This window comes from Rhea americana, unplaced genomic scaffold, assembly GCF_003343005.1.
Source record: "Rhea americana isolate MKP2758 unplaced genomic scaffold, rheAme1 scaffold_213, whole genome shotgun sequence".
In the NCBI taxonomy this organism is placed as follows: Eukaryota; Metazoa; Chordata; class Aves; order Rheiformes; family Rheidae; genus Rhea; species Rhea americana.
Window position 1 is genome coordinate 608,404 of NW_028186289.1, and position 63,495 is coordinate 671,898.

The 63,495-nt window shown below is 37.0% G+C and overlaps 2 protein-coding genes across 2 annotated transcripts; both read right to left on the reverse strand.

The window, feature by feature from the left end:
- Positions 1–15,934: 15,934 nt before the first annotated feature.
- On the reverse strand, positions 15,935–23,415 carry CUNH3orf38 (chromosome unknown C3orf38 homolog). The gene is made up of 3 exons (XM_085304913.1): positions 23,221–23,415; positions 21,227–21,447; positions 15,935–17,948 (listed from the first exon to the last, which is right to left on the reverse strand). Exons 1-3 carry the CDS (start codon positions 23,351–23,353, stop codon positions 17,373–17,375), a joined length of 930 nt encoding a protein of 309 aa, XP_085161039.1. The 5' UTR covers positions 23,354–23,415; the 3' UTR covers positions 15,935–17,372.
- Positions 23,416–27,010: 3,595 nt separating this feature from the next.
- Positions 27,011–53,471, reverse strand: ZNF654 (zinc finger protein 654). Its single transcript, XM_085304907.1, has 9 exons — positions 53,442–53,471; positions 52,864–53,009; positions 48,203–48,284; positions 45,994–46,129; positions 41,575–41,777; positions 40,676–40,815; positions 35,825–35,966; positions 31,705–34,015; positions 27,011–31,292 (listed from the first exon to the last, which is right to left on the reverse strand). The coding sequence occupies exons 1-9, from the start codon at positions 53,469–53,471 to the stop codon at positions 31,285–31,287; spliced, it is 3,198 nt and encodes a 1,065-aa protein (XP_085161033.1). The 3' UTR covers positions 27,011–31,284.
- Between the last annotated feature and the right edge of the window lie 10,024 nt (positions 53,472–63,495).

Below are 63,495 nucleotides of genomic sequence, written 5' to 3' on the forward strand. Positions count from 1 at the left end.
TAAACCTGACTGGCCGCTTACGGTTCAGTGAAATCTGGTTTCGCTGAGATGAAGCTTGAGCAGTGCTCCGACGCATTCACTTCGCTCTCTCTTCACACCGTGTCTCCTTCTCCCTCTGCCTCCCTCTCCCTCTCTTGCTCTCATCTCTTTCTCTAATSGTTATAGAAACATCAGCCATCTGATTTCTGAAGAATCCACGGCTCCGACTACAGCTTAACTATTGTTGAGCTGAACAGCAAGGCTGCAGTTTTACTGTGAACTTCAGTAAATCATGAGCAGCAGTCAGGAACTGAGGGTGAACTCTCCTTTCTCTAARTTGCCATCTGTTGAAAGTGGTCCCCGAATTATCCCTTACCGCAAGGGGTATTTCTCTTCTTAACCCTAATGTTTCTGTTGTAGCTTTGTCATCCCCCTTGTTTCACCGCAGATTGCAGTTGAAAGGTCCTTTTCTAAAAAGAGATTCCAAAAGAGACAAAGTGCTTCCTATAGAGAAAATGTGATTATTGAAAGCTTTCTGCAAGCAATTTACTTGGCCCATCCTAGAAGTGAACTTCTTTAGCTTGCTCCATACTGTTTCATGCTGGGGGTTATAAAATATGAATGTTTACAGAACAACTTCGAGTTGGAGAGGGATCATAAATTAAATTTAATACGAATAAACACTTGAATCAAGACTATCATGTTACCTCCTACTGCTTGCACTAGGATATTCTTGCCTGTAGCATTTTGTATTACTTATAAGCTAGCACGCATGAAGTATCTCGTACTGAGTACTACCATATATACCTCACACACACAGTGATCTGTGTCTTAATGAATTTTACCAAGCAGAAGGTAAACATGTACAAATACATACACCCACTCATGTATAATGTATTTTTATATATATATATATAAAATATAATATATACATATATATTAAGAAAAATCTAAAATATGAAAGCAAATTTCCCCATTACCACCCCTAGAAGCCCAGGCTATTTATGCCAGCAACCAGCCCAGCTCAGCATGGCACCAACTTCCTTCCTTCTCCCCCAGTTAACAGATCGTAAGATACTCCCCAACCTTTTCTTTCCTTTGTAACATATTCCCATCACCCTAGCAGTAAAGGCAATCACAAGAGGGACCCTTATCTCTTTAGTCCTCCTTTCCAGGAAGGACCTCGAGTTGAGTTGTCTTTTGTCTTCAGCAGCTCATCGCCCTGCCCCTCACCTGCTGAGATCAGCCGCTTCCATATTCGAGAAAGAATAAAAAATGATCTCTGGGAACAATAAAGAGTTCAGAAAGCTTTTAAGTTCAAAAATAAATAAATAAAGRGAAGGCGGGAGGGAGAGAGAGCATGGCAGGCTCCTTTTGATTAATTCCCTTTCTTCCCACCCCAAAAGACTATGYGGTAAATAAAATGAAGTACAGTCCTGACAGACACAACCCTTGACTGTCTGTTTATAGGCTGCGTGAGTGGCAATATTCCAGCGGGACTGTGTAAAACGAATCTGTCAGTGAATCAGAGCACATGTTGCAGAGTGTGAAGGTACATGCTTCACATTAAAAACAAATCCTTCAGAATGCGTAGAATACCCTAAACCTACATCTGCCACACTAATTATTTCTCTCACATTCTTAAAATTCATCCTAAATTTTTCCACATCCTGAAGTGTTAGAGCTGCAAAGAAGTACTAAAACTGTAGCTGTTGTGAAGTTCAGCTTTGAATAAGTACGTGGCTAAATGCTGGCCAGAATTTTGATTTTTACCTCTGAATATTCTTTCCAAGCGTGTTTTGGAAGCTGCGCCATTTGAGAAAAACCATCACTTCTGCCCATCAGTACCATAACACCCTGATAGCTTGCTGTACTTCAGGATGATTGTGTTTTTCCATGCTTGACTCTCCCCAGCTTTGCCATCATCTTTTCCTCTCAAAACCAGTCCCTTGTGCTGCTGCTTCTACTTCCATTACTTTGCCCCAAAGAACCATATTCAGCTCCATTGAAGCCACGTTCATTGGGATGAGTTTCAAGGAACAGAAAGCCAGGGAAGTGACTAAAGTGTTTTTGTATCTTTTTGTCATCCTTAACTACCGACAAAAGAAGCAGATGAGGAATATTTACATTGTAATAAAGGAGAAAATTGAGTAAAGTCTTTGATCATACCAGAATTCAGTCATCTGCATTACTGGCAGACAATATAAAAGAAATGTGTCCAACTATAAAATATGTTTTAGTGCCAGCTAATAACCCTAATCTTATTCACTAATCTTTTTCATAATGAGTTAAAGCTACATCACACACAGTCACTTGCACTGTACTGTAGTTTGACCTTTACCAAAGTGTCATTTTCCAGACAAGTGAGATTTGTAGAAAAGCTTTCCATAAAACAAAAGCCACTTTCCACCATGGTAACAGAATYGTCGTAGTGAGTTTTTATCTACAATCCAACAACAAATCAAAAACTTCTGAATTTTCATCTGCACAAGTAAGGCAGCAGGCTGGATCACAGGTCAAGCCCTCTCTGATACCCCTTTTGTCCTTTCTGATACCCTTTTTACYTGGAGGTGGAGAGGAAGGAGCTTTTCTTCCCTGTTCCTCCCTATCAGTGGAGCTGGAACCTTCCCCTGCTTTTGCCAGTTAAAACAGAATACAACATTTTAGCTCAGCACTCCTAAATCACAGCTCTTCCAGCAGGGAAAGATCTCTCTGTTCCCTTGGAAAACAGTTTGAGCTTTTCCCACTCTCCAGCTGGAGCTAGCAGAACCAGCCAGAAGCACCAGCGCKATGGCCAGGTTTGAGCTGCATCTCTGCAGAGCGTTCAAAGTCCTGCCATGAAACAAAAACAAAACAAAACAAACAAAAAAGCCCACAACAACTACTTGTTGCTATAGGCTCCAAATCTTGCCTTATGTATGAACTACAAACTATGGAAAAAAATCCCACTGAAAGAAGGGCAGGGTGCCTGGGAGATATTCTGTCTGTGCTATTCCTCTCCCTGATTTCTCCAAGCCAAGCTCCCTCATGTTTAGCAGACTTCCTCGTATTATTGCATTTTCTCCTGAAGCGCTTGCCACGAGCAGGAAAACCTGGACTCTCCAAGAGCACCCAGTTCTTTTGGGTCCCTGGTTATACTGGTCCCCAGCTCTCAGAGCAAAGAGATGGTCCTCTGGCTCTCAGAGGAGGAGCCGGGCTYCAGTTCCCCTCCCCAGTTAACTCAGCATGTTCCACTAAAACGTTGTTTCCTTCCCTTTCTTTCCTTCAACACGACTGGAGCGACCCCTTGACCAAAGAACCTGCCTTAAAGCAAAGCAGTGGTTGCTTTTGGATGACAGCACTGCTAGCAAAGCACACGCTGAGTGCAGGTGCACTTTCTAGCCCTCTGCCTCGCTGTCTTCCGCTACAACACCTTCTGCAGACCTGCAGCGACTCCTTGCAGCGACTGTTGGAAGCACCAGCAAACTGTTTGCATGTCAAAGCCTGTTGATGCTTTGGGGGTGATCGTTAACAGTCCCCTCTCTCCATCTCCCCCTCTGACRGATTTTTAACCATGCATAGTCCCTTGGGTCTGCAGCCTCCTCGCCAAGCAAAGGGCCTCGTCGCTCCACCAGCAGAGTCTGAAGAGAAAGTCAAGTTCATGCTAAAATGATTTTATCTGARAAGTCGTAACATTGCTTTCCTGACYGTGCATCCCTGAATTAAGGCATTATATGCATCCGTAGTAATAGACATCCTGTTATCCTTTGGACGTTAGGTGAATATGGTCATACAGGAAAAGTTTACAACTACCTATGCATAAACCTCTACTGACCAGGTCACATTAACTCCGGTTCGCTAAATGATTACAGTTAAAGCAGTGTTTTTAATTCACATTCCTCCACAAAGCTGGCCTTTTTGAAAAAGATTTTACAGGATCACTAAGATTCTGTAAATAGCTACATTATGAGAGTTTCTTGCTCTGACTGTCTGCATACAGAAGACATAACCTAATCCTAACTCCTGCCGCTAAAGGAAAATAGCAGTTTTTCTATGACACCAAACCCACCCATCGAGGAAACAGAGAGGTAACAGTGCTGTCCGAGAGGCCTCAGCAGCTATGAGAAAAAAAGTCCTATGGGAGTTGTGTGAAAAACTGTTCAGRGTCAGTAGGGAAAACAGAAAAGGAAAACAACTTGGTCGCTGCCTCTCAAATGCTGGGRAAAAGAGCGCTTCTGGATCTACGTTAAGCAAAGGAACAAATCTATTCAAATACAGTAGTTGACCTCACAACTAAAACAGCAATCATCAGTGCTATGGCAAGAGCAAACTTGTTTCCTCTTCTGCTCATGTCAGGTTTTTATGATATACCATTGGATTAAAAAAAAATCCCAAAAAGMAAATAATAATAATAAAAACCTAATATTTGGAATTAAAACCTGCTAAATATCATCCACTAGGGAGCACAGTCATCTACTACTGACAATTTGCACAGGCAGAGATCAAGTCAGGCCAAGAAAAAGCAAATCCTAAATAGAAACACAATCTAACAGCCCTTCATATTTTGGCCTGGGAAGTGAAGCTGTACATTTCAGGCCTTATTTTCCTTTTCCCCCTCCTCCTCAAAAGTGCATCTCTATAGATAGTACATACAGTGCTCACCTTTGTGCTTGGCAAGGCTGCTGAACCTAGGTAGGATTTTCCAGATTAAAAATAGACAGTAAAAATTTTAAGGGTGGCAGATGAAGATGTGCTCTCTCTCCCTCACAAGAGAACACTTCATTCAGGTGAGGGGATTTTTTGTTAGGTGGTTTTTTGGTTTTTGAGAGGGGAAAGCTTTTTGGTGGAAGAGTTTGTTTCGGTTCGTTTACACCCAGGGCAGACATCCAAGCCCTTTTCTTACTGAACTAGATGTCAGTGGTATTGCATTAAAAACCCCTTGCCTGGTGGGAGGAAGTACAGAGCCATGATCCTTCTAAAGGGAACAAAAAATGAGCTCAAAGAAACGGAGACTTTTTTTTAAACAGCACGCTATAGTGGGAGTCGGAAGAAGGGAACATACTTCTGGGGCTACTGTTTCTCTCTTGCACACTGAAAATGTTAGGGGCTTGTCAACGGGCAATGTGTTACCATCTTGTAATGAAATTGGGAGCAGAAAGGGGTCCATAAATGAAGCCAAGAGCTCTGGGTTTGGAGACTAAAAGTTAATTTGTGCTTGTTTTGTAGCTTAACCTCTCTCGAGTTAAGGAAAAAAATCTATAGTAAGAGAAGAAAACCTAGAAATGTAACCAGTATTCAAGTCAAAGGGATGAGAACCAGAAGACAAAGGAAGTAAAAGTATTTTTATTWTAAATCACACATTTTTAAGTCTATTGGCTAATTGCTAATGCTTTCTGAAATGAAGCTCAGATTTAGGGYGCTGCACATACAAGCGAATTAGATACATACAGCTGTAGCGTCTCTACATGCAAATGCAGCATGGCATAGTTTCTAACTAAACTTTCAAATGTGTAGATTACATCTGCCTTTCAGGACACAGGAAATCATAACTTATTTCTCTGTGTATTTTTCAGGTTCATGCACCAGAAACTAGTATGTTACAAGCAAGCTGCAGGACACTTTTACTCAGCAAGCCCTTTACATATGGAGTCACACCACTGAGAAACAAGTTTCAGGATAAAGAGAGACTCTTACCTCTACCTAAGATTGTTGGAGGAAAAAGTCAGTGGGTCTTTTAGAAGGAGCAACAAAGCTGCATCATCTGTCACTGGAACAGCAAAAAGAGTCATCTACAAATCAGTTTTTCCCTGTGGAGAACTCAGTTGCTCAGAGCCCACAGCCAGATATTTTCCATCACGGGGTTTACAAAATTATGTATGTTCCAATTAGCAGCGTCAGCTGATTACTAGCTTGAGAGGATCCAGTTTTCTTTGGGCTTGAATCAAAGCCCTTCCGTGTTATATATGTAAAAGCATTAGGCAAACACAATGTTTGTTTTCCTGGGACAAAATTACTTGTGGTTGGCATTCCAYGCAGCAAAAATCTCTACAATGTTTTAATTAGCATACTATTATGATCTAGTCATTTATTGTAACTGCTTGGTATAATTACCATCCTGTTTATGTGTATGGCTACTTGCTTCCCAACCAATTGACCAATAAAGTCAAATGACCAAGTAATAGGGAAATTCAGCTCACTTGGAGGAAAAAAAAATTGTCTTTCCATTCCTTTGAAAACTCTCATCCTCACTATTAACTTTTCACCGACTTTACAGTAAATTGAATATTATTCTCCTGTATCTGGTAGTTTCCCTTTATGATTGAGAAAAGCACTTATTGGGTATAGCGGGAAACAATCTGTTATGGTTATTATTGTAGCTGTAAGTCCAATGGCCCATGGTAGCACTCAACTAAATGTCCASCAGTTTCTGTCACAGGCTCTGCAGCACTAACACTAGTTTTAATGTAGAAYTAGGTCTTGTAGTTTAGCATTAGGATCCATGCTAGCTGTGTTGGGCATAAACACATGGTTTCAGTAGAAGGTAGGGTGCAGGAGTGTCTTGTGTGGGGACCGCCCTACACCAGTCACAGCCCATTCCAGCTGGCTCCAAAATCAGTGCGAGCAACCCACAATGCACCGAAACTGCAGCCAACCGTAACAGCCTGCAGCACCCCAGCTTGGATATATTTAAGAAAGAGCAGTGGTCATGAGGGCTAGCAATGCTCTGGAAGATGCTGCAGGAAACACATGGAAATGATGCTCTTGGAGACATGTTGAAGGAGCTGTTGGGGACACAGCTGGAGAAGCACACTTAGAAGGATAAGGAGAGCTCTATGACAGAGGAGATATGCCCCTAAAGAGACTGCAGCCCATGGGTGTCCCACACCGTGGCAGGTTTACCCCAAAAGCATGCAGCCCACAGRTGACCACACCAGAGCAGAAGAGCAGTAAGAAGCAAAGAGCACCAGAAAGAAACTATTGTGCACTGCCCCTGACCTTCTGCACAGCCCATTGCCTCACGGAAGGGATTGGCATCACCTRAGTGTAACCTGGAGTGAAAGCAAGGGAAATGGAGACAGGAAGCAGGGGGAGGGTATTCAGCTGAAGCTGAGCCTAGGGAAGGGGGAGGAAAGGTGTTCCCTTCATTATCTTCTTTCTTTCCAATATCTCAATCAGCAATCAAACCTTTATGTTATTTGGCAATAAATTCAATTACATAAAAATTCCCCAAGCTYCTCAACATGAATATAATCCCAAATCAAATTTGACTTTACTTTAGAAGACTTAAATTTATCTTATCTTACTGAATTTCAAATTTTTTACACAGGTGCAAATCTAACAGACCCAATACTGAACAAAAATCTCRGGTGTCAACAAGACAAGTCTGTAAAATACTTCCGCTTTACATTCCTTTATATTTCCTTAGTAGACAGAGCCTAAGGTGAAGCATGTAAAAATCAGCCTTTATAACCCCTCTGACTGCAGTAYAGAAAAGACATACCTTCTACAGTCTTTGCTATGATCAGCAATGAGGAGCCACACTACTATCTTCTTCTGCAAATAATCGTTAAGAAATGTTCAGAGAGCTCATAGATCGGTCACTACCAGTCTGTCTCAAATGTAGTAACGTGTGCTACAGAGAAATGCTGTCTCCCTTCCCTTCCCTTCTGCTTCAGAAAGGGACCACATCGAATATCCTGGACTAACTTCCCCGGGGCTGAGCAACCTCAACTTTTATCTGCTTCATTGTAAATTGAAAGTGTTGGGACCCTGTCAATGGTATACCAACTATTTTCAGTAGCGGAGTTTAAAGCATTTGCAAGTCATAATCCGAGGTTGCTAATTTTGGAAAAGAATGGCTATTCACCTGAGCATTTCACACGCGTGTCATCTAGCAAGTAAGAGAAGACAAAGTGCTTTTTCTGCAATAGACCTCTATGAGGAAAACGTAAGAGTAAAATCCTATAGTTCAACTCAATGCATCGCACTAATCTTCTGAATGGGATTTTCTCACCCCTAATCTTGTTAGTGCTAGGGTATTGTGCAAATACATCTAAACCATAATTACTGAGTAGATGTTAAAAGGATCAATTCGTTTAAATTAAAAAAAAATGCAAACTATGAGAAAGCTTCATTAATACTGAAAATCAGGCCACACAATAAATAATACTAATGAACTGAGAAAAGAGAATAAAGGAGCAAGGTACTGACATGATATTTTACTGCTGTTAGAGAGGAACTGACAATTACCTCATTTGAAATGTAATTATAGCGAGGGAAAYGCTAGAGAGAAAGAAACAGATTTGTTAAAAGTATATATACACATTTGAAAAGTGTATTACGATGAAAATTAATTTAACTTAGTCCTAATAAGGATATAATAGCATTTTCACCACCCTTAGGGTTTACATTAGGAAACAGTGCTGTTCAATAGGAGCATGAAGCAGCTGTTGCTGAGATGCCGGCATACAAACTATACACATTTTAAGGGGTTTACTAACAGCTAGCTCCAGGCTGGTCCTGCAGACCCCTGAATGCCCTCTCAGTGACCAGGGTTTCTTAAGTGCACTGCTGAAGTGTACCTCTAACTTGGTGTTATACAAAGAGCATCCAGAGAGCACACTCCAAGACAACCCTATAATGTGAATCAATGAAAGTGGAGGCAATCATGAGATTTTCTTCAAAAATTGCCTCCTGACTAGAATCAAAACACCTCCTACAGGGCAGGCACCCATAATGTTGTAGACGGTTCTCTTTAGGATGATGAGTGTCAGATACAGGGCAGGAATTTAAAATGCAGCTCTTGTGCACCACTCACCCACGTTACCTAGATGCTCCTATAACAACGAGGGGTATCTAGAATAAGTCTTTTAGGTACTGATGTGCYGCAACAGCTGTAAAGAGAGAGGGTAAAAACATGTTTTTTCATGTGCTTGGCAGCTTCTGCAACTTGCTAAGCTGAATATCAAACTTGGTCTGCTATATGGGGATTTTAAGACGGCTGTTCAAATAGCTTGCTTGRAATCAGCCAGGCTGCTCTAACAGGAACTTGCAGTAACTTTCTMTATGCTTCCAGTTCAAAATGAGACAAATTTCACCACTAATCGGACGTTCAAGAGCTTTTTATTATTATTTCTAGGTAAGATCAGTTCACATGCTATTGTCTTTGAGGAATAACTTGAGAGAGAATAGGGAGCTGGAAATGCTAATACACAAAAGAGGGCTTTCATAAATAGGCCAGTGATGTATTCTTTTATTTTACCACAGGACTGGCTTTCCCCTTCGTCCCCCTCCCTCCCCCACCACCACCATTTGCTCTCTGTAGTTGAAAGGAAGTAGAACACCTTCATCTCCTCAAAGWAGCCACAATACCTCTAAACCCTAAAAATGCCCATCCCAGAGAGCTGAGATAGCTGCTGGACCTGACTAGACATGGGAGGTAAAGAAAACAAGCAGTAAGTATAGAAGAAAAGGAAAAACAGACAGATTGAAGTCTCTTCCACTRCATTTAACTAAGTGGAAACCATGTCTTCATGATTTTCTATCATCTGCCACATGCCAGTTTTATTCAGTTCCCYGACTCTTACATCAGAGGTGGTGAAAGGTTACTCCTGCCTGTGATATCCCCCTCTCTGCTCTCACTTCTCCAGGTTGAGCAGCCCTTGTCTGTGCCGTAGTTCCTTGGGTGAGGGCTGTTCCTGCCCATTAGTAAAGATTGTGACTGGTTTTTCTTTTGTTCTTCTTTCGAGGTTCTCAGATGCAATCCACTGCGCCTACAGCAGGCACGGAAGCACAAGAGGGAGAAAGTCTTGAGATAAAAGATGAGGTTTGCCTCTTCTTTTTTTCTCATTAAATCATATTCAGGTTATTAAAAATTGTGATTTTTTTTCACTCTCACTAGTCTCCTACKGGAAATGCTGGCAAGGTGCCAACCCCAAATCTCAATGAGAAAYTTTGGCTAGGTTTTTGCATGAGTGATTTACTGCTGCACATATAACATTGTTACTCCCCCTGCAAGCRTGCTCTCACAGTGCAGATAACACATAGGCATGCAGAAATTACCTGTCCCTGCTCTTTCCGAGCAGAGCTAACCACACAAAAGGACACAGTCAAGGCATCTTCGATCCGTAGATCATTCTCCCTCTCTTTTAGAACTACATGAAATCTGGCGAACTGACAGGTGACTTCCAACTGCCTGTATTAAAAAACARCTATAGCTGCTCTAACAACTAATAACTATTACTCAGTTTCTGGTGGCTTTTTTACCACGGTTTAACAACTGAAGCCAATACAGCTTGAATCCTTACCTTACCACACAAATGAGAATATTACAAAACTTATGCAGTGCTCATGTCTCTAAAGAGGCCTTGAAAGGGCAATCCTTACTGGCAATAAGCTCACTAAATCATGTATTTTCATTTCCTTTGTAAGTTTGTCAGTGCAACATAAACTCTTACTTCTCATTTTTCTCTATATAAGATGCGATGGGCCAGGCACGTCCAATTTCTCTTTTAGGAGTGTACACTTCAAATGTAAGTTCTAGCATATTTAATTGGCTGGGGTTTGGGACATTTTCAGTAAGCACTGAATAATCTAAAAAAGTAGAAGGAATGCTTCTTATATACAGTGTAACCCATGGACTGCCTCTGAATGAGAGCGATCCTCCTCCAAATTTGGAGTCACAAGCAGTATTGAGGTCTAGCAACTGTACTGCCTTCAAGATCCCAGCCCTTCAAGTACGATATTCTGAAGCAAATAGGAGAACTGCCTCCAAATGTATTTGCTAACAACTCCGCTGAAATTTTGTTTCCAGGCAGCCTTCCTGTAATTGTCACAGTAACGATTCCCTCTACAACCTTAGAAACACGAGTTTCTTGACTATCACAGCTTGGCACCGCTGATGGGCTGAAAGAATGASAAATCTTTAGAACAGCCTTATGGTCTCCTCAATGGCAGCCGATGGTCTTCAGGGGTGGTCTTCAGGTCTTGCCTTTGACCAAGGTGACAGAGCCGCAGGCAAAGCCAGGCGCTTAAACTGCCAACAACAAAAGGGATAAAAAAAAAAGTACTCCCCTCCAGGAGGGAGTTCATTTCCTTTCTCCTGAGGATCCCTTCGGGGTATGTCCTTTTATCGGTGCAGGGATTTAATAAGTGTACTGACAAGCAATGAATCTGCCACCAGGTGTCACCAAAATGTTATTATGCCTATTGAGAGAAGCCCTACAAAATCAAGCTGCTGGATTTCCTGGAGTGTAGGCACTAGGTGGTTATAGCACAGGCATTCCCCCTACAGTTACGTGAGGTCAAGCTTTTCTAGTACTAACATCTGAAAACGAGTTGGAAAAGGGATGTCTTTGCAATTCATTGGCWTGAAGTAACTCACCGCTGGGTAATCTGGGTTTACTTACACAACGGACATTCCAATTAACCTTTCCAGAGAGACACAAATTCACATCAGTCATGGATTGAAACTCAAAATACCAGATTAATTATTTTAATAGCAATGGAGATTTTGTCAGGATAAATAAAATCCTGCTGTTAAATGCTTTCCCTGCTTTGGTTAATGAAGTGCTCCAACAAGAACTGCTGTGGTCACAGCTGGCCTCTTTTCCTCCATCCTTCTTGGATACGGGGCCATAGAAATAGCTTTACTTACCTATCTTTTATCAGCATCTTTACTGATGGGAAGGCAAAAATGATTTTACATCTTTTCCGTCTCTAGCTACTATAGCCCCCACTGTTACTAGCATTTGTGTTGTCAACTGCCCTATAAGTACATCATACATCATACAGAGTGTAGGACAGCTGTATATGCTGGGTTGGTGAATACACTAGACTCAAAATGAGCACCTGCATCTTAGAACATGATACTTCTAAAAAAGCAGTTGTTTACAGCAGTATCTGTTAGTTTCAAGCTGTGGAATAAACAATACATTTAACTTAGTGTTTCTACTTTGTTTCCTGAAAAGAAAAAAAAAAGAAACTTTGAATCAGCATTAAGTCTTGAAATAAAATTTGTTGAACATTCAAGTACATAGTATGAGCTAAAGGACATGCTCTATGATTTTTGTTCTCTGGGTACTGAAGACCTACATTTCTCTATTGATCATCTTGCATAACTTAGCATTCTCAAATGCTCAGAGGAAAAAGAACAAGTTATCAGGATGGGTAAGGGCTTGCAAGAAACAGCAAGGTATGTAAAGGAAGTAGAAGTGCCTACTGACAAGAGAACACAGAAAACTTCTGGCCAAAATGAATATAATCAGAATAGGAAAAAATAAAAGCAGAACAATGAAAAAATCCCAAATTTCCTCACCTGAAATGCTTTACTTAACTGCATGTGTCATTTGTCCAGCTCTTGCAAGTACTGCAACACTGATTTTCAAATCTGAGCATGCATTACAGAAAATAACCACCAACAACATGGTATTACTTTTCCATCTTTAGATTTTAGTCTAATAAGCACTTTTAATCTTTAAAAGTAATTTGTCAAAAGTATGTGCCATTTCTACAAAATAATTGGGAAGCAGAGGAAATTCGGTATTTCAAGCAAACATTCATCTCTTCTCATTCTTCAGACCACTCCACTCTTCAGCTTTGTTGCTCCCTAAACAATTGTATCATTCAGACTAAACCTGTTTTCAGCCACAGACCACTACAAGCAGCATTTGGCTTATGCAATTTGTTTCAACCGCCAAAGAAAAGGTCACTAAATGTTACAAACAAACAGACAAATTTGCACCATTTGAAAAAGGGTCAAATACACACTTACGGGGGTGTATTGCATTGAGACAACTTCCTACATCCTGTTTTGAAAAAATAATCTTGTCAAACAACTGATCAGAAGATTGGTTAGCAGAGCTGATTTTTTTCCCTGCAGATATCTGCCTTGTACCACCTCCCACACTATCCTTTACTTCAACTTCTGATCTGCAGAGATCCTACTACCCTCAGCACCACACCCCTTACTCCAAGTGTGCTTAGAGCATTTTCTGTCTAACTGCTGTTAACTTTCCATTTCAATAATAACAACTCCTAAAYAGGAGATCTACGTGTTTCTGAAGGCATCCAGAGCCTTACAAAACTGAAGTCCTACACTTTCATACAGTGTTTAGCAGGGAAATTGTTATTTCTATCCCACTGATCTTCTACTAGATACCTGAAAAAGACTGTTGGTACTTTGCAGCCAGAGTACCATACTCCTGTATTTTGCAAATATTTTAGTTGAGAAAAATAAGAGTATCAAAACTCCAAAGAAAATGCTTTCCTTCAATTCAGTGGTTTAACAAGTGAGCTACTCTTGCAGGCACCACCAGAGTACATTACAATTAATTTGTGAATCAGTAAACTAGGGTTAATCTGAGATGTGGCAATTTCTGCAGCAGTCTTATCAGTAGTAAAGAAAAATCCACATCTTTTTAAATAGCTCCTGAAATAAGCATTGGGGCTTTTGTTTTTAAGTTTGTGGAAAAGAACATAGGAAATGAGTCAAACTGGTAACTTGCTTTATCGTTTGTGTGTTATGAAACATTAAAAAAATGTGTGTGGGGGGGAAGACTCTGCAGTCTGCATAGGCGTTTTTTAATCTATCTTTTCAATTTTTGAGAGGGAAAATACAACCTAGTAAATATTTTGATGAAGACTATTCAGCAATCTTAAGATTTCCTCTTCAGATTACTGACAAGTAGGACACACATGAAGAATATTAGACACCTTTTACAAATTCCTAAATGCACTTAAACATAAAGGAAGTGAGCATCCAAACAAAATATGAATTTCTCTTGTTATTACAAGCTTGATAAAATAATATGTAACTCAACTCTGGTGGATATTTAGACCACAAACTACAGTGACAAGTCAGAAATTGTTTAATAATTTGTGCAAGGTCTCTTCCTGATCACTTTTCTGTATATGAAGAGTATACACAACTGAGCCAATGCTGCATAACCTACAGCAAGGTAGCTGATTTACATAATCACAGAAGTTCTGCTCATATATTGCTTYAAAGACATTCAAGCTTACTACTTTAAAGATTAAAAGTATATATTTTTATACACACACACACACATATATATAGTGTGCTGGATTACAAGAGAAAGTAATGATTTCCATTGTTGAACGTTTGCACAATTCAGCAWGTCTCACTTATTTTATTGCAATTCAGTATTTTACTTATCATCAAACTATGTTTCAGAGAGAGAGATCTAGGAAAAACCTAGCTTTTCAACTTCAGTAGCAGTGATAGGGATGATAACAAATTGTTACTAAATGTAAACAGTTGTCTTGGGCCTTGACTAAATAGATATACACAGGGAAATTGATGAAAATAGTTTTAAACACATTCATTTAATTGTTTGAAATCCCAAACTAAAGTGATCATTATTTCCAAGGGTAAACCAGTTAAAAATTACTTCAGCTAGGAACAGCCGAACCTACAGGGAGTGATGAAATCACTTCAAATAATTTATTTGAAGTTTTTCAATCATGTTCCATTTAAACAAGTCCTATTTTTTTCCCCTCTAAGTCAAGGTTAAACTATAAGCAGCTTCTCAAATTTGCTCTGCAGTTAGTTTRTTTCTACTCTTAAAAAGTTTCAAAGATGACAACTACTTGAAATATGAATTTTGAACCTTCACTAAGGATATGAATTATCAACAATCATCTGATCACCAGAAAAAAAAGACTGTGACATCCTATGATGCTGTAGTACAAACATGGTATCGCAAGCTCACCTGGCCCAAAGCAAGCATGCTTCTAAGTAAACAAAACACCAAGGAGCAGAGGCCTCACCACCTCTCTGCCTTCCACACAAACAGCGTGCAAAAGGGTCAGCCAGTGCTGACTGGCTGGGCAGCAGCTTTCTAAACACAGTCCTGCCTCCTTGCAAGATGGAGAGTCTGAAGAATCATTATATAACTTGGACTCTTTTTTTTTCCAAATTGGAAAAGGTTAAAAAAAAAAAAAAAAAAAGCATCAGAAGAGATGTGAATGCAGGGAAAGAGGGAATACACGCCTGTGAGAAAAAGAGGAAGGAGTATCACAGGGTAGAAAGTCATACCAGTTAACAACTGCAAAACTACAATTATTCRGCATCAGTTGATGTCAGTGTCTACAAATATTCAGGGGTGAGAATGTAAAAAACAGGCACTGTACTGTTTCCTACATTTTGCARCAGCTGCCTGGAATAACTGCAGATCAGCTGCTGCATGATAACTGCAATTTATAGTAACTCAGAAGCACTGACTAAAACTAGCTATAGCAAAGTGCAGTTATCATTCAACAGTTACTGAGCACAGATTAACATTTGCAGGTTCTTACCAGCCTTATCAACACTGTAAGCACAGCAACTGCACCAACAGGTTATCAGTAAATCAGGCAGCACCTACTTAGCTCTGCAACAGAATGGAGATCTGCATAGTCAGAGGTCACAAGGCTGTTGCAGTTTAACATAAGAAAAATTGCACACTTTCATTACGTATGAGCTTTAGTAAAAAGCAGATTTACCAAAATGCTTCCCACATAAATTATTTTAAAGTTATCAGGCACAAACTCTTTGAATGTAGTTGTTTGATAACTTGTTTAATCCCATAGAATTTCACAAAATGGAAAATTCTTATCTCTGTTTCTTAAGGTGGCACAAACACGTGTGTGACCAGCCTTTTGGGGGAGCTAAGCAGCCTGAAAGGCTTCTGTTGATCAGTTAGTTGTCCTTAGGAGCAGTCCGCACACCTAAGAGGAGGAATGGGATAGTTCACACCGGACCACCTTAAAGCAATAATGAAAACTACACTTAGTCATGTTCATACTCAACACATCCACAGTAACCATTGCTGTGTCAGTKACAAAGTCCAGTTGTGTAAAAGACAATATATTTACTTTTAATTAAAGACTTACATACTGAATATTGAAAAGGTGCTCATTTAAGGCCTTTGTCTTCAGATTAARAGGAACACAATTTTCAGCGCACACAAGGAAATTGCTTCTTCTGTGTTTATTACACAGCTGACAAAGTCATACCTCAAYAGTTTATCAGGAAAGAACATTCTAACTCAGAATGTAAACTTTTGTTTAGAAAATAAATTATTTAAAAAATTGTCAAAGAGAACTTGAGATTCAGACTGTTCATTAAAAAATTCACYTCTGGACATTTCAGGATATATATTTGAATCTTCTTATTTCCCCTCATTCACCCACAATTTTACCAATATTGTCTTCTTCTTTTACAAATACAGTATGGAAACAGGTCTTTTGTATTTGATATGGGAAATGTTCCCATTTTCAAAGCTTGTACTGGTGAAGCTGTATAATTAAAACAAAACAAAAATCAAATAACCCAAGCAAGCCACCGGAAAAAACAAAGAAATCCCACTTCTTTAAACACTTATAAAAAGAGACTTTTTAAAAGTACTCAAGTTCCATAACAACATTAATTTCACTAATGACATTTTTTTAAATCAGCTCTAGTTGTAACTTGCCAGTATTACCAAATTGACTTCTAGTTAATGTAGTTTATTACAGCTATGACCAGATAAAACTCTTAGAGAAAATACACAAGAATCACAACAATTATATTAGAAACTCTCTTGCAACTGTCTACAAAATAATTATCAAAACATTTGTTTCCCACAGTGCTGCAGTAAGTTCTGAAGTCAACTACTTGATCTAGTGCTAGAAAAGAATGCCTGGGCAACCACTTCAAATTTGCCTGMTTGGGGATGTAGCTAAAAGAACAGAGTTTGTCTGAATTGACTGGAAGTTGATACTGTAAGGCAAAAGAAAGGGAAGCTATTAATTCAAAAAGAAAAAGGCTTCAACAGTGCTAACTACCCTACATTGTCACATTAAGCTACTCCTATTGTTCAGTAAAGGAACCACATTTAGAACATAAATAGAAGTAGTCTCCATTCATGCTATTTTGTGTGTTTCTGTTCTCTCCAAAACCTCCCAGAATGACAGCTGGTTCTCTTGGGATTTAGTAGTCCATTAAAGACACTCAATAATCCCAATTTCACAAAAACAGACCTTCTGTTACCACTCAGATAAGAGTTTAAACTGGTGACCTGAAGAGAAGCAACCTACAACTCATGCACCCTAAGTTCTCAGGTTCACCATATATTGCTGCTGTGGCATATTTAAACATAACCATGTTTTATAATCAAGATTAACCGAAGTAATTCCATTCCTAAATACAGTTACAAAAATTAAAGAAACATTCTGAAGTGTCTGTTAGCTGTGGAAAGGTGCCCAAAATACTATTAACATTTTATACTTGGTATCTCAGYCTGCCATCCAGTTAGTAAATCTGACTCAAGAAAGAGACAACATCACACGGCTGCAATCATTTCAATATTTAAGGTTGCACTACAAGTGCCCTGTGTTTTTTCCCTGCAGTCTCTCGATTCTGAAGAAACTGTTCAGAATTTCTGAGGTTCCATCAGACTCAGTTCTTTGCCATCATACAATGCCTGCAGTTGGTTTGATTCGTATTTTATGGACGGCTTTTCGCTTAGTTTCCCAGGCTCCAGAGCATTCTGTCCAACTATTTTAAGATTCACAAATTTTATTTTCCAGGTGTTCTCTCTGACTGGACAGCGGATGAGTCCAAAAATTTGTTCAAAGACACCCAAACAAGTGTTGCCTCTATGTACCGTACCAGCCACTGCTACCAGCACTAACCCATGTCGAGACATTGTGCATTTCAGTCCATCAGCATTCAAATTGGGATTCAATAGAAGGCATTCTTCTTTAACCAGCGAGAGCAAGCGAAGGCTCACCATTTCTGCACCAACATATTCTTCCATGTTTTTTTCTATTGTGTTGTAACAGAACTTCATTTTGGCATCCTCCCAGAAATGCTGTGGTCCCCATGTTTCTCCAGACTGTACATTCAAGGGATGTTGAGAGTTCAGGAGTTCAAAGAACCATTGACAGAACTCTTCTCCTAGATCATGAATATCATCACTTGGTAGCTTTTGGCTCTTCTCATGACTCTGCAATCAAACAAATTATTGTTTTTAGAATTATTTAGCCTTAACATCCGAGTTTGCCATTTACAATAGATTAAATTATTTTAAATTCTTATTTTAAACATTCTAAGAGTTCTTCAAGTCAAAATTTTGGGGATTAAATATCTGAAGAAAAATAACAAAGCAAAATCTCTCTGTTTTTAATTCAATCATAATCTCAACATCTAGGGTATTAAGAGTTGGCTTTTTAAACTGAAGTTAGAATGGTACTGCATTTTTATCTCAAGCTGCAATTTCTCTTCGGAGAGCAAAGTCTGGTTCTAACAAAAAGCAACGGGGGAGGTTTTTGAACAATTTCCACAAAGTCAGGATTCTCACACTGAGGRACAAAATATCTGCTGCATAAAAAAGGTTTTATAAGGAACTTTTCACTAGCCTTTACAATCCCCAAAGAAGGTTACAGAAAAAACAGAAAGATACAGACCCAACCTTAAAAAGTAATCCTATATCAAGACACATCAATTTACTTAAAAGTATTTATAATTAAGCAATTATTCTGACATTTTCCCCRTTTCATGTTACCCTCAACCTCTTTTCTGTCTTTTGAACTTGCAAATTGTGTTGTTCTCTGTACCCTCATATAGCTAGGAATAATAAATAGTACTTATCGGAAAGTCATCTTTAGAATATGCATATCCTAACACCTGAAGCTGACAGGATATTTCCATTTTACCTAGATATTTTACCCATGTCAGYGGAATACGCTAACAAAATGTAGAACTAATCCAGGAAGAATTGAAACTTACAGAATTACTGTGTTCCAGACCTTTCTCACCATTAGATCATGTGCTCGAATTTATCTCAGTTTGGTGGTAAAACTGCTGAAATTATCCTAAAGATGTTTGGTCACTTTCATGAGTGAYGTTTGTAAGTTGTCACCATATATCTAGAAGTGCCCAAATCAAATAAAATTACAGCTAATGTTATCTCTGCCACTGAAAAAATGGGCAATCTCAGCTGCTTTTCTAATTGAACAACTGATCTTTTTAAAAAAATACAGGCAATATGGTGGAATGGGAGGGTTGCAGACATTTTCACAAAGGAGCATAAACTTACTCCGAGAATAAWAAAAAAAAAACTTCATTCAGATCATCATAAAATCCTTCCTTCAACACTGAATCTGCTGAAAAGGATTTTACAAAGTAAACGTTGCTGTTAGTCAGCAAAACCTTCAAAGAACAAGCTGAAAAGCCTCAATCAAAGATTCTTGTCTAGGAGCCTTGGAAAAGAATGGGCCCACAAAAGAAAGCATGAAATTGTTTGAAACAGATCTCCCACTAATTGCCTCGAGATAAGGGGGAAAGCCACTAATGCCCGTTTTCTTGTTTTACAGAAAATGACACAAACACGCCTACATAATACATCTAAGATACAGGGATAGGAAATACTTCAGAATAATGTTTAAGGTTAACGCTGTGCAGCTAAGACTAGCAACCGAGAGTGAAGGGTGTAAAATTTTGAAGCCAAATTCACCGCAAGTAGCAAGAGCAGTGAGGGATTAATGACCATGTTATTAAATATATACCAGGCAAAGATGGCAAACCATCCAAAGAAGGTCTTGTTATTAAATATGTATTGCAATAAAGTAAAAAATAAGAATTTTTTAAAACTATTTATTATGAGTCAAGCTCAAATAAAAAATATATTCTTGATTTGAATTCTTGAATTGAATTAGCAGTTGTATTCTTGTTATGTGTACAACTAAAAGTTGAAGAATGGCAAAAATTATGAAAAAATATTCAGGAAACAAGTTGATTAGCACTTAAATATTTGAGAAAGGCTTTCAACTTGCTTTTAAAAATAAACTTGGCTTAGAGGACATTTCTTTCTAACAAAGGAAGTGTCATCACRTGAAAAGCATGCATGCACTTGACGCTCAAGTAACAGTTTTATGAGTCTATTTATTTCCTACATACATACTTTGTTTATCCTTCCATTTCTCTTACAGTAGATAAGACTTAAGTTACTTAAGACCCACCATTCATTCAAACAYTCCCACATATAATTACTTGACCTCCAGCTGTATAGTGAAATGCTTTTTGAACAAAAATTAGATGTGCTGTCTTTTTTTTTTTATAGGTATCATCAATATTTGTTACAACAAGACTTTCAGAAGCAAATCAAACAAYGTCATGTTTGCAACCATCGAAGTCTACTTCTGGAATCAACTACTACAAAGGTGGAGACTTCTACACAGAATTATGAATTATAGTGCAGAACAAATATACATCCGTGCTGGTAAGTGGGTTTACACTACCTATTTTTTCAAAATGGAGAGGGCCACAAAGGGTTAATGGAAAATAAAAGCAAAGAAATACATATGAGATAAGTAAGACAGCTGAACTTATTCCTTATGAATGCATTTCAAAATCTTTAGAAAACTTAATTTACTTACCTTTCATCTCAGAACTTCAACACAGGATAATATTGAGAACTGTTCRTGTAAGAGCAATTTTTTGTTTGTTTTTCCCTCAAAGTATACATCAAAATAATTTAAAGCCAACTTCTAGCTAAGTCACTCAATCCTCATGTGTCTCAGTTAATACCTGAGAAAGCTCARTGCAATAGTTATGCAACAGCGTAATAGCTGCAAAGCTCTGACAGGCCAGTTGGTGGGGCTGTTGSCTATTTATGTCTCAGAGGCACAACACACCAAAAAGCTGAAGTGGCTATTGAGAGTCATATGGTGAAGATCCAAGAYTAATAAAACACTAAAAGTTCATTACACCACTAAAATTTCCCTAACTGTCATAACTTTGATTTCCCTAAATGTCATAATTTCAAAATAACCCATAATTGCCAAAACACATCCATTTGTTGCTTTAAGCAAAGACTGGGTAGGAAATGGCATGAAACCAGTACTGCTACAAACTTGACCTTTCAATTCCATAAAAAATTTTAAAAATCTATTCTTCACTATATTACCTACAAGGAATAAGAATGAAAATGGTTTACAGAAAGTGTTATTTTGATTGCACTGTCTCTAGCAGAAAACTGACGCCTTTGATTTTAACTTACAGTACAACTTAAAAGCCTGAAGAAGGCCCCACACATCAAGAGTTCAAGTGTGCTATACACTTTACCACGCAGAGCAGAAGACTGTTCTGCAGTAATGCCTTGGCATAATAAGCTCCTGAATAGTGGCACTGAGATTTAGCATCTTCCTAAAGAGCAATATTTATCACACAGATTAGCCTGCAAAACACTGAAYATTCTCAGGTGTTTCAGAAAGTAGCACTCACCACCGTGTGTGGTTTTTTGTCCCTGGATTTTGAGGATCTTGCTGTGAGCTGCCCATTCCAGTATTGTTTTGCACGATCAATAAGTTGATGTTTCTCTGAGGAAGGAGGTACTGGAATTCCTTGCATTGCCAAATACTTAAAAATTATTTCTCGATAGATTTTCCTTCGTTTCAAAAGTTCTTCTGCACTTTGACTGTAAACCAAAATTGCATGAATGGCTTCTGCAAGCAAAGAAATTATAGTTAGCAGCTGCTTCTCTCATGAGTCATATCCAAACTTATAYCATTTCTTAAACTTCTGACTAATGCCTCCTGATGCTGCACAAGAYTTAGTGAAATGCAAAGAATTAAAAGAGTATTGTAAATTAAAGTCTGATCTAACTATTTCTAACTTGAATTAGGTACAGGAGATGATTAAAGCCTTTGAAACATTTTWAAAAAATGATATTCTTGGTACTGAAAACCTAGCAGAAGTCCCTACTACCACTATTAACGACTGTTCAGAGAAGATTATTTATTATTTGAGATTGATGATAGCATTCCAACTTTTCTGCCAAATGAAATTAATATTATCCAAACGGGTTGAAATTTTCAAGCTGCTTAGAAAYGCCAAGCACTTCAAGAAGAAAAAAGAGTCTTGTACACAATACACTTGTACCCATATTCCCTGGCAAGCAGTTAGGTCTTAACTTCAAAATAAATTGATTTGGTTTTAACACAAAATTTTTCATGGCTTCCTATTTTAGTTACCTTAGAGTAAAAGCAAATCTAAGCTTGTTTTCTTCATCTGAAAACCTCTAGACATTTCAAAATAGGCTTGTCATCTCAAAGACAAGACTATAAAGAAAAAGAAGAATTGGACACATTTTTATGGTCCTTCTGAACATGGAATTTTAATCTTAATTTTCAAATCAAATGGGTAGTTTGTGTCACTTCAGACAGAAAGCGTATTGTTATTTTGGAAAATATGTGAGATCTTTTATGTTTGCTGTGAACAGAAAATTGACAGACATGCAGATAGGAGATAATTAAGGTAACAGTCTGATTTCTTGTATGCCAAACAAAAATTTTAGAAACAAAACTTGTCAGATTTTAGACAACACATAGTTATTCGTCCATCCAGACTTCTGTAGATTGATGGAAATAGAATCAAATCCATTCATTTTCCACAAAAACCGCATGAAAACTCCCAGGTTCATAAGSAAACACCATGCAGAGCAGGGGGGAAGACAGTGCGCTGAAAGGTAACCGTGAAAAATCTTCAAACGCAAGGTTCTGTAGCAAAATTAGGAAGTACATTAAGATGAAACTCAGTTTTGAAGTAGTTCTGGTAGCTAGTTTGCATTCGAACGGAAACCAGGTGCCTAACATTTCAGCAATAGAAACTATAGGCTTAAACATCAAGAAACTACTAATTGGGGTAGAAAGTAAATACATCTGCTAGCTTATTYTAAAGCACTACAAGAAGCAGATTTAAAAAGCAAGAAGCAGAGCTATTTAGTGCAGGAACTTTCAAAGGAGYGCATTTAGCAAATGCTGCAAGTCCGAGTTGCGCCCCATATGAAACATATTCAAGGTTTTTGGATGAGTGTATGTCACGGCGATATGCTGAGCGGCCTCGAGTAACAGACACGCCAATTTAAGTCTTATGACACAGGACTCAGCACCCSTAGAGGCCGGGGGTGGGGGGGAGGCGGTGCCCCGCTCTACAAACAAGGAAGCTCAGGACTCGACCTGCACTTTACCCTCTGAGGTAAGTCAAACTGAGGGCGGAGATAGAGACAGSAAGCAGCGGACGCTGAGCTTTTACACAAAGCTGTGAACGCCGAGGGGAAGTAGCGCTGCGCCAACCTCGCCGGCGGCCTCAGGGGCAGCTCGCACCGCTTTAACGGCGGCCTGATGCCGCCCGCGGCGGGCGCAGGGCCGGGAAGGAGAAGGAGCAGGGGAAGGGCCGCGGGCTGCGAGCGCCGCCGCCAACGGCCCCGCCCCGCGCACCTTGGCGGCTCTCGGGGTGCACCAGGCGGTGGGTGATGGTGTCGGTCAGCGCCATCAGTTCCTCAGTCTCGAGAAACTCCAGGAGCTCGCGGCAGCCGGCTTGCTCCCGCTCGCTCAGCCCCAGCGACGCCATGGCCCGGCGCGGCCCGCGGCCTCCGCCGCTTCCTTCCTCGCCGGCACCCTAGCAACGGCGCGCCCTGGAGACGGCCGCTTCCGCTTCCGGTGCCGCGCCGCCCTCCGCCCGCCGGGAAACGGCGCCCGCCGCTGCGGTTCCGGGCGGGAGGCGGCGCGGCAGCCGCGGCTGCTCCGCCGGGGCGGCGCGTTGCCCTCGCTCTGGAGCGAGTCTGTATTTTGTTAAYAGACTACTTAACTGCACACTTGCCACGTAAGAAAAAAACCTCCCACGACCRTATTAAGTGAGTCACTTTGCGTATCTACTAAGAGTTTACAAAACACAACTGTTAAAAAAAAGACACCTTATATGACGCCRAGGTAAGTTTGCTGCTGAAAGTTTAAGAAAAGCAAAAAAAAAAAAAACTAAATTAGAAAAAGTTCCCTAGAAACTATGAACGAACTTTGCCTCAATTTGCTGGTGTTTCAACATGCCTGATTAGTTTTGCCATCTTCAGGGGAATAAGATCTAAATCAGTATTGTAGAATTCGGGAGGGGGGGGGAAGGTTAAGATGCCACTTTTTAAAATTAAATTTTGTTGAGGAAGTTGCTGTTTTCACTTTATGTATTTTTCAAGTAGATTGCTTTAGCATCATTACATTCCTGTTCATCCAAAGAAAGTGTATTGTCACCACASAGATTGAAGAGCTGCTTTCATGTTCAGAACTGAGATAATATATAKTTTAAACTAAGGCCAGTACTTCCAGCAGGATTAGGCCAATACCTTGTTTGGTACGTGAGCCATTCTACCCCCTTCCCTCTCCTTATTCTGTGGCCTTTTAAAGTAAGTGCTTCCTCGGGGTGGGGAGGGGAAGGGAGGCAAAGAAGTTGTGGGTCCTCCCCTCTTCTTTTCCCAGAACTCATTGCCTACAGGGCTCTTAATTATTAGCCTAGAAAAATAAAAGGAGGTGAATGGAACTGTCCGTAACATTAAAATCTAGCTGTAAACCATGGAGTGGCTAGAAACAATCCCTTCTCTTTTTCATCAGAAAGGATGTGTTTATTCCAAATTATATTCCTCAGATGTCGATCATCCTCTATTTCTGTGAAGATGGTGCAAAAGTCAAGCACTGGGATATAACAGTACTGGGTTTTATCATACTGATGATATGATTATAGGTTCAGACAGTACTAGATACTACTCTGAGTCACACATGCACAGCTCTAACATCAGAAGACAGCACAAAATATATCTGAGGTCATAAATAACATTTGGACAAGAGCCAAGCTTAACTGAAATACTGGTTACATTCTTTTTGTTTTTTTCTCCTTCCTTTCCTTTGAAAACCAAGCAGAATGAATTAGAAATTACTAACGAGAACACAAACATGAGCATCAGTTTTACCACCACCTACAAAAGTAGTTATTTTTTTACAGGTGAGTGCAGTCAGCAACTACAACAACTTATGGATACTCAAGCACACACTTAAATGATACCAGCCATAATACTAGCTCTTTTTACCCATTGCTATCCTACATTACGTTTTCCAGCAAGTTAGTTTACATAGTGTTGGTTATGCTGACTGATGAAGACACCACCTATGGACTTAATGTTTTTTTGTTTAAAAAATGACCACAGCCTAACAAGTTACTGTAGGAAACATTTTTGTCTTTTAATTGCACTTTCCCTTCAATTACATTTCATAATAGCTTTGAACTGGTATTTTATACTTCCTATGTGCCATCATTAGTATTTTTATGCTTTTTTCTTGCATAATTCTCAACTTAAGAAATTGTTTCAAGTGCAACCTTTCTAACTTTCAAAATATAAAATCAAGCTTGTACAATGCCACTTGTGACAGCCCACCCACACCCTCAGAACTAATATTCATCTAGCTTACATGGACTATTCAGCAAGCACTCTTGAGCATTTCTCTCATCTACCAGCTGCATCTAATCATTAGGCGCTTCACTCATCTACACCCCTCAACATCCTTTTGGGCTCAAAGCTCAATATTTTCCCCTTCACAGTTTAGATGCTTAACACTAGAAATCAGTCATCAAGATTTTTCTTGCCTCATTGACCAGCCATACTAAACCATTGTGAGCTAGGCCACTGACGAGACTGTTACAAGATTACATTGTGTTATCAATTAAGGATACTGTTCTATTAAGAAATTTTTACTTCTGCCTGAAATGTTAGCATAACAAGGGAACTAAAACAAATCAGGGCAAAAAAAGTTCACAGTTGGTATGTTTATATTCYATGTAATGAATTTAGTATCAGATTTGCAATGCATACACAAATCATTTGGTAATTTTGCCTGCTACATGCATATGCCACAGTACTGGAGATTTGAGACCCCTTGCCCTTATGCACAAACTTAGTAATTTTTTTTAGTGAAAGACCTTGTCAAAACTATACACAGTAGAAAAATACAAATTTGAAGTTACAAAGAAATCACCATTCAAAATTTTACCAAAGATAGTCAAAATCTGAGTTGAGAACATTTACTTTTTATAGTTCTGTAAWTTTTTAAATGTAATAATCCAGCATCTTCAGAAGACAGCATTAAGCTTTTTGAAGTSAAAGAAACAGCAATTAGATTATCCTTAATTCTTGGGACTATACAAATCAAAAAAGTGACTAGAAAAGAGCAACGAAAGCAAGTTTATCACACCAGAGGTGTGACACTCCATTAGCAGTATTATCCTCCGCTAGTAGTAGTAGTATCAGAAACGAACATAAGCTTATACTCTGCAAAACCTGAGGCTCAACTCTGTATTAGCACAGATCAGTCTTTCTATACAGTTTAAACTAGCATTCATTACTTGTAACACAGGACTATTGAAGAATTTTGATAGTTTTGTAATGGAGAAAGACAGAGCGGACACAGCAGTATCTTAGTACTCCTACCTCCGGATCAGCTCATGGGCCTGTTTGTATTTCAAGGCCTGCACAAACGGCTGGAGCAGTTAACCTCCGCAGCATTTTCAAACCTTTGTCCCCCAGGGATAAGTATCATACAAGCCAATAAAATGATCATGAATTGGCACATTTCTTTAAACCCCACATACAACCTTTCTTTGCAAGCCTTAATACATCCCTTTCAACACTACTCTCTCTCCATCTCTGGCATGCCAGCTTTATGCTATTCTCTCTGCATACTATCRAAAATTCTTAGAAAACACTACGTTAACTCCTCCTCCTTACCAGGTCAGTAGCTTTGAAGACCTATGTGCCCCCTGGGATCCTGGATTAATTACTTAAAACAATAGCACAGAAAAATGGGATTTTGTTACTTTTTCTGTTTGACTCCCTTTATCACAGGGTATATCACCCAAATGATACATGGTGCCTTAAGATACTTATGTATACAAAGCAGTTAAGAAGTCTGATTCCCAAAGGATTTGATTGACTTTTTAAATGACTTAAAAGCTGCCGGTGTTTTGAAGATGGTTTGACCCAGTCAGCTCTGAGGAGTGAATTGCCTGGTGTCTAAGTGTGAAAYGCTGACTGAAGCTTTTTCTGCATAGCTGTGTTCATCATGCATCTCAGGCTCTGACGACCAAAAAAGCCATTCCTCCCCTTGGCATACACGTGCTTCTCTCTCCAAGAGATCATCTGTTTTTTAAAGAATTTGTAATAACACCATGACTTTTTGAAGACTTATTGAAATAAACAGTAATTAAGAGGTCTCAGATTTACTGGGGCAGATGATTAACAGCAAACAAAACAAAACAAAAAAAATAGACAGGAGGTCTATTTTAATTTCTGTAGGAATCCTGGATAGTCTTGGAGAGACTTGTGCTGAAATCTGATTACGCAGACACGGAACATCAGGAACCGACAACTTTACACAGGTGCTACGAACACAATCATATACCCAGCATAACATGGTAACCATTAACACTGCAGCAGTATTTTCAGTGATCCCCCCAAAGACAAGATCAGTTTCTATTAACAACAAAGACAATGTTTTATTGAACAAATCTATGTACAGTACAAAAAGTTTTCAAAATGAAACACTACTGTTGATTTATTGCAGTTTGATGGCTCAGTTTTAATTTGTACTCTTATATAAAATGCAAAGTAAAATAATTTAACATTCAACAAGGAAGCACAAATTTCCTTTCTTGCTGAACCTGTAACAGCTTTTACAAATTAACAGAGTCCCCAAATGCATACACTGCATTTAATCAGAAAGGTGTTATACAGTACCAAATAAATTAAAAAAAGAACACTACCACCCTGTTGACTCTTTCATCCATACCACTGGTGTTAAACAATAAAAGAAATGAGTACAGCTGAACCTTCAATGTGATATTAAAATCACAAAGTTTAATGTTATAAATTATCCAAATTATACAATTATGTAGTTTTAATGAATATGGCTAAATAACCAAAGTACCAGTGACCTTTCCCCACAGATAAAACCATTTTCAACCTATTTTTGATTTTTAGATTTTTTTTTCTGTGAAAGATGCCTACCAAGCGGCAGCTCTTTGAAAAGTATAACTTACATGACCTTTACAGTGAACCATGATCAGGTTAGAGTAGACAATCTTAAAAGCAAAGTCTAAATCCAAGTTAAATCCACCTGGAGGAAACATGATTAAAATATGATTATCAGCATGAAATGCACAAACTTTGATCCAACAAAGCTCCTAAGTTCATGTATAACGTCAGGCAACTTTAACAATGCATGCTTACATTACACATGTACTTCAGTATTCATTGAATCAAAGCAATATGTCTTGATGAAGTCTTTCCAATTACACCCATACAATGCTTACTGCTGGGGGGGGGGAGAGAAATCTTTCAATTCTAGACTTGGAACCTTTTTCAGCCCTGAAGTTGCAGAGTCAGTATAGGATAATATCCTATATACTACAGAATCCTTAAAAAAAAAAAAAAAAAAAAAGCACATAGAATAATCCCATACATATTAGAAGCATCTTTTTGCTCCTAATTGAAGTTGCTTAATACTGCAACTAAATGAGTACACCAGCAGGTATTAGAGAACAGTTTTTTAAAAAAGACAATTAAAAGTATTTTGAAGTAAAAATCATTACTTAAAAACGTTATTAACTCCTTCCTACTTCAAGTCAATTTAGCATATTTCTGGTATCCACTAGGTGATACCTTATGTTCACCTACGTAAGAAATCAGCTTTTCAGTTCTCCAGAGTATATATATGGAATATATGGTATAAACAAATGGTGGTGTCCAAGAAAAGCATCTTTGAACAAAAGTGAGTTTAATGCAGGTACAAAAAATTATGGTCACAGTTTATGCATGTACATAGATGCATTTATCTATACACTTTAAACCAAAGAAAATACACGTTTCAATCAAGTTTTAAAGCATCTTCAAACACATGGAGCTTCAGGAAAAGGCAAAAAAGCACCAAAGATTAAAAGTACACTTAAAGATTTTACATATAAACATTTTTGTCATATCTACTGACCAAGGTTTTAGATTTTTTAAAAACTTAACACTTTAAAATTAACCTTTATTTTCTTCCAAATGTATTTAAACAAATTTAATTAGATTAACAATGTTAAGCAAAGAAAGGGGAGCCTGGGAACAGACAAGATGATAATTGGGCCCTTAAAAATTAGTTGGTAACTTCAAAGCAAAAAACCATGAAAGTGCATTTGGCTGATAAGGTCCCCATTAATTTCCTGTTAAAGCAACTTTTAATGTATTTATATAGGTAAATATATATGTGTGTATATATGTATATATATAATATGAATGATGCATTTAAATCCGCTTTTTGCAACTGCAAAAAAATTCTTTGGTGCCTCAAATGTCATATAGATCTCTCAAAGTGGGCCAGTCATTGGTATTGATGTAATGCACACATACCTGTGATCATAATTTTATAACCTTTTACTTTAAGCCAACTCAAAGTTAAGGCATAATTCTTTTAGGATTCAAAAAAGTACAATTTTGAATCTGTTCTTTTTACCTCCTAGGAGGAGAAAAGGAAGCAGAATTAATGCAAATATCTGTTTGATTTCACAGAGGGTTATTAGCAGAGGCATTGCTGAACTATTATGTTTAATTTCCAGGAATACTTAACAGCCTATTGTACAATGAAACCCTTAGGTTTGCAAGTGTGAGTCATTGCTACAATGAACAGATCTTTTATGTATCTCTTGATTTTTTACTCATTTTCTTTACACATCTGTTGATTTAAGCAAGTTCTTAAAGATCATCTTACTATAGCATACACACATTGTCATGAGCTATTCAGTAAGCAAACTAGCAGAGCAGGAAGGTCTTTGCTGTCCTACATTTCTGTGATGACTCCATCTGTACACACTGTTTTTCGTAACTATACCTTCTGCACCTATGAGCACATTAACATTTTTAGTTAATGGCATAGAACAATATCCAAAATAACCATTCTTAAATTGCACAGATAGTATAACATAGTTATTAGAGGGTAAATTAGCACAGCAAATAGACAGTCTGTACATTTGCCACACTTCTGTTTGGGGTCAAAAGGCCAAAAACTGCAACAGCTTCTTCATGTCCTGTCTTTTAATATGATAAGCAGAGGTATATCATATTTAGAATACTGAAATTTCCCATCTTCCCAAACTATTTTCTCTCTCTCTTTTTTTTTTTTTTTTTTTTTTTTAAATCAAACCCAACTGCTGGATAAAGTTCTTAGCATCCAACACCTTCACTAGTCTCTGGGAAGGACTACCTTTTCCAGAAATTATACTACACAGGGTTGTAATATTTCTTAAGGCTGAATTGTTGCACGTTTTCTCCCTTCCTTTAGGCAGTAGATAATTACTAAGAGCACTGAGTTATGATCTACCACCACTAAGCCATATCACATAGGTGAAATAGGCTCTTCCTGACCTGCATTTTCCTGAACTGGCATTTCTAAATTGACATGTGCACTAGTTTTGCCTGTCTTCATTAAAAATTGTTTTCTTCCCCCTCCATGAAGCCATTTTTTCATGTTCTTTCAGTCATACCAACAGTTGAAAGATCTCTCTCTCTCTGTATTTGCACCAAATTAGCTTACCTCTGCCCTGCTATGCAAATTCATCCCTMTTTGCACTGTTATTTGTCTGCTTCTGTTAATATCTACACAACTTGTGCAATGTACTTGCATTAGTTTTCCTGCACGTAAAACAGATGTTGTATATGACACTTCCCAACAGTCTTAACATATACTTTTACCATAGCCTTGAAAAGGACTTTCCTTGCAAGCACCCCATTTCCACTGTGTATAACTTACACACTTAATATCATACCAACACACTTTGGCTTGCATACTCTGTAGTTTTTGGCTATTAGTGCTGCATTCCTTCTATCTTAGATTTCTCTCTACATTCCTCTTTTTGGATTCTCACTACAAGTTTACTGAATGAGTGTCATGCTTTTTTAGCAGAAAATGGAATCACAAACTCTGAAAAAAGAATGCCTGGTTCTTCTATCTGTSTCTTATATCATAATTACTGTGATACTTTAAGTGATGGATGGATATCCTCTAACCACTCATGAAACTGTTTTCTAATTAAAGCAGCTTAAGGTATCAACTGTTTTACTTTCCATAAGSCAGTTACCATATCTGCTCTCTCTCTGCTCAACTGAATGCATTATTTTCCTTAAACTTTTGTGTTAGAAAGACTGTGCCGCTAAGCTTCAATCAYGCATTTGAAATTAATGTGGCTTTTCGGATTACTGGTACTTTGGGGATTTTGTAGCAACCTTTCTGGACTCAAAACCTGCACAGGTCGTATTATTCCTCTGTGAGTTCTATCTAGAAAATGTGCTTTGTCTTTATCAAGATCATGTTTCTCTTTAGTAATTTGAGACTGCTTTRTGATTAAGGCCAACTGGGAAACAAACTGATGCTTCTTCATGTAGTGTTTTCTTACACCACTCCTTGTTTGATACATTTTTTCACAACATTTAATCAGGCACCTGTAAAACAGAATATACTGGTTATTCATTATTCATTTTATCCCATAAAAATCATTTTTTAAAATGAAACATTGCCTATGTTTTTCTACACTAGTTTCAAACATGCAAGGAAATACAGATAATTATTACAATCTGTTTAATGAGAAAAATCTTTTCTATTAGAGCTGCTTACCAATTTTCATCATCTCTTTCTTATTCTAAACAGGAAGCATGACTAAACTGATCTTCCAGTATAATTGCAGCTCAGTGTTCAGGTCCGTAGTGATTTCCGTGACCTTCCTCTTTTAAAAATCTTACATGCTACAACTGCTTAGGAGTTGTCACATCTATTCCATCAGGTTGCCTACTTTGAGAGCCATTCTTGGTTGATATTTACCTCTAAACAAACACCCAAAAGAACTATAARACTTACTTTCGTCATCTGAATCGAATCCAAAGAGCGTCTGACATTTCTTTTGTGCAAGGTGAGCCTCAAGTGCTTCCGAGTTACAGTAGATGGTCAAGCAGTTGCCACATCTAAATCTTTCTGTTGATTTGCTACAAACTTTATCTTGCTCAGAATGAGCATCTACTTTATCAGTCAAAATTTTTCTGCGTTTTGGCATGCTAATGTAACGTTCATCAAGATAACTTGGAGGCAGCGGTCTAACATAAGGTTTTGTTAAGATGACACCATATGAAGTATTCTCTGTTGTCTGATTTGGTTTAGAAGATAACTGCGAGGCAGCAGCACTATTTTGGGGTGTATCATGACAATTCTGTAAAACTGGTAACACTGACCCATTTTCTGTCCTTGTTTCATCTGCCACTCTGTCCAAAGCTATTTCTGGTGACTTTGACGATGTCTGCTCCAGGTCACTGTGCCCATTGACTAGTTGGTCACTAACAACACTACAGTTTTCAGAATTTGGCTGTAACACAGGTGTCTTTTGGTCTGTTGAGCTTAAAACTGTAGCACTACCCTCAGATGAGCTTTCATTTCCATTCTGAATTACATTATTTGCTTTCTTTTCAACACTTTGAATGTAAGTCTTTGGTTCTGTAGAATCCTTCCTTGACTTCCAAGTTGGAATTGGTAAATCTACAGTTTCTGTTTCATTCATAGATGCATCACTTTCTTGGTAGCTACAAAGCAGTTCTGAAGAATCATCTGAAGAATCTTTTTCACTTGCATCTTCTGAACCTTCTGGTGTTTTATTTAAATAATGCTGAGCCTCATGTTCATACAGCAAAGGGAGCTCTTCAAATAGCTCACAACACTCCGCAAAATTGCACTGAGCTTTAAAAACACTATGACTTTTTGTATGTTCTGCCAGTTCAGTYGACAGCTTAAATCTCTGATTACAATTAAAATGTAAACAGAAGTAAACATTCGGATACACATGTCTCTTCAGGTGGTCTATAAAATGTTGTGAATCAGCAAATTTTCTCTGACAAAACCGACATTTTCCTTTATTCCATTTCATTATATGTTGCTGCACCTTCAGATCAGTTGGATGAGCTTTTCTTGCGTGTTTATTGAGGAATCTTATCTTTTTAAACACCCTAGCACAACCAYTGGCAGGGCAGTTAAAGCTTCCTTCTTGATCCATAGCATCCACATCTTTCTGAGGGCAAAAAGCTCCATTTACTTTATGAAGGACCGGTGACTCTTTACTGGAGCTTCCATCATCTTCTGGCAAGCTTTCTGTATTTAAAGCATCAGGGATGTTATTAAAACAGCTGTCACAGCTGCTGTTTTCAGTAACATCATCCTGGTCACTTAGATGATTTTCTACCGTATCAAATATCTGTTCAGTATTCTCTTCTTCCACATCAGCACTTGGAACTATTGCAGTCACTAGTTCGTTATCTTTAGAAGCATCAGAATTCCCATTTTCAAGAGAGACAGAAACCTCAGAACATTCTAGTTCATTAGAGACTGGAGTCTCCTGTCTGTCCTCAAGAACTGCAGCAAGATGTTGCCTTTCTATCTTTCTGACATGATTTTTTAAGTGCTTCAGCATAAGTCCTCTTTGCCTGAACTTTCTGCTGCAAAGTACACAGGAAAAACTGCCCTTTTTCTGGTGAGCTTGTGCATGTCTCACAATGTGACCACCAAGAAATTCCTTGTTGCATATCACACAACGGTGCTTCGGTACGGTATGATCTAACATTTTAGACATCTCAAGAGCTGCATGATTCTTTTTGGCATTACCTTTGGACTGGACTTCAGACAGGTCTTCAGTGTCAAGCTCCCCATTATTTACATCTGTTAGGCAGACGTGGTCTTCACTTAAAGCCGTATACTCTGTTATCTTCTCTGTATTTGCAGTAGAGTTTTCCAGTGTACTTTCACTTAAACCAGCAAAGGCTTTATCCCCCAATAATGCTAAACAATTCTGCTTGATCATCAAGAAATTCCAAAATTCTGGATCAAAAAATAGACCTTTTTTTAAAATTGGAAGCAATTCAAAACGTACACGGTTTTGAACAGAACTAGTGCACTCATTGTATTCTTCATCTGCACATTTGTATAAATGTTCTACAGTGTAGTATGATTCCAGGGTACGCTCAAGAAAAAAGACTGAAAGTGCACAAATTCTGAGGATCTCCAAGTCATTTGGCAAAAAATGAGCTATCGCTTTATATATGAGACTTTTCATGTTGGGATCTTCACGGAGGTCCAGTTGCAGGGCACATCCACATATTTCAACACATATCTGAAGACCATCTTCACCAACCTGTAGAAAGGAAATTACAGTACACAGTATTATATAACATTATTTTCCCTATGGGTTTGCAGAAGCCTAAGCCTTGAAAGTCAAATGAAAAAAATATCAGACTCAGGGGGAAAAAGCCCACCTAACTAGTATAAACAAAAGCTCAAATGTCAACATTCGATGCATCTATGTTCACCTACTTGCAAAATACTTAAAAGCTCAGGAAACTTCCTGCTAGTTAAAGAAAAACTGTAAAAAGTAAATCTTGTCTAAAAGTTTGTATATTTTAAATTAATGCTAAACAAGGCCACAAACTACAGATAAGGAAATGCCCATGAATAACACTGGTTTGCAGTGAAGGCTTTGCAGCTACTGTCAAAGCTATATGTTCTTGCTACATGCAGTTCTGTTGTTAAGACAATTAACTATTTGGGATTCCTTGATGATTTTAAAACAGAACAGCAGGTAATACTATCTGATCCAGCACTATCTTCTGTCTGCATCCTGATTAACTACAATGTTTCACTGTAATTGGACAGTTATTCTGAATTTTGTCCCTGTTTCATCTCATTTAACTTGCATCGCAGAAAAAAATAAAAGCTATACACAGTGCCCTCAATTTTCCATGATGACCACTAAGGAAAACATTACAACCCACAGCCAAGCACTCTATGATTCCTGACTTCTCTGCGCTGACAATTTATTCTGATGAGCAGAATTCCTTTTCTACGCTTTAGGTTGGGGGCTCAACCAGGAAACTTAAAATTGGGAGGAATAGTCATACTGCCCAATGTATCACTGGTTAAAGCAGAAAGAATTACAGGAAAGTTTAAGAATGATTAATACCGACCTCTATTTAAATGTTTCTTGTGTGTGTATACATATATATACATATATGTATGTATATGTATATATATGTATACACACACACACACACACACACTCTCACTCAATGTCATATTTAGTGGGCTATTAAAAATATTATAATTCAGATACAAATAAAAGCTAAACTTTTCTAAGACTAATAGACTCTTAGAAATTAGTCATTAAAGACTGATCAAGTTATTTAAGTCACCAGAAGTACTTTAGAATACACACTGAGATTAAAGTCTTGAATAACAGCAAATCAATGCATTTACTTATAACTGTACAGTAGCATCTTTGATAAAATAAGTTTATTACTTTGCACAGAAGTCTGTAAACTCCTCAAATATTTAAGGCACAGAATATGAAGGAGCTCCATTCAATCAGGTTAATGATGAAAAGCAACATTTGCTTTGAAACAATCGGCGCACTTGTGTGTGAAGCATTGCACATTACACTTTTTTTGCACTGTTTTGTATAATTGTAACATTAAGCATGAAATATACTTCTCTAAAGCAAAATTTTCTCTTCTATTTTGGTTTAGCTCTTGTTTTATGTTATAATAAGTACATTTTCAAATCTTGCTAGAATTGGTCAAAAGGTTCAGAATTTAACAAAGGAGAAAGGCAGATGCAATGGCATTACGCAAGTCCTATTTCCTTAAGAAACCTGGCTAAAAACAACAGGTTTCTTTCACTTTTACTTCATATGTTTATTACCAATTTCTCCATTTATTTATACAGAATGACAAACTAACTTACTGCAACAGATAGAAAGAAAAACTCATGCACAACAGAGCAAGGACTACCATAACATCAAAGCCCATTCTGACTTCAATTTCTGCATTCTTCCCTGGCCTCTCTTCACTTTCCACAAAAAATTCACCACTATAAAATATAACCATCACTTCTCTTCAGTATTACAAGTAATAAAAAGAAGAGAGGGAGAAAAAAAACCCAAACTTACTTCATCCTTAATGACTTTCATGAAAGGGAAAATTACTCTGATATTTGTAGCAATTCTTAAAAGCTGGTAGCATTGGTCAACAAATACTTGTTTTGATGGGTTAGATTTAAGCTGCAATTTACTCCAAATGAAGATCAGGTCCCTATAAGTACAGAACAAAATATTTTGATTAGGTTGAGTTTTAAAGGACTATACTGCTAAACAAGATGTATTCCTACAAACAATTACTTGCATTTTCTGTAACCAAGATCTTATTTTTGATATGTGATTAATACCAGTCTAATTAACACAACTGTACACAATATGCACAATGGAAAATATAACATAAGCATTCAGTGTATCTCCTATCACTAAACCAGTTAAATATGCAACCGAATATTAACGAATTTAGTTTAGCATCAGAGAATGGCACAACAAAAGCAAATGCTACAGCATCTAGCCCTTAACATCACATGAAATAAATGGCAGACTGAAGAAGCAAGCGCTGTGTGCACTCCAAATGTATTTATGGATTAAACTACTGCCAGTGCCATGATGAGGAGAAAAAAAAATCTCTGAATGTGGAAAATCAGAGCATAGCAGAAAACTAGTCTCTGATGTATTGTATTGATAGGAAATACTGATGTTTTCCAGTTATACACATTACAACACAATTGTCTTTTTTGACTGCTGATATCATTGACTTTTCTACTCCCAACAATTATATGAAAGTATTATATTTGAATGTATTAGCCCTTACTGCTAAATACTCAWATATATCTACAAACAAATAACATTTCTGAGTGATACAAGAAAGCATAAGAAAAGAATGGATTGCTAGCCTCCTGCAGAGGAGCACCTTGTACACAAGTAATGTATTTAGTCTATAAAATATACCTGACAGAAGTCTACAGCCAGCAAAAAAGTTCTATGCTCTTTAATTCAGAGACTCTGCAGGGTAACTGGATYTTTATTTAATTAAAACAATGTCAAGAGTGCCATCACGTCAAAGATCTTATTCAGAGGCAGATATGGTCAGGACCAGGCTGAAATCCTACCACAACAATACAATGCAAACAGGGGCGCATCTGGACTTTAACCTTCTGAAGGAATACACTTTTTCTTCCACCAGTTTCCTCCCTCAGAAATCCCAAACCCAGTTACAAAATACTTGGCTAATCTTCTAAGATCTCTAGTTTGTGCTAGGTAGAATCTGGCAAACCTTTTGTGACTAAGCTTGTCGAGTCATGTCAACGTCTGCAYGAAGAGAAACGACAGTACTGGCTATGACACAACACTAACTTCACTTTTAAATTTAGGACAACTCTATAATTTCACATGACTAAGTGCTAATTGGGCCAGACATCAGATCTTGATAGTTTATTTTCTTCAGAACCAAGAAAACTGCAGTCAGGAGAAGCCTCAAGCTTTCGTGGGGCAGACAGTTAAGAAGGGAAGCTCTTAGCAAATAGCACTAAGCAAGTTAGTCCTATAGGTTTTCTAGAGGTGCAGGCTGTTCACCTTCACTTTTACCAGGTTGGAAATCTAAACGTTTGAGCTCTCTGCAAACTTCACATGGAAGTTTGAACCAACCAGTGTCTCCATGCACCTATTCATTTAAACCATTCGTAAGAATTCAACACAATTTTCAGCCTAACATAGGAAAGAAAGAACATTTTTGCTAAGGATGCTGTTAAATAATACAGCTAATTGAACTCATTGCATGCTGCTGTTGAACAGAATAGTAGATACTGCTCTTTCTTTTATTCTGCTTTGTCTCATACTATYTCAGAGTAAGCTGTTTTAATGCTAATCCCAGAGAAAACTCAAATTTTTTCCTTTTGGATTAGCTGCTCAGTGTCTCATGGATTCAGACAAGTGCAAAAGCTGGCAAAAGAAAAGAGCAGAAAAGAGAATGGATAAAACTGAAAGTAGAAGGAACAGCTCCATGGATGAAGAGCAAGCCATTCAATAAGTTTAACCACTATCTGAATAGACCCCGAAATAAAATATTTCAGTTATTCCTCCATGTAGCCACTGAGGCTCCTCCTTCTCAAGATTTCTAACTGATAATCACTAAGGGTTAAATCATCATCAAAGAACTGATCAGACCCCATTTTAATCATTTACATGCTTTGGATACCAACTTTAATTACCACTGAATTCAACTGCATTTGGGACATTTGTTTATCACTCACCACAAGACAGATATTTGAGATTATATAGCTGGGGTGGCTATAGTACAATAGCACTGCTAGCACAGTATGATATAGAAGTATACTGCTCCATAAGTTATTCTATCCAAGAAATTGAATAAACCTTAGTTTGTACTCAGCCCTGTGCTTAAACTATTATTGATAGATCAAGGGCAATTTATATTGGTATGAAAGGATCAGAGAACTGGGTATTACAATTACCCAATTCAATAACACTACCTAAAATTGATTAAATTTGTGGGGAAAAAAGTTCTTGATTTGTTGACATAAGACCTACTTGAAAACACCTAAAACTGCATTTAAATGCTGCCTGGTATAGAAGGCAAGGCATTCTGCTAAGCCTGTTCCATAAAAAATTCCTGTCGTCTTTCTGAATAGAGTTGACTCATGCAGGAAAGTCATTAATCAAATCATTATGGACTGCTCTATCAATACACAAAGGTATTGCACACACTTGTACACATTATTTATATATACACAATATTTCTAGCAAGACTAAACATAGCTTTTTTGTGACATAGGTGTAAGGGGGCTTTCACTTCAGAAAAAAGAGTGATAATTTGGATGACCTGAATCTAGGATTTATTCTTCACACCAATGAAATAGCTTTGGAACAGAGCTGCTCAAAGTCCATCTTTTGCTGAGATAACATGAGAAGTAATGGTTTCAGTTCAAAGATCTACTTGATATAGGCTTCATATAAAGAGATAATAACTATCTACTATTTGCAGCTTCCTAATCTGTTATCTTTGCTGGTAGATTTTGACTTAGCAAGTCTCTATTAGGTCTGCAAGATCCTCAGCCCTCCACAAGRCTACGTGACTTTTGCTATGCATAGCACTGTAGAGAAAAAACAAACAAACAAACAAACAACCCACACACCACACTGAACACACACTTCTCTGGGGAAAAAGGCAAAATAAGGGCTAATTAAACCTGACTTCAAATTCTTTGAAAATTTGAATGATGGCATAGTCATTCCTTTTTGCTTCATAAGCTTTGTCCTGATTTGCTTTATCTTAAGCAGATTTCTCCTCTTGAGTATGTAATTGTGACTGCTAAACATCTGCAAAGAATCAAGCAATGATTCTAGCTGCACAGACATAACTGCTCTAAATTCTTTAAAAGATCCTCAAATTTTATATTCTAAAAGATAAAAATGCATTCACAATGAACAGATAACTGATACATATGTCTGGAATTTCATTGTTGATGACCATTTTGCCAGAATGTTATAACAGACATCTTGTTTTTAATAGGTGTTTTTTTTTTTTTTTTTTTTTTTTTTTTTAAACCATGGATAACAGAACATTATCAACTGGATAACAGCAAGGTTAACATGCATGTTATTACTGCATAAGGTATAAAAAGCAAGTTTCACCTCCAATATTTAAAATGCATTTCTTAAGAGACTGAGATCCTGAAGCAGAAAGAACTATCCATATTACTGATTTTTGTGGGCTACATCTGGAAATGTCTTGCCAGATAAGATTGAAAGTGATACAGCATTTAGGTGGGAATTAGCAGAGTTGCATTCCAGTTTGAAGTTGGTTCCCTGGGACTCAGACAAGCTATGTATCTTTTCAGTTGAGCTTCTTCACTTGTGCTATGGGCACAGTCATGCCCACCTTTTTGTGGCAGACTATGGATGAAAAATGTTATTGAATAACTAGGCATTGCCAATRCTCTGTATTTCATAACAAGATTTCCAATGTTTTTTGCTCAACCAAATCAATTACTCATCTAACAGCAAAGACTATTTTATTAGAGGAAACAAAACATTATGTCCAACAATGGGGAAGAAGGAAATGCTTTCTAGATTCCATACTGAAGTTAGTTTTTATAACTGAGTAGATCAATAATCGAATCTCAAGTAATTGGGGGGGGGGAAAAAAATCAAAGCTTTGCTGATTAAGCCTTTTTGTCTCAGCCACACAATTAGACCAATTAAGCATACTTTATCAAGGCAGGTGTATATTACTTTAAATATGGAAGTTCTATCAAAAGAATTACCTTCCTTAGACATCTTTCAGACCTCAGAAAGAAGTTTGTTCTGACAACTCTCTTTAGAGAATATATATTAACCATAAATATGTCTAACTACTTATTTGACTATGTGTGTACAAAAAACAGTCTCATTTAAATCTTTGCTAGAGAAATACCATTTACCCTGTGGCTCTGTTTATGAAGTAATAATCTGCATAATTCATAGCATACATTCAGAAGCCTAAATTCTCTTTCTAGAAAGATTTCTAACATGAAACAGTTTTGAGTACAGTCATGCAGCTGGACAGCAAAATACCTGCAGTGCCAAAGAGTCTACAGGCAGCTTATTGTTACTCTTTGCTAATAATAATTGCCATATTTATAGGTACTTACAGCCTACAGTATCTAAAGGCTCAYCCTTCTGTTACTTTGAAACAGTTAAGTGTTGAGTAAGTGAAATGGTTAATAAGCACTGCATAGGCTGCCACTGTACAGGATTGCGTAAAAGGTAACAGGCATAACAGATGTATTAGGAACATTTAAATGTCACATTAGAATGTTTTATCTAGTATTTTAAACTTCAGCTACATCTCAAAGTTAAAGTTACTTTCTTTTTGGCAATAAGCATTTATTATCTGCTAAGCTGCTTCACCAGAAATAAAGTATTTACCATATACAATACATGTCCCCATTTTGGAGCTGTGGGACTAGGAACGATTCACATAGTTGCAAGGCTAAGGTAGTCTTCCCTTCTTTTTCAGTGTTGCAGATGATCTCAATTCCACTCTTGCAATCAGTCCTCAACAAGTGCTATACAATTAAAATAAAATCATCTTAGATAAATTGGCTAACATGAAGTAAAAAACCTATCAGACATTGCTATATTAAAGAGGCCACTGAAAACTTTAAAAAATTGCTAGTAATAGGATTTTCTTTGGCACAGCTTTTGGGTAGGTCTATAAATAGATACTTTGGCCAAATTAAGAGCTCTTCAGTATTTCTTACAGGGTAATGACAATCAGCATAATTGTCTGAGAAACTAAACATTAAGCATACCTTTTTTGTACAAAGGTAGCCTGTCTTTAAAATAAGGTTAAGTAAAGCACCATTTTGCAGTAAGCACTATCAGTGACAAAAGTATGACCACATTTAGCTATGGGGTGCCATTTTATGTACTGGAGCAACATTATCTTTAAGGCTAACAAGACTAAATAGTGTACAAAACACTAGACTGACATAAAGTATGTTAATTGCTTTTGCCAGTCCCATTGTAAAATAATAGTTATTACACTGAAGTTGCAAAGTATCAGTGACTTAAGTTACTTAGGGAATATACTCGTAGGCAAACTTGACCAAAAAAAATCATTTAGGTCAACAAGATTTGTGCTTAATTACATTTATCTTTCCAAAGCTTAAGTGAGCACTGAGTTAAGCAATACCAGTCTAGTTGCCTGATTTTATAACATTTGGTGCTACAAAAATAGACTTCCATATGCTCTTCTTGACAATTTGTATACAGTAAGTATAATGTATCACTTCATTAAAAAAAAATATACTGACAAACAATACCTCCTGGAATAGCTGATCTTCTAATGGTGACATATAAAGACAGGTGAAAAGAGCTTGATGGAAATACAGATCTTTACTGATATCTGGATGATTTATGCAAGATTTGATAAGAGCCATTGCCTCAGGGATGCGTTCACAGGCAATAAGGTATCTGGCACGTAGTTCAAAGAACAGTGGATTTTCAGAGCTTAAATATTTGTTAACTGTACAGAAAAGAAAGATTTAAAGGCAATTAGAATATGAAGTCCAAACAACAGATATACTTAATGTTGTTTTTAATAGTACAATGCCAACAAATAATACATAAAAGGCTCTGCCAAAGAAGCTATCAAATATTTAAGTAAATATCATCATCAAGAATCTGTCTTTCTGCTTGGAAACAATTTTTTTTTTTTCTTACACCAGTGATCTAACTAATTCAGTATTTTGTTTCTAGCAGATCAACACAAGATGCTGCAAAAGATTAATAAAATAAATACTATTTAGAAGCAGATACAAATAATCTTCAGAAAGAAAGTCTCTCCTTTCTCAGCACTGAASTCTGGCTGATTGTCTACAGCCAGAAAGACCTACATCACATACAACACTATAGCTACAAATGTTCAAAACACTCAGGATACTCTTTACCCATTAGAATGGAAGAATTCAGAGCAGAAAAGAGTTATCTATAGTTCACACGCTGTTTCTTTAAGTAGCACTGAACACCTTGATTTTTCTTGGATAAGTGGAAAATTTTCCCCCAAAACCCTGCTGGACACATTTAGAAATCTTAGATGCCTAAAGACCTTTAAATTCTAGCTCTAGTTTTGGAAATCTACTTTTCAGATCTAGAAATTCTAATATTAAACTTAGAGCTAGAATTTTAATGAAACTGTTGAAACTGATAGATATTCATAAAATACTTCACAATATTTACGTAATTGGGAAATTATGAAATATGTGGATGATTATACGCTTTAGATCTCTAGTTGAAAAAAATGATACAGATTCCAGTATCTCTAAAGATTAATGGCTAAAATATCACTCAAAGCTATTAAATTTCAGGATGATGCTTATGTTTTGAGAATTATTTGCATCTTGTCAAGTAATACACACTCTAAGGTGTTAATAACGTGTTAATATTTATGTAGTGCATTGGACAATATGGCCTGATCTTCTGCTTATATTCTCAATAGCTACCTTAAGACAGAGATAGTCAAAAAAGACAATTTTTAGTGTATACACCAAAGCATTGTGTAAATATTTCATATGCAAAAAGGAGAGATTTTTATTTAAAGTCAATGAAGGCTAGGAGCAAGCATATGAGTTTTATATGTTAAAAAGAACCTGCATAAAAAAAAGTTACCAGCAACTGAAAGCGACAATTAAAATAATTCAAATAAAATAGATGAAAGTGAAAACTACACAATCTGAACAGCCAAGAGTAAAATTTCCTCTGAAATAAAAAGATTACTTGTGTAACAAGTTTTATTTTTATATATATATATATATATTTTTTAAAAAGGAACTACAGTTTGAAAGACATTCTCTATACTCAAACAGGATTCTCTGTGTGTGCTGTCTTTTTTTTTTTTTTTTTTGAAGGCTAACAATAGGATGTGCAAGTGAGAACAGGGAATATTATCCAAAGTGATACAAGATTTTAGATTTCTTAATGGATGTACCACATACTCCACTGTAAGAGCAGATCTTATTTCTCACTATTCACTAGCACTTCCGAGTACAAACACAGTAAAGAGTAAGACTAAAAGAAAAGCTAGCATTTAACAKCCCCTCCTTTTTTGAATTAACATACTTAGAATCATAATCCCARTCATCAGTTTCATAAACAAACTCTATTTAGCAGTTGTAAGATATTCATATCATTAAATTAGGGCAGGAATATTTAGTTCTTGTATCTGTTGAAGTTTAAGAAGCACTATATACAACAGTTGCCTGTAGCATCCTTTTCACTTAAATGAAGGGAGGAAAGACTGCAATTCACAATACTGCTTGACTTGTTAACGTATCATTCCCATTTTCTGAGTTATAAGCTCTTAGGTCAATATGCCCCTTTACTCCTTAAATGAGAATTCCACTTCTGACAGCATCAATTTCCAATGAACATGTCTCCTGTACACTCTAAAACTGCTTCGAATAGATCTTGAATTTCAACTAAACAACTCACAGGCTTCTGCTCCCTCTACAGAGCAATGCTTTCATTTTCTGAAGAGGCATTTACAGCTGTTCTAATCCTGCAAAGCAGAAGACAACTTCCAACTGTAGTAGCACTTAGACAAATCTGCTGTACATTAAAAACACCTTGGGGAACACAACATCTATTCTTGTCCTGGTAGTGYGTGCATTGCTTTGCTTTAAGATAATAGATATCCACCACCAACTCAGAAACTAATTAACTGCCTACACCTTATTTTTTCCTCAGTCTACTATATTCTCTTCCTGAAGTTCACAGTAGGCTCTCTCACGATGTATTCTCCCTAATCTAATAGAAGGTTATTGTTCCTATGTTTCGAGGAAATTAAGGGTCACATCAAACCCTGCTATTTTCTTTTAAAACCAAAGACTGCCTCTTCCTTTGCAGCCTTCTCAAAATTCACATAAGGACAGGCAAAACAAGCTTTGTCTTRGCCTAGCCTCGTCAGTGTAACTAATGAATCTAAGATAGGATAATGTAGTTCATATGGTTCATATCATCATTCTGACTTTCACAAGTAATGGTTGGTGATTCAGCAATAACAGTTTTCCTCATTTAAAATAGCATCCCTGAGAGAACAATATGGCCAAGTTTTAAAATATACACTAAATACTGTCAGCTGATAAAGCAGCACAGAATATTTGCTCCAAGACAAATTTCACAAGAATCAGATTTTAGAGGAAGAGACAAAAAAAGCTTCCAAAAAGATATCATCCGTAATAAAATGTTTGCCATCACAGATGAGATATGACAAARGTGTGTGTGTGTGGAAATCTGAAGGTAAAAGAGGAAGAATACCTCAGCAGAGGGAAGGAGATGTACCCTGTAACAAAAGGAAACAGAACGATCATCTAATGACTACAAGTAGTATCACTCTTACTCTCTCAGGTTAAAACTAGGCAAAGATCCTCACACTTTTACCCACTGTAGAGAGGCCTCATGCTGATCAAGGAAGTCAATCACAAGGAAAAGGACTGAACTTATTCACTGCTGGAGACATGGAGACTGAGCAGAACAGTTCTATTGACTACTGAGTTACAAGTAATTTTTTTCTTTCCTGGGATATCCTCTCATTAAGTCTTTTCGGATTACAACTCAATTTGAGACCTAGCTTTAAATCATAACCACCAAAGCTTCTAGAGTTAATAGTGTGATGTAGAGCAAGATAAGGATGATCTTTGTTTTCATTGTGATTCTGTATGTACTTGACTCAAATTTATAACATACAGAAGTACACAGACAAACTATGTCACCTGATTACCCTACCAGAGACATAAAATACCTATCAAGGACTTCCCACTTRATCATACTAATTTGTTATTAAACTACCTTCAGGTAGTTAAGGAGGCAGCTATTTGAGCTTTTCTGACTTTACAGGCCTCTTCACTGTAGCATGAACACATTGTCATGAATACAGAGTAATGAATTTGAATCATGCATTATACCATGCTAACCTGAGAACAGTTCAAAACATATATATATATATATATATATCTTTTCTGTCACTATCAAAGGGAGACAAATTTAAAGAGGTCCTCTGTGAACATTACTAACCTCTCACACAATATGACTAGCAAAAACTTAATTACTATAGCTTGGGTATGTGTCTTTTTCACCCTTAGGAACCTCCATGAACAATCAGGCTAGCTTTATTTCCATGCACTGTTAAAAATGCTGTTTTACTCTGAAGCCCTAACAGAAATTTGAGCGCTCTTTCTCCTAGTCCCAAACGTAGGAATTACACATACTGTAGTAATAATAATAATAATAAAACATATCAGGTACAGTCACAGGCCTCATTCTAAACAGTCCAGGAAAATAAACACCACAAATGCAAGTATATACAATTTAAAAACAAGAAATAAACAAGTCAAAATACCTTAAAACAAACTTATACATCAAGACCTCCACTCACCATGATATTTCAGCAGCCTAACCACAGTCAAGCCTTTCTGTGTACTCTTTTAGGGAGTAAATAACTTGATTTGGTAATTCATTTTTATAAGTGACAGCTCAATAGCCTCTTGTATCAGAGTAATTTCACTGCTATTCTATAAAAAAAATTTAAACTGCTAACAAAAAAGTTAAGTTTCCTTTTTAATAAAAAAGGGACTGGTACTACAGGGAAAAAAGTTAATGTCACCTCCTGACTCCAGAATGAATAATGCATAACTTAAACACATTTTTTTCAGTACTCTAAAAAATTAATGGGGTAAATGAAGTACCTAATTCCTGTGATACAGGCTTTGCTTTAAGAATTGCTTGTAATACTGGATCCTCCCATGGTCCACCATCTCGGATAATTCGAGTCACTAGTTCCAGGTTCATATTTCTGTATTTATTTAGAAGATTCTGACATTCCTGTGAGTGAAAAGAAATGTACGAAGTTAGAAAAGAGAGATATCTAACAAAAAAGTTAGCCTGCATAAAAAACTTTAAACAAGTATTCACAATATCAYAAGTATTTCTCAATAAACAATTCAACATACGAAGTCTTTCATTGATTAGGCCTATACAAAGTCATAAAACAACAACTTATGTTTTCTAAAAACAGTAATATACTAGCACAGAAGCCTGAATGCAAATGTCCTCTGTTGGCATTCAGCAAGACCATGCTATCTGTATGACACAAAGCAAATTCCTTTCCTTGAATTTGAAGACATTATTGGCATACTTTATAGGAGAAATCTTCACCTGATGCTAGTCTGCACTGATTTATGCATATTGACACGGGAAATTAGGATCTGGTGATTGAGTCCAAATTCTACTGGATTTTAAAGGCAAAATTTGAATTAATCCATGTGAGTCACCAGGCCTCTGGAAATTTCTTTTATCCAAAGCTCTACATAACATAAATCACATACGCTTTCCAGTGCTTGCTTAAAATAATCTGGAAGTAGATATACATACACATATGTGTATATACATATATATGTATACACACACACACCAAGATTTCTTCCATTGTTACTTGCTGGTGAAAGTGTCAACATTAATGTTAATCAACAGCAGAACTCTAACCAGCACAAAAAGGTACCTAAGTTTCAAAGGGAAATAAAATGTCATTTTAATTCTTTTTTTTTTTTTTTATTGTTTCTTTTGGGTTATTTTAATCTGTTCTTTCCAAAAGGGCTACAATAATTGTATACAAATGCAACTGAAAGATGGCTTCTATTCACATATAGCTTCAGATACCCTTTTTGCAGTAAATTCTTTTACTTTCAATTTCTTCTCAGTTTCTTCAGTTATATTCAGATGAGTACAATGGATAATAAAGGCTGGTTAAGTAACTGAAACAATGCTTTTCACTACCACTTTGGTTATAAAAACAGATTCAGAAATTCTTCACTAAGAAAATAAAGACATTTTAATGCATTCATTGTTCAAAAGACAAGGCACTTGAGTTATATCACAAAAACAGAGAAGCAAGTACTATATATCTCAATTGTTTATTAAGTTCTATCTGGTTCATACACTGTCTTTGAAAAGCACTTGAGACTGCAAAGATGGCCTGTAACAATTACTTAACATACYATACCTATTCCTAGGGCTGCTAAAGCCACTCCTTGATCCCATTCTTCAGCTAATCCTAATCAAGCATATAATTGCTGCTGTTCTGATAATTAACACCAGTAGTCCTGATATATTAATTTGAAGCAGCACTAACAAACATGTATCAACATAAAAATAAAGGATAGCTACTTCTCAAACTGCAATTTTATTATCAGAAGCAGCAACACTACTTTTCACTCTTTCTTTCCAAACCACAAAGCTTCCTTTCTCATGTTGGCACAAGCATTTGTGTTTCCACGCAGTGAACTTAATTCAGAAAATTGTTCCACTTTGAAAAGCTTAGCTGGCACAAAAAGACTAGATTTCTGAAGCCAGGATCAGTACTCTAATGCAGTTGTACCTAGGCACATAAAAACTTGCCCCAGTCCAGGCAAGAGTACAGAAAACAATGCTAGTTTATGCCGATCTGAAGAGTTCATTGAAATTTAGCTTTAATTTCAAGGTTACAGTTTAAAACAGTGGGCGGAAACTTCAGGTTTCATGCTGTGAACTGGTATAAGGCACTCACTGGATGACACTAATCTTAGATATTAGATATAAACTAATACTAGATATAAACAGAAAGCTTCCCATTTCCATACGGGAAATGCACAAAACAAGTCTTTAATAGAAAGGCAGGTACTACAAAGAAAGTGAATTGCATTTTACTTAGCCCAGACAGATCCAAATATCAATAAGGACAGTGAATGCAAGAATAAATGGCTTCAAATACCCTATATACTTCTGCATACAACTGTAGCAACCATCATCTTTCACTATAATGGCATCTTTCATTCAGGTCATATACTTTAATATTCACAAAAATTTTCATGTGCTAAAAACAATATTACTAAAGATTTATATGAAAGTAGGCAACACTACCTGGATTGAACCTAAAATATCTTTCAAAGGATCTTCATAGAACTCATCCTTTCCAAAGAACAGCAGCAATTCAAAAAAACTCCTAAAAAAAACAGAAGTAGTGACAAGTCAACCAAACTTAAAAAAAAAAAAAGTTAATCCAAAGATAATCACAATTTTATTGCTCTTCATAGCACTAAGAATAAAATAGAACTTTTATAAGCTCTAGACCCTTGCCCATCGCAACACAAGTCACTCAGGTTTGGTAATGCCCAGGCTCTCTGAAACACTACTCACTTCATAAGCTTTCAGGTGGTCTCTTGAGCTGGATTTTGGCAATATGTTTTTCACCCTTGAGCAAACCCTTCATCAAGCATGAAATCACAAGTAAAAAGCATTCACAGTTACAGGTAAGTTACCCAAGAAGTCCAAATCAACAATAAGATACATAACAGTAAAGCGTAAGTTTAACCCACCCACATCTTTTTCATAAATCAGGACATCTAGACTCGCAGTATCTACCTGCTTTTGTCTCCCAACAACCGAAACATCCTCCATACTGTTCTTCCCCATTCCCTGTTTTAAAAAGGGATCTTCCTCAAAAAGCTAAAGAATTGGTCAGACGGGCAGTAATTTTACGGAAAAGACAGTTGTAAAACTACTAGAGGGCGCACCATATATAAGGAATAACATTCAAAGAACAGTAACTTTACTTAATTGCAAATTCCCAACGTTTTCAAGTATAAGAAACAACTTTTACTGACACATCCTATTCCATTTCAACCTGCCTTGATGTAATGCCCACTGAAATCTCTCTAGCAACAARGGAAAAGTAGTTTAAAGGTGCTACTAATGCCATATACACCAACAAAAGCCTTTGAATATTTGCAAAGAGAGAGATTTGGTGGAAATATGCAAATGAAACTCTGTTCACCTTCTGCATGGCACTCAAATGAACTGGTAAAACTTCCACTTCACCACAGACAGTTTTTAGGCAAATCAGCTTCATGCACAGCAACATAACTTGCATATGTCACTTCAAAAGAGGTGGCAGACAAGGGAGTAGACAGGATTTAACTGTTCAGCAGACTAGATTCAAGATGACTATAGTATCAGTCTAATTACGKCTTCCATGTTTTCCATGATCTTAAAATAATTGTGGCCTTTTATTTTTAATTATTATTTTAAATTAATATGATGACAATGACAAACAATCCTGATACTGAAATTGGACAGTTTGGTAAAAATTAGCTTTCCAGAGCTGAGGTCAATTTTAGATCTTCATTTACAGAAGTATGTTTCCAGACATTACTGCAAGTCAGTCAATTCAATCAAAATAAAGGTAATTGCATCTGACAGATCTGCAGACATCTCCAGTGTACCTCCCATTGCTCTTGCCTTCAGCTTGAGAAATTTTATTGCTTTTTTGAAAGAAGGTAATTACCAAACATTACATTAATATAACCTGCAACTGCCAACTGGGGCAGTTATGAGCAGCAGGCAAAAAACAAGCCAAAGTGTGTGTGTGGGGAAAATGATGGTACTTTCGTTCAAAGTTGAATGAAAATACAGTACTGAAAGCACAACTGCTTATATCGAGAGCATTTCTGAAACACAACTGAACAGCAAAGGCTTTCCACCTCATAACAGAAGAAAACATGAATCATTTTCCTCTAAACACTATTCTAGACATTTTACAAAACAAACAAGGAAAACAAGGAAGTAAAGAGGGAAGAAGCAGAAGAGAATTCCTGAAGAAGTTTCAGCACTCTTCCACTTGCAGCTTTTGACCCAACATCTTACTGAGGACAATTTCTTTCCTGACTAGAGCATTTAGTCTTTAGTTGCAACATCTGTTGAAGTATAAAAGGCAGATTTTCACAAACGGCTGGACAAGGGACTATAAGTTTTGCATAATWATTAAATTCACTATGCAACTACCTCTCAAATTAAAGTCAATCTTATATACTCAGTGTATCTAAGTAACATCCAAAGCAGACTTACAAAGCAGAACATCTTATTTTTAAATAGAGCAAATCCAAAAGCATTCAAAGAGCAGACTTAATTCAAGTTTTCTCTCAAGAACATTTTCAGAATGTTCTATGGACTAAACGATCTTAACATTTATATAAATAGAAGGAAGGCTTGTATGGGGAAAWATTACGAAAAGAGTGGCAAATTATCATAAATGAAATTAAGCTTCCTTTAAATTATACTCCATTAAGTTCTTTCTTAGCCAGTGAAAGCAAACTTAGTAAATTTAAGCACTGAAAACAAACATAGTGAATTTAAAATGTACATTAACTTTTGTAGTCTTATGTTCAATGACAAGATTTTTCTCCAGATGAAATCCTTGAATCTCAAGTAGAGAAAAAAAAATGTTCCTAAATAAATACTTTGTTCTGAAAACATATTATCTCATTTCATGTTGATAAACAGCAGCACATTTGACTCTCAGTAAAGGTCAGACTTGAGTCATGTCATGATTTGGGAAGTGACCAAACTGGAACTTAAATAATAATCAGTTAAGATGAAACTAGGTCTAGAAAATGATGCATGCATTTTTTTTTTTGACTGATTTACAGAGAATAAGATTTTGACAAAAGTCTGCAGTGAACTACAAGTGTAGACTACCTTTTTTTTCAATATTAGTAGGAAGCTATCAAAATATTGAAGTTTCCTAGTCACCAGCCTCTGTTCAGTCAGAATTACTGTAGCCAATTCCAGCATGGACCTTTTGCCTTAAAACCGCCTGCAACATTACACACTCGCATTTACATCTACCCACTTACAGTGATGGTGCTTCCACTTGTCACATCATCTCTTCAGATTTTATAGGCATCAGAAGATTGCTCAAGAACACTACTACGCTGGCATCATTATTAGAACCCACGGAGGTTAACGCAAGTACAGATGCTGCTTCATTTGTGATGAATAGCATGGCTAACAAGTATGGAGAATGTGATAGTGCCTGCTGTTAATAGTTTATTGTCTGGTTACCAAGGAAACCTTACTTGATTATGACAATATGGGGTCAGCCAGATTCTTGTTCTCTAAGAATGAGGACTTAATAGACACCAAATTTTCAAAGGCCAGATTTGAGTAAGGTTTTCCAGGTAACTGCTAAATCCTAGGATCACTTTATGATATCACATGCAAAACTAAGCTAACGAAGTAGATTCAGAAGGAAAAACAAGCTCACTGCTCCTTAATCCTAGGATGGAATAAAACTCTCAGTAAATAAACCCAGTTCCAGGATGGTTTAAGGATGTTCAGATCCTTCTAGTTCAAGGATGACAGAGCTCAACAATCAGTTCACTTCCAGACTCTCAGGAACAGAATCTATCCTAAACATAATGTAAATATCTGAATTTCTACTTTTTTTTTTAATATGCCTTGGCAAGTAAAAGTATGATTTGATCTTCATAAAATGATTTTTTGTTACAAACTAGTGAATAAAGAGATCATCTGATATAACTGCTAGTCATTCCCTGATATTTGAGCATTCTAGTTAAGAGGGGGGAAAAAAAATCAAGATCTGATTCCATGTTTATGGATTACTCTTCCCCCTCCATGGAAGAATAAATCTCTTTGGTGAAAGGTAAAGGACAGAGGTAAAGCCTGGAGTTCTATGTAATTAACATCATAGCTCAAGGACAGTAAAAAACAAAAAAAAAACAAAAAACAAAAAAAAAGGCAATCCAGTCCTCTGATGAAGTAACCAAGAGAGAAGGGCTAGGAAGCATTCCTCTCTGATGACTAGATGACTGAGAGCAAGACAAGACTGAATTAAGATACCAAACTTAATACTCAACAAGAAAGCAATAYTCAACAAGAAAGCTGTTTAACCTGCTGGACAAATAATCCGATTTACTTGGACAGAACTAGCAATAAAGCTAGCTTTCAGTTTTTCATATCCGCCCGCTGATGAGAAGATAAAATACATACTATATGGGCTGGGATCTATAACTCACCAAAAGATTTATTTTTAGATTTTTATCTTAGATTTGTAGAGCAAGTAAAAAAAAAATGGAATTCTAGTAACCTAGTGATCATTATTCACCTTTTCCCCTCACATAGGAAAGGGACAACTGCCATCACATCAAGAAAAAATCAAGAGTACGTCAAGATGTATGATCTAGCACTCTACAGTCCCTTGTAGTATTAAAGAATTTTCAGTCAATTAACAAGTCATTCTCATACACATACTGATGACTCAACCATAAAAAAAAYAGATTCATTTGTTCAATCCTAGAATAATTTATGTTATTACAGCTTATTACAGATGGAACAGTAAAAACATTAGATAACTGTAGTTATAATTGTGTGTCAAATGCAGGTCTGCAAATAATTCCAAAATGAGACTTTTCCCAATGAAGAGTCTGTAAGGGGATAACTTGACATACTACTTTAGATGCTTCATATTGCCAAAAAATCTTTGTGACACAGTCTTATGATACTTAACTTGAATATTTAGCAAGGACATAACTAAACTTATAGTTTCTGTATCCTCAGTCAGGTTATCAAGTGTAATCAGTGTATCAAGTGTATCAGTTCCTCATAGTAGAGTAACACGGTAAAACCATTCTTGCAAGTTCTCTTCTGAGATGCTATCACCATTGTAGAAGTACAACATTGATAGTCTACATTGCAAAAGAAACAGAAAAATCAGATATACTTACAAAGCTAGGCTACTCAAAACATATTGTACGTGCTCACATTCAGCTGGGAATGACACACAGGCAGATGTAAAACAACAGAGCGCTGTCTGAAGCACCTGAAGCTGAGGCAAAGGAACCTGACATCTTCCAGCATAGTCTTCAACAACCTAAAGGAAAAAAAAAAGGTATTACAACAGAAAACAACTCTTTGGTCAAAGATAATACATAGTTAATATAGTACCTGCTTCATCTCCCCTCCTTCTCCCTCAGAAGTAGGATTTCTGCAGAGTAGCCAAACAGTCCCATTTCACAAAAACACAATCTTGACTAATCTGTTTCACCAAAATATAGTGTGTGTGTGTACATACACACACACATCTGTCCGTCTCAGAAAGGACCTTCCCCTGATTCTTATCACAGGCTAAGGTCAGGAAATAGTTTCTTCTGATGCAGTATCAGAGTAGTTATTACAATCTGGATTTAAACACAAGTTTTTATTTTGTAACAGGACAGCATTTAGAAAGTCTACAACAAAATGAAGACACTCCATTCTCAACAAACTTTCAAAGAGGCAAATGACTAGCCTGTACTCTTCTCACCTTTGTATCAGCAAAGAAAGGCACAAACATACTGTCAGCATTTGTTATCTGATAAATAAGTTTAAGGCTAATCACATCCTGATCCACAGTTATAAATGGTGATGGAGTCCCATTTTAACAGAGAAATCTATGAAATCCTTGCCCAGTCACCTAGTCAATCTTGTTTTCACTAATAAATGGATGAACACCTACATTTCTAGTACTGCTTATGCCCACACTAGGAGATGTTCAAGGACCACACACTATCTGATATTTTTAAACAGGTGTCCCCATARTTAAGTCCTCTGAAAGGCCCACTCTAGTTAGAGCGCTTCACATTTAAAAAACACAAACACACACATGCAGCACTGAGTTCAGGATGAAGTACAGCTGCCACAGCTATGAAACAGGTGCTAGTAGAGGCACTCACYAGCTCAGTGAGCAATTACACTGCACTCCCCCAGCAAGGAGGAGAGAAGGGCTTTGGGTCTGTTCTCCCCCTTTAATCAGCAGCTGAGATGTGACTCATAGGCAGGACTCTCAGTAGAGATCGAAAAGCATGTTTCTTCCACTTTCTGGCACATACTTCATCTCACTGCACTGCATTCAGCCTCCTTTTCCTCACTTACTGTTCCCGTATTTTTTCAGTTCAATGGCTCAGCTTCAACAGAAGTGSAGGAGAGCAGCCTAGCTGCCTCTAGTGCTTCATGCACTTCTTCAGCTGATGAAACCTACCTAATCCAAAGAAAGCGAGAACCAGGCAGGCAGTGAAACATCACACCATCAGCCATGTTTCAAAGAATACACTGAAGCACTCCATAGCATACAGAAAGAACAGATAATTGATGCCAAGAAAACTAAAAAATTTGCAGAACTAGTTACACCTGGGCATCTACCTCAAGAACCAGGTTGACTAACAAAGCATAGATTAAACACAAACAAAAACAACAAGCACATGCCCCAAAGACATATCCCTTTCCAGGATTTCTTTTTAACTACTTTAAGTTTTGGGAATCCCTCTTAGATTTGTCCTATTCCCCATCAGCTAAACATGGGACTTAAAACCCAGGTTAAGGGGCCTACACTGTTAGTTCTGAAGCTCAGTGACCAGCTTTAAGGCTCACTGCAACATGCATAGACCAATRTCCATTTCTAAGAGATTGGTAATCAGCTGCTTCACACTACAGCATTTATGGATAATGAGACCAGTTTTTCTTCTTACTGCCAACACTTGAGACTGATTTGTATTTTGAAATCATATGTTGCCTTTTTACCAAATTTACTTTAATAATTCCTGTTTGAAAATCTATTCTGAGAATAGAATGAGCAGCCTTGTAGATAAATTCTCTTTCACTTACAGGGAAGAAGAAATACTGCCTCACATACCTACTMCAATTTCTCTGCAACGTTTTTAACAAAGTCCCTTTCACAGGAAATCACAAGCACCTTAAGAGAAACCAAGCAGACCAAGAGAAGATCCTTTTAGTGGTTTTAGCCTCTAATAGGTTAAAAATTAAGGTAGTAACAAACCATCAGTTCCCACCATGGCAATCTACAACACTTTATGCTGAGAGCCATAGCATAAGTATGTTTATAAATGAGAACAATGAGGCAACATTCTGGGATGATACCAATTTTTTCTTGGTAGCACGAAGCGCTAACTGTAAAGAACTGTAGCAATGGTTTAGAGCAGTGAGCAATGAAGTTCAGTGCAGAAAAATGTACAGTGATACTTGGAAAAAAACAATCAAAGCATATTTAATATGATGGCCCTCATATGGACAACTAATAGCAAGATTATGTGGTTATAGTAGAGGTTTTCATGAGACAATCGCATCAGTGCTTACCAGCAGTGCTCAAGTGAGTAAGTCAAGTGTTAGGAGAGGTTACCACACCTCTCCATYTTTAAAACTGCAGGCTGTTCTGGTGCCTACACATTCCTATATTAAAAGGAGGTACAGAAAGACTGGAAAAGCTTTCAAGGCAGTGAATGCTAAGTAATGAAATAGACTTTGCATAAGAATCAATGAAGCAAACTAGGTCGCTTCAGTTTATCAAGAAGTGACAAGTTTGGGGTGGGGGGAGTTGCATAAAGGCATGTGGCAAGCAGGATCAAAATAAATTACAGAAGGTTCTTCATCCAATGCAAGATTAAGCTGTGGAGCTCCCTACTACAAGAACATTGCAGATGTTGAAAGTTTACATGAGTTGAAGGGGAGGTTGCACCAATTTAAAAACACATCCACAGAAAGTTATTAACTACAATAAATTAGCTGAATTGAAACTGCTCAGAGAAGAGAAAGTTACTATATTTGCTCACCTTGTTCTTTTGTCAGTATTTATGACCTTTTGATAAAATTCTGATCCCAACGTCTGTGCATTGCTTCTGCAACTAATGAAAGCAATATACTGAAGGGAAGACTCATAATAAGGATCAGGTTAGATATAGTCTCTGAAACATGGAGGACTACTTCTCAAATTAAGCAAAAGATGCACAGTCCTGCCATCTGTTCTTGCTGCACGAACAGCAYTCATCTGAGCCCAAGGTAATTCAGGACCTACCTGGCAGCGGCCAGTCTCCTCTCCCAAAAAATCCATCAGTTCCTATCTGCATCAGCTCCCTGAACTGGCCTCACCAACCTTTCAGAGAAGTACCAAAGGCAGCGGGGTATGAGGGAAGACATCACAACATCAGCACTCAGACAGATACATTTGAGTTACAAACTGGGCAAACTCCTCCTGCCCCTCACCCCGCACATGTGYGCTTTAAGCTATTCAAGAGAAATACCAATGCCTTACTTTTGAGTTTCAGTATCTGAAACCATACACACATCAGAGCCCCAAATTTACCTGCAATGAATCAATTCTCACCAGACTTTAAAAAGTGTTAAAAAAACAAACCACAGTGAAAAATCTATGCTAAACTAAGTATGAGAAATTCCAAACCACTTGGCATACATATTTTCTTCAGAAGGAAAGAAAACATTCATTTTACAATTATATGTATACTTCAATGACTGCTTTAAAACACTCACTCAGTAGCTATTTCTATAATGCAAGCACCATTTTTTATTCAATATATTCAGCATGCCATGCTTTCACTATATACTAGCTGTCATGGTAGTATGCAATATAACAAAACAGAGAATGGTAATCCAGAGTATAAGCCAAGTATCTTTTGAAGGAAAACAAAGATGACTAAGGGACATATATATGCTCATCTTCATGCTGAATGTTATCSCACCAGAGCACTCCAGAAAATCAAGTAGATTACTCTGAGTCCTGAATGCTTTTTTGTTGTTGCTCTTATTAAAAGTAATGTATGTATATCATCATAACAAGCACAATAACTTCCAAATTATTAAGTTAAACATACAACTGAAGAAGCATGAAACATTGTCAAAACAAAGTGGTACACTTCTTGCCAATCTACACTGCAGAAAGCCAAAAGAAGGAAACATTTTCACAGATACTCTTCTGCAACAACTCCCTTCAAGAATTCAGCTGGGCGGGCAGTCTGTCATACTCTTATAAGCTCTTCACACTTATTTCCCCATTTCTACCATTTTCCCACTCTCTAGTCTTTACACCTTTTAAGTAATCACCATTCACCCACAGACTGCGTCCTTCAGTCTCATTGTTTCATTCAGTGAAGATGTGTTACTGAGAGTGAGACTAAAGCATCTTTCTTTTTGTCTAAAACTATTAAACTCCACCTTCTTCCTATGTCAGAACATTACTACCTTTTCTTTAATATGCTTGAATAACTCGGAGAAAGATATATACATGATTTAAACATGTCCTATTGAGGGCAAAATGTGACCAGTATCCTATTAAAAAAAAAAAAAAAAAAAGTCATGTTTTTACAATGATACATTAGAGCACACTCCTCCTAAATCTCCAAAGAAGAAAGTAATTAAAGATCTAAGCCAATGCAAAAAAAAGTCATTTTCCCTGCCTTTCAGGTATACCACTTACAAAAMACTATACTGTTACAAATAACTGTAGGCTATTCTCAAATATGTAGGACACAAGAAACAAAGTATTATGCAATGGTAAGTCCAAGGTTGCTACAACTCTTTACAAAAAGCAAAACAAACYCACACAGCACCTAGTTTTAAAGTTCTGTCATAACTAGGATTTAAATGAAGCTGTGCCCATAACTTTTTAGGATTTAATTGTAAAGAAAGTCACCATAAAATAAAAACCACAACCCTTCTGTGAATGCTGCTGCTTATATAGTTATCAAAAAAGCACAGACAGTAAAGTAGTATCATGGCAGACAGAACAGAACCAACTGAAAACATGATTTAAAGTGTCAAGCAAAAAAAGGAGGAGGGACCTAAAAAATGAGTTGCCTGAAAACTAAAAAATCATCATAATTAAAAGCAATAGCTAACTTGGTTGCCTGCCCAACAGACATGCCAAAGCAGCCTGGATATTCATTCTGTAAGTTTAGTTCTAGAAGAGTATGAGTATGAGAAATGTTAAACTCACTCTATCAGAAACTTCTGAAAAAATAATCAAACCTTCTTACCATCTTTTTACTCTACTTCGTGTACGTGCAGCATTGTGTTCTGTGTCCACATACAATCAAGCTAACTGCTTCTTTATAAAAAAAAATGAAGATTAAGTTATGCAAGTAAAGGGCAGAAAAGGTCCTAAGATCCTAAGGCAACATAAATCATTATTTAATAGATATATCACCTAAAAACATATTAAATTAATAACTAAAAAAAAATGGATGTAGGGAATAGCTTTCCTATCTTTGCAGATCACATGCAAATATTACATAAGGAGTAATCAAACCTCATCATACTCGTGGCAAAAGAAAAAACATCACCCAGGAACAGTATGACACATCTTATAAGACAAATTTCGGCCAAAGCTCAACTCTCAAAGCTAAATGCTTCCCCCTAGTCTTCAGTCACTGAAATCTAACTTACTTCCTCTGCTAGCTTGAGGTATGAACAATACTTAAAACAGTTTAATATATATTACATTTAGCTACCTGAAAAGCCTATTTCCATACATATCTATGGATAAGACAGTTAACGGTCTTGTAAATGGACACATTAATACACATGCTGCGATCATAAATGATATTGGTAAAACAAATTTTGAGTTTCAAGTTAACAAACTATAATACTTCTTTCTCTCACTTGAATAGCTGCTAATGAAGAGGTCTTTAATTTGATTTTTTTTTTCTGTTATCCAGTACGAATTCTCTTCATCCTAAACTATACATCTTACTTCAGCAAGCCTGCGTTTTCTAACTTGAAAGAGCCCAAGTAACAAGCAGCTCTTACATGCTGTCAAATACAACGATATAGAGGCATCATTCAACAGAGGTCCCACTTTCTAGGTACAAAAACCTGTAACATTTAAAAGTTARAGAAATCTTGGCATATATTTTCCACACAAAACTCAAATTGCTTCTTTTTTACAGAAGTTAAATGTTAAGAAAAGGCACTAAAAACTGCAGAAGTAGCAATATAAACAAGTTGAGAGTATACTCAAAAACATTTCAAAGAAGTGGAAGGAAAATAATATTACAAAGACTCTGAAAAGTACATAATTGCAATATGGAAGCCATTTATAGCCTAGGAGGAAGGGAATATAGACTGAAGCTGGATAACAAAAAACAAACAAAAATCAACCAAAACAAAACACTACACCCGCAAACAAACAGCCTAAACATATTCAGCTCTATTCTTTTGACTAACTACTTTAAATTGAATAATCAGTATTAGCACATACAGTACTTCTCACCTCATGCAAAGAGGTGGATGATACAAACAAGGTGGCTACTCTCCAGTATCAATAAAGAYGTGTGCCCGTGGAGTCATTTGCTGTATCTCAGGCTGAGCTATGATCTGAAAGACAGTAACTGCTCAGGTAACCTCTGTAACTTTCTGTAACTGTCTGTATCAAGTGCTACCAAGCAAATAGTACTATTAGAGCTCTTCTCAAGCTTTGCAAACACACAGTAACAGCTTTGGTGGAAAGGCAAGGCACACTAATATCTTCTAAGGAACTTTTGCTACAAAAATATTTCCTTCCTAACTATTTTCTACAAAAGGGTTTTCCTTCTTAATGGAAAGAAACGAGCCCTAGGCATCATTCTCTTCTCTACTACCATCATTCTTCCGTCTCCAATTTGTGGAGGCTAATCCATCTGCTGTACCAACAGACGGAGAGAGCGCCTTCTTGTTCCATTAGCAATCAGTACTACTTTTCTGACCTGAAAAAGTATGCTTAAGAGCATCCTACAAAAATTTATGGCGGAAAACATCAAATCTCCTAGCAGCAGCTAAGGAGGTGAGGGGAAGAGGGAAGGGAGGGAGGAGGCATAAAATTAAAATCCCCCAAATCTCCCCTTTTTCCAAAAGTATAATGAAGAGATTTAGTATTTACAGCAGGGAGATAATTTCTCTGAGTAAAGCTAAAAGGACAACAGGCACAAAAGTTAAGGAGAACAGGCACACAAGAACTGAGTATGCGAATAAGAATACAGACTTTATAATGTTAATGGACAGATCACCCATTCCTTCAGTCTACTAGTCGGCAAATAAAGAGCTTGCTAATCAACTGCTATTGTGAGTTCTCCCCCAAAACAGACTGAAAATAAACAAGTATGCTACATACATACACCACAAGCTAGTTTTGCATTATAGTGGCTTAGAAAGTTTCCCATCAAGTGGGATAGGAAAGAGTTCCACCTCCTAACTCATTACACTATTCTCTGCAGACATATAATCGTAAACAGAACTGAATGCATAAATTTGGAATTAAGCTTGGGAGCAAACAAGCTTTGGTGCCTACCATCACCAGTAATTTATAGGCTCTTCTTTTTCAAAATATGGTTCAGAAGCACTTTAATCTCAAGCAGCACAGTACTAAATCCAAGAGAAAGTGCTAACTGGTAGTAAATTGAGTAAGCCCCTTTTCACCATCCACACAACATCCACTCAGTAAATATGGAAAATAATGAAAGGGTATTTTTAAAAATTAATCTGCTTCAAAGAGTTATGGTATTCCTAGATTCACAGGTAAATTTAGTTATTATATCTTGCAGTTTGCCCTTTAAAAGCTTTCACATAACTAGCAGCATTAGACATTTTGAAAACATAACTGAATATGCCTGTCATGTAAGACACATTGTGATCTCAATGGTGCTCTCAGAATTTGAGCCATTAGTTACACAAATACCCTAGAACATCACAAACCACTGCAAGAGAAAACAGTTGGTTCAAAACTAAAAATTACATCTTCCAAGAGAGAAATAAGCTTCAGGGGAACTTAAATGATTACATTCTACTGGTACTAGTACTCATGTGACCAAGATTTCTGTAGCTAAACTTCAAAATGATGCATGGAGATCAAATACAGGTCTCACAACAGTGCAGTAGTAAAATACAAGTTTGACATAACCCAAAGTATTTTGTTAAAAAAAAAAAAATGTAAGTCACTAAAATAACTACAACTGGAAGATCAGGGGTGAGAACCAGAAGAACAAACATCTAAAGATGTTTATTCTTCTAACTGTCCTTACAAATTGAGACTGATACCTAGGCAGCTATAGACAGACAAATAATGCCAAGGTTGCGGGTTCAATCCCTGTACAGACCACTTGTTTGAGGGTTGGACTAGATGATTTCCAGAGGTCCCTTCCAATCTCATAACTCTATGATTAGCCTTATAAGCCCAAGATTCTATTCTATTCCTTTTTTTTAAAAGCAGTCAATTCAAGGTATCACAAATTAGTTTGAGCAAATACGAAATCAGATTTCACAGAGATATCACATTGGAAAGGCTGTAAACTGATGCCACAGTAAGAGATCAACTAGTGTTTAGCCCTCACAGTATTACTTTGCTACTTTAGATTGCAATCATCTTGTGTTTATTTCTGTCAGCACAGAACAACATAAAAATAACATCTAGTATAGTTATGCAGCCATGTGGCCAACTACAGAAAYGCTCAGTGCAACTTTGATGTAAAGCTTTATATGAATTAACTTCCTCAAAGCACCTCTTAACTACGTCAAAATCAAGCTTTACAGAGAAGGCAAAGACATTTATCTTTTTAGTCAGTTACTATGCGTAACATTAAATACTATGAAAATATCATAAGTTTACGAAAAAAGATTCTGAAGAGAATACATCATTTTAAGCCAGTTGATAAGATCATACCCACTTCAGGTGCAGTGACCTAAGCTATATCCTTTTCTAGTTCACTGTTAAGGTTTGTTTTCAAATTAAGTAACTTTGGAAATTCTTCCAAAGTTCCTCACGCCTTTTTTTTTAAAAAAAAAAAAAAAAAAGTAAAAAGCAAACATCTACACTATTTCCTTTGGCCTTCATCATTTGTCTTTCACTCACACAGCAACCTCCCCAAAGCTATGGCTACAGAGGCAAGGGAAGGATCCCTGAAAACAAAGTTGGCGAAAGATTCTGCATGAAACACAAGTTAGCTCTTGTGAAGCTTTCCCAAATGCATAGTGTCTCCTAGATACCACTTTATAAGTTTCCTTAAGCCTACAAAACAGTCATAGACACATTCTTTTGTTCGCCAAAGTTGCGAACAGCTGACTTACTTTGAAAAGTATAAGTGGTATCAATAAATATTAAACTCTACAAAAGAAAGGAACATCAAGTTAGTAATGCTAGAAAGCAACAGAAAGAGCCAAAATGATCACAATTACTTTAAAAAAAGTAATACTGTACTGTGAGATGCATAGACTGGACATTTGTTTTCTCACTTTCCAACTACCTCACTTCAATCTCACCCACAGAAATCTTGATTTTGTTCTCCCCATATTATCAATTTCAATTAACAGTCTAACAAAATGTTCTGTTCCATTTGCCTTGGAAGATTCAGGCTGTAATGACACTGTATGACCATAAATATCTACAAAATAAAGAGAGATCTCATAACAGATACAGTTTTAGACATGCCACACTATGTTTTAATCTTGTATGATTAKATTGCAATTACTCACATATTTAAGTTCAGCTACAACACTGAAGGCCTCACRATACTGACTCTGTGTCCAGTTATAGCTATGTTTTAGCCTTTTAATGCATTTCAACAATGAAAGACATGCACACCAATGATTCTCAAGGTCTATGATAGTATCTCAGCTTTTAAAAAYCAGTCAAGAGGTCTTAGCTTATATCTACAGTAAATGGTTCTACAGGCTGAAAAGGCTTTGCACTTTGCTTCATTTTTGCTGCAGTTCTGAGAAACATTGTTGTGCACGCACTTCAGACAGTTGTATAACTATAAGCAGTCTTAATACTTATTCTATTCAGCTGTCATCAGGATTAATCAGTACTAATTAAATAATGGCAGATATGTTAAAAGCTTGTTATTCTGAAAAACAGAAATGCTTCCTCCAGGTAGCTCAGCCTCATGGTATGAGCTTTAAGCAACTACCTTTACAACTGCTGTTCAACTTTTGACAAAGAAACAGAAACATAAAAGGCAAAATCAGGACAGTTAGAAGTGCTAAAAAAACATTAAATCAACCAAAATTGTTTTATCAGCATGGGGTGGAACAAGGTGGAAAGGCATGATCTACAAAATAGTCAAATATGACCCTTGGATGATCTGAATAGAAAAGCCCAAAGCAAAGTGTTCTGGCAAAAACTAGAGCCAAAGTGAAAATTTCTATTGAAAACAAAAACGTATCCAAAATACTCTAAACCTAATAAAGTCATACAGAATACRAAAGAGAAAATTTGTTTCATAACAAGTGTTAAGCAGGCAACATGAATTTTGTGTGTAAATTTATTGTGCTACCTAAAGAAGAAATACAAATATGCTTCACCACTTTTACCTAACAAGCTGAAGGCCTGTCAACCCTCAGCGAGTAAGGATACATATCTCAGTACAATTATACCACTGCAAACCTGAGGGCTGATGATCTCACGTGGAGCACACACAACTTCATTTGGTGTCAAACTTCAGAAGGTCACACAGCTACTGGCCTTTTATACCAGTACACTACACTAGTTAAGATTTTGTAGTTATATAATTAAATCATTAGAAGAATCCATTATCAAAAAAAAA

Excerpts from the sequence above, each read along its gene's own strand:
- CUNH3orf38 (XM_085304913.1), bottom strand. The coding sequence starts at position 23,353 with ATGGCGTCGCTGGGGCTGAGCGAGCGGGAGCAAGCCGGCTGCCGCGAG. Across the intron at positions 21,448-23,220 it reads GCACCCCGAGAGCCGCCAAG|AAGCCATTCATGCAATTTTG; the intron begins GTGCGCGGGGCG and ends CTTTGCTTGCAG. Across the intron at positions 17,949-21,226 it reads ACAAAAAACCACACACGGTG|AGTCATGAGAAGAGCCAAAA; the intron begins GTGAGTGCTACT and ends GTTTGATTGCAG.